The sequence below is a fragment of the Siniperca chuatsi genome, linkage group LG16, assembly GCF_020085105.1.
Source record: "Siniperca chuatsi isolate FFG_IHB_CAS linkage group LG16, ASM2008510v1, whole genome shotgun sequence".
Taxonomy (NCBI): Eukaryota; Metazoa; Chordata; class Actinopteri; order Centrarchiformes; family Sinipercidae; genus Siniperca; species Siniperca chuatsi.
Window position 1 is genome coordinate 13,376,032 of NC_058057.1, and position 71,692 is coordinate 13,447,723.

General features: G+C 40.5%; 4 protein-coding genes across 6 annotated transcripts; 1 reads left to right on the top strand and 3 right to left on the bottom strand.

The window, feature by feature from the left end:
* Positions 1-200: 200 nt before the first annotated feature.
* scml4 (Scm polycomb group protein like 4) lies at positions 201-19,304 on the bottom strand. Of its 3 annotated transcripts, none has more exons than XM_044169857.1 (7): positions 18,806-19,304; positions 12,253-12,505; positions 8,227-8,429; positions 6,257-6,386; positions 4,174-4,383; positions 2,540-2,685; positions 201-2,205 (listed from the first exon to the last, which is right to left on the bottom strand). In XM_044169857.1, the coding sequence occupies exons 2-7, from the start codon at positions 12,464-12,466 to the stop codon at positions 2,080-2,082; spliced, it is 1,029 nt and encodes a 342-aa protein (XP_044025792.1). In that variant the 5' UTR covers positions 12,467-12,505; positions 18,806-19,304; the 3' UTR covers positions 201-2,079. The 3 variants fall into 3 exon arrangements, with proteins under 3 accessions (XP_044025792.1, XP_044025791.1, XP_044025793.1); XM_044169856.1 differs by having other exon boundaries at positions 4,174-4,386; positions 18,806-19,277; XM_044169858.1 differs by lacking the exons at positions 12,253-12,505; positions 18,806-19,304 and adding an exon at positions 8,938-9,091 and having other exon boundaries at positions 4,174-4,386.
* Positions 19,305-20,165: 861 nt separating this feature from the next.
* sec63 (SEC63 homolog, protein translocation regulator) lies at positions 20,166-36,991 on the bottom strand. The gene is made up of 20 exons (XM_044169853.1): positions 36,728-36,991; positions 35,671-35,770; positions 33,991-34,105; positions 33,641-33,753; positions 33,452-33,513; positions 32,875-32,933; positions 32,597-32,647; positions 32,370-32,478; positions 32,038-32,132; positions 31,740-31,872; positions 30,710-30,802; positions 30,346-30,491; positions 30,087-30,234; positions 29,477-29,559; positions 27,742-27,810; positions 27,441-27,596; positions 27,157-27,330; positions 26,707-26,907; positions 25,435-25,539; positions 20,166-22,658 (listed from the first exon to the last, which is right to left on the bottom strand). Exons 1-20 carry the CDS (start codon positions 36,849-36,851, stop codon positions 22,521-22,523), a joined length of 2,274 nt encoding a protein of 757 aa, XP_044025788.1. The 5' UTR covers positions 36,852-36,991; the 3' UTR covers positions 20,166-22,520.
* Positions 36,992-37,819: 828 nt separating this feature from the next.
* Positions 37,820-40,477, bottom strand: iyd (iodotyrosine deiodinase). Its single transcript, XM_044169859.1, has 5 exons — positions 40,219-40,477; positions 38,882-39,079; positions 38,596-38,755; positions 38,341-38,497; positions 37,820-38,197 (listed from the first exon to the last, which is right to left on the bottom strand). The coding sequence occupies exons 1-5, from the start codon at positions 40,418-40,420 to the stop codon at positions 38,015-38,017; spliced, it is 900 nt and encodes a 299-aa protein (XP_044025794.1). The 5' UTR covers positions 40,421-40,477; the 3' UTR covers positions 37,820-38,014.
* Positions 40,478-41,969: 1,492 nt separating this feature from the next.
* ppp1r14c (protein phosphatase 1, regulatory (inhibitor) subunit 14C) lies at positions 41,970-68,201 on the top strand. Its single transcript, XM_044169861.1, has 4 exons — positions 41,970-42,286; positions 61,599-61,682; positions 62,707-62,739; positions 65,635-68,201. The coding sequence occupies exons 1-4, from the start codon at positions 42,053-42,055 to the stop codon at positions 65,707-65,709; spliced, it is 426 nt and encodes a 141-aa protein (XP_044025796.1). The 5' UTR covers positions 41,970-42,052; the 3' UTR covers positions 65,710-68,201.
* The last annotated feature ends 3,491 nt before the right edge of the window (positions 68,202-71,692 follow it).

Here is a 71,692-nt window from a genome sequence, read left to right on the forward strand (position 1 = left end):
GCATTTTCAACCCATGAAATGCAGATTTTCATAAATTTGGTAAGAATGTCAATATTAACACCAGCATTGATGTGTTTCATCACAGTACAGTCATATAATTAAGTATGCAGTACCTCTTTAAATATTTTAACACTGAATAAATAAATAAATACGTCTTATAATGTACTACTACTACTACTACTAATAATAATAAATCAGACTTCATTGAACAAGAAGGTTTATTTTGTCTGGAAAAAGTATGCTTTAAAAAACATTAAAAAGAAAAGGAAGGTCATTTGAGAGTCAAAATTGATTAAATATGGCTCACACGTGTGATAAAAAATTGTGGAAAACATTTGGAAATTTATAGTTTAGGGAAACTGCTCCTGTGCAACAAGATTACCTCATTTCTTGCAAATCACTGAAATCAAATTATCAGATTGAAAAACATCAACTGGAAAATAAAATGTGAAATCAGCCCATAGCTCACTAGGGCTCAAGACAGTCATGAAATACAGAATTCATACACAGATATACATGCTGTACTCACAAGTCTGTGGCACACACAAATTTAAGCAAAACACATAGAACACAAAAGATTAAGTAATGAGTACTGCACAGTAAGTTAAAAAACATTGTTTAACCACAAGTTGTACAGGTTTGTCATATACTGCATGTGACTGATCATTAATGTTGTTTGTACAATTCTATATGACAAAATTGTATTTGGTGGCTGCAAAAAAATGTTATTATTAATGCTCAATACATTTTACTTAATAGTTTGTCACTTTTTACAGTTTGGAGATGAAATATTGTTTTATTATTAGGCAGAACAAAACATGACTCAGAATGACTGAAGAGGTATTGTATGAGAAGAATGTAAACTGTAGCTTTATCTGGAAGTCACACAGAGATAGCGATGAAGTGTATGAGGAGAGTGATTAAATTGTTAAGTGTTGTTGTTGTAGTGGCAGTAACAGTTTCACTGAGCACCGAGTTGTATGAGTTTGCTACAAGTTGCTGTCTCTCACACCACTTTGCAACCCCAAATGAAACAAAAGCCTCACTAGGTAGGTTGCAAAGTGGCCTGCTATTCAGTATTGTGTAACATGATATACAATTCATGAGAACATGGTGAAAACCCCCAGTCGTTGTCTCCTTTCCTTCCTGTCATTATAAGCGTCATGTGATTATAACGCACCTCTGACTGGTGTAATGCCTAAGTGCTTCACTGTTGTGCTGTGGTTTGTGGTTAAAAAAATGTTCATGTTAGCAAATCATTTTGTTTCACTTTTCTTGAGTGTGAGATACATCACTTGTTTGCACTGCAATTTTTCGTGTTTTAATATTAGAGATAAAGCCTTGATACAAACTAAAATGGATTAGAGAAAGTGAAAGTCTCACTTATATTAAGAAAAATTCATCTTAATTTGGATTTACTCAAGAGTGGCTCACACTAGCTAAAGGTCAAAGTTAAAAGATTTCCAAAAAATTCAAAAGATTTCAATACTTGCAGAAGAGAGAGATTGGTTATTAGTTACAGTTTGTGTCTAGGAGTGATTCCTGCCTCAACATTATCATCAGTTTACAACAAAACTATGATTTATAAACTGCAGCAGCTTTGTGCCTTAATCCAAAGACTTCTTTAAGTTTAAATATGATAGAGGTAAAGCACCATACAAGTTTGTTAAGCTCCCTGTCTCTGTGGGTCTTCAGAGGTGTTGATACGGTGTCCATGATTAACATCTGCACAAATTAATGCTGTTGAGCGTCAGATGCAGTAAGCTGCGTGCAGACTGCAGTGTGGACATTTTGATATACAGCAGCTGCCATCTGCATGGAGCCAAACTATTTACAATCTAAAGCCATTCAGATACCCAGTAAACATGATGGAGATGAAATAATTGCTTCAGCTGCAAATAGTCTTAATATGTACAGTCAACATGTTAAATTTGTCAACAAAATCGGGTGCAGACGAAGTAAAAGCCTGGATCCAAAGGCGTTCATGATGTATTGCTGTTGGTTGAGAAAGTTTGAGAGAATCCGCACTGGTACAGTTTTAGTGAAAGACAATCAGGGGTTTGGCTCCTCTGCAGCAAATCACAAGCGATTCTGTTTAAGCCTGTCGATGTGGTAACAGAGTTTAAGCGCAGGTCCCAGCTTCAGTCCCAGATACTTCATCATCATCTCACTTTTAAGCAAGAGCAGAGCGTCTCCGTCTATCTCCTGAAACACATCACAGAACTATGTGACTAACACATAACACTAAAATATAACACATTTTTCACCTGTTTGCGCGGTTAACTTTATGTATACAATCTTAAGCTAATATAGAGATATTAAAAGCAACATGTTTTATATGTAAAAAAAATTTAAAAAGCTGATGTCTAGGTTGTTTTAGCCTTGTAGCTATGTTAAGAAAAGCCTGGTCACAAGATAAAAACGTACCCTACCTCTTGCAAGGGGTTTCCCTGCCTAACACCCCAATGCATGCTGGGATATAAAGCTCTGTTCTAAAACATTTGGCCATAGGCTACAGTATGAAGTAGTCTGGACTCACGTGCTTCCTGAATGCCTCAGCGTGGGGTCCTAGGGCTTGGGGGTCAGCATCTTTGATGAACCAAACGACCTCCTCAACACCCCAGCTGGACGGGTCCTTACCAGCAGGACGCTTGCACTCCCCAGCGTCTGGCATCGGACTGTAAGCTAGATAGCACAGGGGAACAGGTACAAATAAACAAAACACTGACAGTCTTATAATGTCACTTGACAAGACCTTTTGGGAGACCAACATTTTGGGAAATATGATTATTTGCTTTCTCGCTGAGAGTTAGATGAGAAGATCAATACTCTCAGATCTGTCCGTTAATTATGAGGCTACAGCCAGGAGATAGCTTAGCATAAAGACTAGAAACAGCTAGCTGGGCTCTGTCTGAAGGTAACAAAACAACACTTCTAAAACTCACACACACATTAGCACGTTGTATCTTGTTTGTTAAATAAGTACAAAAACCACTGTGTAAAAGTGACGTTTTTGCTTTTACAGGGTGTTAATTGCAGGACTTCTCCTTGATTGAGCGCAGTGACTTTCTGGAGCCTTCTTGTTACCATGACGTTGCCAGGCAACCAGCAGAGACTCCAGTCACACTCAGTTTGGGTAGCATTAGCATGGCTGTATGCTACTCATGCAAACAAAGGGAACCAGCAAAGTCACAGCTTTATCTAATTTCACAACTGTTAAAGTCCATTTTTGTTGAAGCAGTAATATACAATATATGTTTAGATTATCAAATGTATTTATATCAGGGACCATGTACAAAATACATTAATCTCAAAAAAGATAAGATGCTTTGTACCAGATTTAGCTACTAGCTAATATCCATCTGGAGTCCCTGGGCAGTATAAAGGAAACAATAAAACACAGAGCAAAATCTCATCATCTCCACTACCGATGGACCAACAACCTATTGATAATCACGCAGGCATATGCGCGCACACACACACACACACACAGACATGCACACACACACACACACACACACACATAGACACACATAGACACACACACACACACACACACACACATAGGAATAAACACATTCTGCTTTGTGTTTATTCCTATGTGTGTGTGTGTGTGTGTGTGTCTATATCAAAATATATAATATATGATGGTATTCTAGGAAGAGTTCAAATTTTGTATAATTTGGTCAATGAAGAAGCCAAAAGTACAGACTTTTTTGGGGGGGTTCCAGATGAAATGCTCTGCACACCCACACAGGTGTTTCTAATTAACCTGACAGATTTGCTCCAGTTTAATGGAAATTACATAAACCAGACCAATAAGAATAAGTAAGTGTAAGTTATCGCGCCTTAATAGGTGCAACTAGAGTGAGAGAGAGAGAGAGATGTCAATCAAGCACATTTGGTACACAACTCCATTGTACTAAAAGGAGATCTAATCGTGCAAATAAGTGAAAACGCATGTGCCATGGGTGTACAGGTACAAAGCTCTTTAGCCTTTGAAAAAATGTAAATGAAAGCAAAATATAGGTATAAAGCAAAATTGCACAGATGTAGGAAATAAATTTATACTTGTAATGTGTTGGTTTACTGTGACAGCACGTGTGGTCTGCGTTGTATAACACCACTTGTGTTCTTGGTGAATGTACATCGGACTTTAAAACACAGCCTTACCATTCCTGTTTCCTTCCTGGAAGCTTCCTGGGTTTGATGCTTGTCTGCACAAGCCCATTGGAGTAGAGCAACTGCTGCCACGGTAGCCATAGGAGTGCTTTGGTGGGTACTGTGATGTCATGACATTGAAGGCAGAGTCGCTGGGATCTAGAGCATAGCGCTTGGAGTCCACTGGTGGGTCACATAGGAAGTCATCAGGCATTGGTGTCTCTGCTGGAGGAGGAACAACAGGAAGGGGAATCATTAAAGGCAAGCCTATCTGGAGCCTAACATCTATTTAAATATTTTACTTTGCTTTCAGACCAATATAACGTCTGCAGACTTATGTACCATATTAGACAGCTGTTAGATTTTTCATACCCTTTAAATAGTGCGTTAAATAAATACACAGGTAAGCTGTGTTAAAGCCTCTTCAGCCTGTAACTGTTTGGATGTGTAACGGCTGAAAGGTAGTCAGTAATTCCTCTGAATCTGCTCCCTTTGTGCCAACCATTTTTCAGCTTGTCAATAATATAGATGCCTGCTGGTTATGCCAGAGCTGGGCAGTTATGGATTTACCTGATGACAGATTTATAAGAGTGAAATACTCCACTGAGATGATTCTGAAGTACCCCTACTTTGTGCTCACACAAAGGTCAAACGTATTATTGTATTGTATTTTGAAAAATCAATGTGATAAGATCTGTGAATGTGAGTTTGGGGGCTTATATATTGACACACATACAGTACACAACTGCCTTCATATCCTACAGTACATGCGTATGCTTTATTGTCAATTTATAATGAAGCACTATCTCTGTCCTTGTATATCTACAGTAAGTAACACTTGCAACAGCTTAACAGTTTTCTTACATCTTTACATCCTAAAATCTCAAATATTCTTAAATAAACCATGTAAATACTAGAAATGGTGACAAAATAATACATTTTTAATATATTTATGTTAAAAAAATGATTTAACAAAATTATCAGTATTTGAAAGGGAATGTACACTGCTTAGACAGTATCCCAAAAAATATCCCTAAAATACAGGGACTATTTTTGAAATGCTTCTCCATTTCACCAGAGAAATGATTTACATATGTGGCACCGCAGGGAGCACACTGATTTGTAGTGTGTGTATATATGTGTGTGTGTGTGTGTGTGTGTGTGCGCGCTCCGCTTCTGTATGTCTACAGTCTGACATCAAACACTTTTCGTGATTTGCAAGAACAAAGAGCAAACCGCTGGTCCTTGACACATGAGATTCCCATTCCCACCTCAAATACACTAAAGCCTAAAATATTTTCTTATTCAGAGCAGGTCAGACCGTGAGGGGGAAAATGGAGAGAGAAAAAAAGCGAGACAGAAAGGATCGCTGTATGAGATGTATTTAATTTTGTGAAAGAATTAAAAATTTCCTCCAGAGCCTAAGTGGGAAAAAAATGCTAGACGAGAAGAATGAAAGGGAATAAGAAATAAAATATGTCTGGGTTATGTTTGAAGGTGTATTTTTCTCATTTTAAAGTATGTAAACATACACTGTAAACACATAGACACTAGTGCTGTTTTTGATTCAACATGCGGACATGCACACGAGTGTAATGTTTTCCATCTAAACGCATATCTCATCACAGAGAACAAGTCATCTTTGTATTTAGAGAACAAAGAAGAGAGACACCACACTGATGTTTGTAGATACAGAAGAGTGTATTTTAGCACTGAATTAAAGTCACAGTGAGAACAGTGTAGCAGAGGGATGAAAAAGATCAGATACAAAAACAAAAGCGAGGAAGGGTGAGCACATTTCATACCACAAAAATCACACCACCAAGTCAAGCTGTGAGTGTATAATAAGTGTAAAAATATTAGGACCACCTTCCTCATACTGAATGGATCCAGGTCTCAAGGCTTAAATTAAATCATTAGACCTTGTAACTTGAATCAACCCCTTGCTTCTCTAACATCATATCCCTCCTGTTTTCTTACCGTTACATTTCCTGATTAGGATTTCACTCTGTACAGACCTATTAGCATTTATATTACTAGATAGAAAAGCTTATAAAGGTGAAGATGCCTATGTGTGTAGCATGTGTGGTGTTACCTGTTAGGACTTGTGGTGTGACAGAGTGGGGGACAAGAGCAGCATCCTGTGGGAGGGAGCCCATCTCAGGTTCTGGTGTGCTGCTGGGAGGAGAGTTAGCTAGTGGGGACATCACCATCCTGGGCTTCAACTGCACACATACAAAGGTACACACATACATACACACATATACACAAATCAATGGGGTGTCTGTACTTAAAAAGAAAGAAACAAACAAACAAATATAAGGATGCAAGGGGCTCCATAAAACTGTGATTCTCATTGCACATCAGAAAACAAAATTATTGACCTTACCACTAGTGGGGCAAAAAAAATAATATTTGGCCAATGGGTGGCACCACAGTGTGCTGTGGTAGCAAATATAGCTGAGGCTAATGGGAATTTGGTCATTCGTTTTAGAAATATTCCTTCAGCCACTTAAGTATTAAAAAGGTGGAAATTTTGACCTAGCCCTAGTGGCTAGTACTATAGGCTGCTCAATAAAGGCAAAGTACCAAAAAATAATCTCAAGAAATACCACTAATACCAATAACAATACCATTACTAATGACCAGTGTGGTGGGTAACGTGTTACAAAAGTTACAGTAATATATTACTTTTAGTAGTAATGAAGTAATATAATACGTTACTAATAGGATGTGGGTAATACTATGACATTTACTATGTCAAGTAACACGTTACCACCCAAAATTAAGTGTTTATTGTTTTTAAAGAATTCATTCACAGAAAAAACATCCCCCTGAAGAATCACATTGGCTGAGATGGCTGCGGAGTCAGACTCTACGTTTTTGAGATGGGTATACTCTCATTACTTTTAGTTTATCAAAGAAAAGGACAAGAACATAATAGTCACGTGCAATCTATGTCTAGGGAAGCCGAGGGAACTCTCTACAGAGAGAAACAGCACAAGTAACCTGAAAAACATTCATCTCTATCTCATAATTTATCAGACTTTGATCCTTTATCTGCCTGCCCGTCCCTGTGTCCAAGGTTATTTATTTATTTAAAAAGGTCTAGGCTATTTAATTATTCTATATCATCACACTATTGTTAATATAAGCGGGCGATTTTAATACAAAGTAGTAACCACTGCATGTGCATGCATGAAGGAGCCAGATCCGTGCGCTCCGGAGGAGAGCATTCATTAGGCTATACAATATTGCCCACCACTGGATTTGCAATGAACTGCGATAAACTTGAACTGCTTTCCTTTGATTGCCCACGATGAAACAACACTTATATAATGCCTAGTCGTACTTCTGCAGTTATTTTGGTGAAAGTAACGCAAAAGTAGTGTAATCAGTAACACATTACTCGACACAGACAGTAATATTGTAAAGTAACTTATTATTTTCAAATGAAAGCAACTAGTAATATGTAATATATTACATTTTGAAAGTAACTTGCCCAACACTACTAATGACAAAAGTAATACCAATACTTACATTTTTCCAGGTAGCAGTGTCAATACCAGTGATAATTAAAGGTACCTAGTTGAGTTTTTGACCACTAGTGGCACTATGGAGCAATGTTGTGATGAGTGGGTCCCTGTTTTGTTTGGAACTCGTGCTCTACTAGCACACACATGAGGATGCGCACTGTATGTGACGTTCACATTCCTCTTGACAGTTTTCACTGTCCTGTAAATAAACCTAACAATGCACCAGCAAAAGGCACAGAAGAAGAGAACAGCTAGCCATGTAACTGTGGATGTAAACAATGCAAGTTTTAATATATTAATAAACTGTGTTTGCAGTTTATGAGGAAGGAAATGCTTTAACACATTTGTTCAGCCAGAAGAAAGCACACAATACCATTTAGTGAGAAATCTGAATGTAAATATTTACAAGAAAACATAACAGGGTAGCTTTAAAATATAGCACTGTGTCACGCACAGTTAACAAAATGTGCTGGTTAACTCTCACACAGAAACAAAGCATGATACATAAATAAAATTATGATTGGCTGACCTTAAAGCCAGGTTTCCTGCCTCTCTTCTTTGGGACCTTGAGAGGCGACAGAGGCTCAACGTAGTGACTCTGGAACTCTAGCTTACGGATTGGAGGCCGTCCTCTCTTCCTGCCAGGTACCTTACTCTGGGGCCCCGCTATGAACTGGGGGCCAAGAGCGGGAGTCTGCATCTCTGAGCCGGCAGACAAGGTACTCATCAGACCTGAGAGAGACAGAGAGATTATAAAATGTAATTTCTAAGTAACAGGAAATGGCAGCTTTAAACTGCACGCACCACTGCCTCAGCTTCAAACTGGAACGGAAACTTAGATGTACATGTGAGACTACACACACACACGCACACACAGAAACTATAGGAAATAGTAGAAACAAAGCCACATAAAGCTTCGTACTCCACCACACCCCTCCCCCTCTCCAACTGCAAAGATTGCAATAAATATCATTACTGCACAGACAGAGACAAAGCCCCCCACATACACACACAGGAAGTGAAAGCAAAGCACATATACCCACAACACCCACATAATCAAACAATGAATTAAGTGCGCATTCACACACACACACACACACACACATACACAGACATACACACAGCAGTGGTTTCAAGTATTTGTCATGGTACCATATATCCACATGGCCAAGACTTTCACAATACATCTCTTTCTCAATCGATCACTTCATCATTAAATTCATGCAACACGAGCGCTTACCTGACATGGCCTTTCAATCTGAAGCTAAGTCGCTCTGTGCTGATTGACTGCGCTTTTACAGAGACTGATGTTCTACCAATTAGCTGTCATATACCTATAATTCTTTTATTTCAGAACTGGCCTGACTTCAGTACAGTGAGACAGACAACTGTTACAGAATAAAATCCTCTTCCTGTGATGACAAAGTATTTGTCTTTGCAGAAAGGGGAAAAACAGGAACAGAGACAGACAAGAGCACGTGAATATGCATGATGCCATCCATCCTCTTCCTCTCAGACCTAATCACATTTTTAAAAAAAGCTTCAAAATTTGCGCAAAATTATCATTCTGAGCGTTGCCTACCATGCACACGGCCGTCTGGTAATCTCTGTATGTGTGATGCTTCGCTCCAGCAGCAGGTTTCTGAATATTCCCCTGATGGATCTCCAACAGTCTGCCTCTACTGTTCTCTGCTGCTACGCACTGTCAAGACACCGGCAACTCTGCGTGCATCGCTCTCTCTTCCTCAATCTCCAACCACCTTTCTCCGAAACAACCCCCTCCTCCCCTTCTCTTCTACCCTAACCCCCTTCCTCTGTGTCCCCTTTCAGTCGTCATAGCAACACGCCTCTAACATCCCGCGGCAGCCAGCAGACCTGCTGAGCTCAAAACGATGTCTGTCTGTGTGTGTGTATGTGTGTGTGGTTGTGTGGGACTGTAATGTAATTACAGTTGCCGCAGCTCAGGGTTTTTCTTTTCTGTCTTCAAAAAAGGCTTAGAGCTGGTGACAAGGGATTCAAGCTGTGCAGTGTTTTGTGCTACAAGCGCTCGGGTTGCAAACTGTAATCTGTCCTCAAATTATTTCTGAGGAAATTCAAATGCAAATTTCTGCACAGGAAGCATAAAGAGTCTAGTCCAAAAATTTTACCAAAATCATCTTTTAATCACTTAAATTCTTGAACTTTTCTTACACAGACTGGCTTTCAGGTAAAGAGATCTATTTTTCTGTAAACATCAAAAGGTTCTAGCAGAAGCCCTTCAGGATTACTCTGCTGCTTTTGTTTGTGATGAAAGATCATATTGCTGTCAAAGCTCACTGCCTTCCTTTTATTTATAGACTCTCTCTGCCTTCGTGTCAGCTCATGTATGCTGCTTTTGTTTTATCTATAATAAAAAATCTACACGTGGAAAGAAAAAAGACCAGCCAAAGGCAAGGTTGTGTGTGTTTTACCCGCTGAGGTGCAGGTATTAAAAGAAAAAGCAGGCTCCAGAGTGCTTATTTGTTGTTATTGGCTGCAAGTGTAGAGTACAACTCAGGTTTTTCCCCCTCAATACCACATTATCGATTAGTTGCACTCAGGTTGCTAAGCCGATTCCCGTTCGTAGTCAAAGAAGCCACATCCGTGGGTTTTAACACTCAATCAAACTCAGGTTAACCTTTCACAGGGAGGATCAAACGCCAACGTGCCCTCGCTCGTATGCGCTGCCGCTGCAAGGGTGTAAAGAGATTTGTCAGGAGTCTGCTGTAAAGCGGTCGCTCACGGGCTGCTCTAACACTGAATGTGACAGGCCAGACAAATTGCAGTATTTCATTACTTGAAGCCCATACATGATAATAAAAAAGAGACAATAAACAGCAAGGTCAGGACAATAAGGCTATGATACTAAGTGCTGGCACACGTTCACACACTTCATCTGCACTGACTGTGATGATGGGAGGCCCGTGTGTGTGTGTGTGGAGGAAGAGAACCATAAATCATAAAAGTAATTACACAGCGAGATTAATACTGATGTCCCTCCTCAATCAGTCCTGTCCCTTTACCGCGCATCACATTGCATATAGAGACAGACTGAGAGAGAACAGATAATCATCTTTTACTTTAAAAAATTGGATATGAGGGGAGGAAGCCCATTAAAACTGGTTGACAATATGAGAGAACACCATTTTTTGCAGGCGAGGGGAAAGATTTGCACCGCTGCACTGCACCCTAACACAATACATTTGGGACCGCAGCCTAATTTGTTTATGGCTAATTAAGCAATTTAAGTGATCAGTGAATCCCTATGCCCAATTTTATTCTCCGACTAAGGGATATCCTTTTGGAAGCTGAATGTTAGAGGGAGGCATATGAAAGCTGTTGGAGCCTACTGTTATGGCCACAGTAATGCAGCAATGATCAGCAATGATTAGCATAACTTAATCACCAGCTTCAGGGGATGGAGATTTGTATCTGTTTTCACTTATGCCGAGGGGAAACTGCAATGAAGTGAGTTATGCTAATGCCTCACTACACACCTACACACATATAAACATACAGTCTAAACACTGTCAAAAACACAACACCAAAATGCATGCATAAAATATTGTGCATTTTAACTAGAAATTATATACCCTTGCCTGGTTGTAGAATAGATTAGTGTGTGTGTGTGTGTGTGTGTGTGTGTTCTCTAATCAATGTAACAATGTAACAAACCCCCTGAATTTATTTACAGCTCAGGCAGGGCGTCGCCATGGTAACAGACAGTGAAATCGGATACTGCGCCAGAGTCATGTGATAAGGTGGGAATAAATAAACGCATAAACAACAATGTGTGTATTAAATAGGAATAGTCACACACACACACACACACACACACACACACACACACGCTGCCCCTCCTTATCTCCACTGAGCCCCTTCATAACACAACACACTCCAGAAGACAGGGACAGTGAAGTGTATTGCTCTTTTCATCAGTTATGGGTCGGAGAGGGGAATGGACTGGGAAATGGGACATTTTGATAAATCACATCCAGGAATACTTAAATGCCCTCTTCTCACACTCACACACAAACACACATGCACACACATACAAGTCTAAATATACTGCACACGTTTGAATTTGACTTCTGGAGTTGCTCTATTTCCCCCTGATGATGTTACAGTCGTGGAAAGCAACTAACTACATTTACTCAAGTACTGTATTTAGGTTTGATTAGGCATTTGTATTTTACCTATTTCCATTTCTACAACTTTATATTTCAACTCTATTGCGTTTGCATTTCTGTACTTATAAATATGATGTATTGTTTTACATAAAACTCCCCTTCAATTTAATGCACTTTAATGCATAAGTAATAATGACCCTATATTATAGGCGCATTTATACACAGTGTACAATGTACAGTGACAATACGTTGTGGTATTGCTACTTTTACTTAAGTAAAAGATCTGACTACTTCTTCCATCACTGATGGAAGACGTAGTCCATTACATTCCAGCACATACTTGCAGTCTGGCCAAATCACCTTCAAAATAAAATGCTGAGAATCACTTTTTAGGAATTATCTCTTACTTTGCGCGCGACTCCTCAGTCTCCGCCCAACTGGCTCTGACTCTGTCTCCAGGTCCACCAGCTGCCAGCAGCCCCGCCCCCGGTCGTCACGGCGATCCAAACGCAGACGAAGCCGTATTCCCTTGCTGAGGACGCCAGGTAACCAGGCAACAAGAGGAGGGGCCAGTTTCAGGTGGGAGTCAGGACTGAAAACCCGCCCTCCTCGCAGTCTCATGCCCTCGCAGTCCGCCAGGGGAAGGCGAGATACATCACACTGGAGAAACAGGAAGCAAACACTCCAAAACAACAATATACATCAAATTATCTCATCTGTGAGATAAAGACCATGTTGGACAGGTCCAGAAGCCTGCTGTCAAATGAGAATGTATTAACAGTTCATTTTTTTACTCAATCTGAATTCTACTAATCACCCTTTGCTCATGATAAACTGCTCCAATATTTAATTTCCCAACATCAATCGTGTTCTCTGCAAATTAATTTCAGCGCTTTCAATCTTCAGACTCAAAATTGAGTGAATGAATGAGTGGCAAGAAGGCAAGCAGACTGAAGGAACGATGGAGATGGAAAGGGGGAGGGGGAAGTGGAAGGAGTATTAAAAGACAAAAAAGAAATTGGGGGGAGGCGATTGTGTAATTACCAGAGTGTATTCAGAAGTCAAAGAAATAAACTGATGGCTAATGGGAGAATATGGCTTTGCTAGTGATAAAAGTATTGGGGACAATGTGTCTATTGTGCTGTAAAGTGAATGCAATTTGGCCTCCAGGGTGCTGGATTTACTGATTAACTTTAACTAACTAAGCTTTCAGTCTCCTCTATATTGGATGGAACAAAGCCGGGTGAAGAGGGGAAAGAGGGAAGCTGTGAAACTTGTTAGAGCTGATGGAAATGTTCACATTATCAACCTATTACCCTATTCTGCAAGGAGATCTTATTTTCTGTTTGGTGATCGTTAGTCCTACAGTAATTACTGTTGAGAGTTTACCCAGGGCTTTATTTACCACTATCAGGCTTAGGGTGAATAATGTCTATAATTTTATAGCTTATTTTGCCTGGTTGGAGGTTAGATTTAGACAACATGAGTTCTAAACCATTCTGTCTCATCACAAAAACTTTTAAGTATATACAGCCTGTGGTTTAAACAAATACTTCTTCATTCCAAAGCTTTATGGTTGATCAGAAAATACAATTCGACTGGGATGGAAGGAGTGCCATAGTATCATAAAACATCAATAATTGTTTGACAAAATGTATTTATTCAAATTTATTTACAATATCTGTAATCAGATATTATGAAGTGACTGTGTTACCAAAATAAACACACTGTAGGAGAGGATAGAGAGTAGGGTAGACTCCTTTAATTACAATAAAGTAACTTGAGTATCAACAAAAAGAATCAAGTTTAGGGGCATGTTTTACTATAGTATAGTTTTTGTAGAAATCTATCTTGTCTTCACATGTGCATTCAAGCAATGTTTTACCGACATCATATGTACTGTATCTTTATGTCTTGAAACGTGTTTTACAGTATACTAATGTCAATGTAAATGAATGAATGATTAAAAAACAAGACTAAGAGTCTATAGCCACGCTAGTGGCTCTGTGAGGCTGTACTAAATAAATGAACATAAGCAGTTTAACAGGTATAATGTTTAACATGTTAACCATCATAGTTTAGCGTGCCAACATTTGCTAATAAGCTGTAAAAAAAAAGTACATCAGAGGCTGATGGGAGTGTCATTAGTTTTGCATTTGGTCATAAACCAAAGTCTTGGACAAATTAAATTACCTGATGATGGTGCTAGAGGAAAAGTTAAGCGATCACCAAAGTCAGTAGGATTCATCTTCTGCGAACTATCAAGGTCTGTACAAAATTTTGTAGCAATCCATCCACCAATCCACATGTTGACATATTTTAGTGGATGAGTAAAAACTTTCACCTGCTAATGGCGCTAGAAGACAAATTAATGGATTAGTCTTTAGGATTCATCCTCTGGGGACCATGAATGTCTGTACCAAATTTCATGGCAATCCATCTAACAGTTGTTGAGACATTTCACTAAAGCCTCATGGTGGCGCTAGAGGAAACGTTAGGGGATCTCCAAAGTTAGTAGGATTGTGATTCATCTTCTGGGGACCATGAATGTTTTTACAAAATATCATGGAAATCCATCCATTGTTGAGATATTTCAGTCTGGAACAAAGTGGTGGACCAACCTACCGACCAACCGTCAGACAGACAAAGGATAGAAGATAACGCATTACAGACAGCGTCTATGGTATGAAATGGTATACACTTCCTGTCGCCTACATTTCTATTTCCATTTCTACAGTTAAATAATAATCACAATAATAGTATTATTAAGTAAAGAAACACAAGTTTTATTAAGTTTTAACTTTTAATTCATGGTTTCACGTATTAGTCCCTTTTAAATTTCTGTATATCCGGTTGGAAAGCAACGTCGGCAGCACTGCAGTGAAACCAAACCGACGGTTAGAGAAGAGATGAGGCCAGATCTCGCAGTTTGTTTCAGACAGAGACAGAGACGGGTCTCGATCAAAGTTACTTTTCTCCTGATTTGTCTGTCTGAAAAATGCCATTATAGTGTCAGAATGTTCGGAAGATATGTGGCTTGTGAAAAATGGGTCCGATATTTACTTTGGTGACTATGAGGCAAAAGAATCGGTCATAATCTATGCTCACTTCTCCCATCGGAGTGAATAGACTCAGGACATGCCGCTAGTCTCCTAAAGGGGCAGGGCAGTGGCGAAAACCACGCTACACAGATACAGGAAATGGCTCTCAAGTGAGTGAAAACTGTTGGGAGGGCAAAATTAGAGAAATTAAAGAGAAGTGGAGAGATGGCAACTGAGAGATGAATAGAAAAAATGGACAAAGAAATGGTGAGAGAGGATGAAAAATGACAAGGGAGGGATATTCAAATTATTCACTGTTTGAATAATATGCAGATTTAATACATTTGAATGTTTCAGCAATACCTTTAACAAAATGAACAAAACACAATCACTCCATTTCAGTGCTTTTTGTTTGTTTGCAAAAAGTGCAAATGAATACAAATATGAAATATGAATAGAAATATGAAACAGGGACAATAATAGAGCAGATAAAACATTTTTCATGGCTGAACTGACAGCTTCGATCAGGCAGTAGATGAAAAAATCTGCCCTCAACCCCAATATTTCAAATTTACCAAAAAAACTCAGAAACATCAAACAAAGATCCTAAAAAACATGAAAGAGGATGGTTCTTCACACACACACACACACACACAGCCGCTATCTGTAGCACCATGAAACAACCAGAAAGAAACAGAGTGCAACCCAGCCAGCACACACACACACACACACACACACACACACACATACACAGGGGGAATGCTTCTGTTTCTATCTAAAGGCTCAGCGTCCCATGAGAGCAGAAAACTACTTTATCTCGCCACTCTACCAAAACACTTGTGGCTTGGAGCCCCGCCAGGAGTGTAGCTGTTGGAGAGACAAAATCAACCACGAGCAGACACACACACACACACAGCTGCTGTTCATTCCCATAAGCTGTAGAAGACACAAGTAGTGATAGAGAAAGTGCCCGAGTGGATTGATTGAGAGAAACTTATGAAAGTAAAGAGTCTTATGGCTTCTGTTTCTGTGATCATCATCACCTTCTTCACAGGTTCAAGCTGTTGTAAGGGTTAAACATCTCTGAGTACTAGAACGACCGACATAAGAAAACCTACGTAAATATTTCTGAGGTAGAAGTGAACTATCTTTTGTTGAGAAATACCAAAGTAGTTCTTCTTTAGACTTAACGTCTTTCACACAGACGACTATTTTGTGCAAAGTAAAGTAAAAGCCAATGACCATTATATCAGAGAGTAAATAATAGATTTAATTGATTGATAGATTTACTGGCGACATGAATTATGTACTAAATTTACGCTTACAGGTCTACATTTTCATTTGTCTACAAGCTGATATGAGCCTCATTTGAATCACACATATATATCACAAATATATGGAATATATAAGTTAACAGCGCTCAAATTTGGCATCCGCAATCTATTTGAATGTGACTCTTTTGCCAGTTAAGTCCTGGTATGATCAGTGCACAGCTATATAATAAATTATTATTTTATAATCATTTTTGTTATCGATTACAGTGCCGATTATTTCTTGATTAATCAATTTGATCTTTAAAATATCTAAAAATAGTAAAAAAAGGTCCAATGCAATTTCCCAGAGCTTAAAGGAGCAGTGTGTAACATTTAGGAGGAGCTATTGGAAGAAATGGAATATAATCTTTATAAGTATGTTTTCATTAGTGTATAATCACCTGAAAATAAGAATTGTTATGTTTTCATTGCCTTAGAATGAGCAGTTTTTATCTACAGAGGGAGCGGGTCCCCTTCCACGGAGGTTGCCATGTTGCACCGCCATGTTTCTACAGTAGCTCAGCACGGACAAACCAAACACTGGTTCTAGAGTGTTTATAGTTCACGTTTTTCTCGAGTTTCGCGGTCACCGTAGTTTCTCCTACATGCTTGGAAGGGGAGGGTGAGGCGAGTGGTATTCAAATTGCAAACTGCAATTTTACTGCTAGATGCCACTAAATCCTACAAACTGCTCCTTTAAGTTGACATATTTGTTTCGTAAAGATATTCAATTTATTATCATAGCTGACAGAAAAAAATAATGCAAATGCTCCCATTTGAGAAGCCGCAGGCAGTGAGATTAATGGAATTTTTGTTTAAAAACATGACTTAAATGATTAATTATCAAAATTATTGCACTAATTTTTTGTCAATTGACTTATTGATTGAGTAATAATTTCAGCTCTATCTGAGTTACACAAAATAAAACTGCATTTAAATTTGGCATTCTGTAGACAAAATGTCACCTCCTGTCTGCCAGAATGTAACAATGCCCTGTGCCTTGTACGATTATTTGAGGGTCAAAAGTGGCAGAAAATCATCCATCATTCCTCTTTCAGTCACGCAGCTGTTGTGTAGTTGCTTTCTCATTGTGAACACTGACCGAAAGCCTCTTCACTTTGTTTTATACAGTCACTGTGAAAGGACCAATAATAGTCACCCTGTAACTATTTCCCTTTCCAATCTTTTCTTTATTAAAAAGCTTTCTCAAACATTGCCTTACAAGGAGAAAGAGGCTCAAAACAAACTGTGGAATGTCCTTGTGGTTGTATCATAACAGGCTGCAATTCTTCTCTTTCCAAAAGAGTATGGTACTTCATTAAAAATAAGTAATCAAGTCAGTAGATTTCGTTAAACCCCAAAATGGGGATTGTGGGGTGATCTGAACCATTCTGTGATGCCAGTGACAAAAAAGACAGCTCAGAGTGGACTGGACTTGGTAACTGAAATGATGGATTACAAACTTCGTCCAAGACATAACCTTGATCTCAGGCCTTGGTTTTAGCTCTGCTGCCTTTTGATCCAGGGTCTAATATATTTAATGGAAAAAATGGATAACAAAAAAATCACACTTACACCTACTGTGTTTATTGACGAGTCTGCAGAGTTGTGACGTTGTCTGCATGGACTATTTCTTTATATGGAAATGCAGTCATTCTGCAAAGTACAACCATTTATTCAGCTTTTATTTTAAGTGGGCATATTTTGAATTTAGTGACCTGGCTTCAAACCCCAAAGACCAAGATGGGATAGCGGTTGTAATGTTCTTTACTATTTGCATTCTTTCCCAATTATTCATCAGTTACTCCACTAACACACACATGTGTATGTGTGTGTATGTGTATGTGTATGTGTATGTGTGTGTTAGTGGAGTACCACCACCACCACTGCACATTTGCATTGTGGCCTCAAGCAAATTTTTTTTCTAGTTTGAGGGGGGGTCAACGGTTAACTGTCAGTATATTCAAATTCAACCCATTAAATTAAGACCATTGAAGGGAAGAGTGTTGTGTGTTGTTGCCCATAACACTATAGATAGGCACACAGGGACGTTAAACTTCCTTGGCTCAATGTGAGCTCACTGCTACTGGCCCATCTTAAAAACTTACTTATGTACTTGTGTGCATAAAGTACTTTAGGCGAGGATTATCAATGGCATGCAGCCCACACTGCAGGCAACTTTTTTGGTGCATCATGAGAAAATAATGAATTTGGCCTAAATAATTAATTAATGCTCTACCATGACAATAAAAAAATAATTAACAATATCACATACAGACTTACAGGGTGCATGTGAAATCAAAGATGAGTTTAGTATTTTATGATCTTTATACCAGTAGTCTACATTAAGTCCTCTGATAGGAACATACAAATCTGAAGTAGCATCATGACACTAACAGGCAGCATATGGCATCTCTATAATTAACTCTACAGACTTCTATAGGGGCTGAAATGAGTTTATTGTGACCTTGTTGTAGGTTAGACTATTACAGTATAGTCTGCTATGAAAAATTTTACATTCTATGTACATTAATCTACAAAAATGTTAGGATAAAGAACGCCTTTAAGTTCGTTTTCGTGATAGAGTCTGTTGTTCTTATCTTTACCTATCTCGATGGGGTTGAGTCAACGGCGAGAATCCATTTCTCCACAGCAGGCTGACTGCGTACAGACACTGAGCCGGTGCATGGAGCAGCAGAGGCGGCAGAAACACCAGGGGAGTCTCGGCTTAGGTCAGTCCGGGTTCCACCCCTGCAGTTGCGGCATGGAAGCGAGCGAGTACTGCGGGCTGGTGGTCTGGAGTCCGCGGGCGGGAAGCAAAGTCGCAGTTTGACCTTCCCAACGATGTCCGGAGATTTTCACAGGAGTTGTAACGTCTTCAAGGGCGCAAGTTTGGGGGGAAAACGTGTGACTGGGTCGCTAATGGGTGGCTGCTGGGGAGGATAATTTTCCTATCTGGCTTTAAAGCTGCATCTCATTTACCTGCATTGGTTCAGCAGACAGAGAGGGAGAGGGGGCACGGTCAATAACATAGGAGCACTCAAACTGAAGAGGTTCTGCCCCATTTTGATAACACAAAACACTCCTTGATAGACATGGAATGGGTGTTTGAGTTGAACCCCCCCCCAAAAAAAATTATTGCTATTGCCGTTTATTGTGTGCCTCATAATTCAGATATTTAGTTAGTTACAACAGTATAGCTTTAGATTACACATATGCTAATTTTTTCATGTGTGGTTTCACCCCATTAGCATTACACATGCATTTAGCCTATCTTAGAAATGTATTAAGGTATTCAGGAAGGATATTAGCCTATTCATGATGTTATCTACCCAAATTTGCAAACTTAACTGATTGGGAATTCCTACACCTGTTCCAATGAAGAGGAGACTGGTCTGCATGGCCATTGCTGTTGCCCCTACTTAGCCCCCACAGGAATATGCACCATGTGAGCACAATAAACTAGAATATTTAATATGCTAAGACTGGATTTTAACACAGGGTCCCTCTAAAAGACTGGGGCACAAAACTGGGTAATAATGCAGGGCCCACCTTAGAAATTGTGGTTCCCTAAGTTCCCTAACAGGTTTGAAATTCATTAAATTACTAAAAACAAGTGGCATGCACTGAAGCTGGGGTTTCTGGTGCCCTAGCCTTGCTGGTATGTATGAATGTCTGCACATGAGCTCAGCTGCACAACTGGCCATTCTGAAGTGAACACAAATGAGTTTTAAATTGGCAACATCCAATATATCTCCCTACAAGAGGTCCAACTGATATTAATCACAATGAACTAGTTTCAACTAACTGCTTTTAACCGAGATATAAGTTTGTGATTACAAGAGAATACCATGGCACATGTCCTCTCTGGGATCTAACATGCCTGACATTCATTTCTTTTCCATTTCCAGCTATATTAAAGACCTGTCTGCAATCAGCTACCATGGGGGGAAAAATGACACCATCTCATTTAAAAGTTTTTATTTGAAATGATTTTAAATACAAATAATATATTTTTCCATTTACAATGACAGTTCCTTTGTAAACAAAAGTGGCAGATAGATAGTCACTGGGTAGTTCATCCAAACTGAGGCGGCCTGCCGGCCAGTCGCCTGGACAAGGTCTGTCATGGGAGAGATGGTGTCGTATTTAACCTCACTGCAGTTTTTTTTTTTTCTCCACACAGCGTAAATCACTGATGCTACATTCTATTGCAGAGCGACAAATACTCAGAGTACAATATTACCTGTTAGCATACGCCTGCCTTGAACACAATTACAGGAGGGTAGAGTGCGCGCATGTGAGTGTGTGTGTATGTGGTTGTTGGGAGAGCCTTCCCAAAGATATTCATATCTTTATCTCTCACACACTTACACGACACACTAGTATATACCATAAAAATTAACTGTTGAGTGTGGATATTCACGGTGAAAAGATTAGTCATTTCTTTTAAAAACTGCCAAGTCGTCGACATACAGTAAGAGCCCCCAAAGTTACACAAGGAAGCTCTGATTTTCTTTTTTGTGCACTCATGAGTCTAAAAGATGTAAAAACCAAGGTTAGAAGAAAACAAGACAAAGACATATGTGTTACATTTGTTATAACTACAGCTTAACTGGGACAAAAAAAAACCCCAACAACTAATGAAAGGGGGTTCTCTTGGTTAGTCAGAACTGCTCTGTATTCCTCAGACAGAAAAATTAAAAAACAAAAATCCTCCAGGAGGTTTGGTGGGGAAAACTTTCCATTTGAAATGGCAGTTGTACTTACAAAACTAAGCTTGTTCTGCTTTAATGACTAAAGAGGAAAAAGTGCTGGACAGAATATGCTTAGTCTTACACTAAAAATTACTTTAAACGGGTTTTGTTTGAGACACTTTTCAGATTATGAGTGCTGTGTGAAAGGGACCTCACCCTCCAATCCCAGTCACATGTCGTGTACAACTGCTAATCCTCTTTCAGCAGACAAAATTGTACTTATTATGTCAAGATCAGTGATATGTATTCCAAGACTGAATAGCTAAAGGTTACTATGAAGAGACTAATTCTAAATTGAAACAAAAGAAAAAACACTGTAGAGTTTTACAAACACAAAAGAAAGTGTTTTTTTTCTGCTCTCCCAAGAATAACTGGTGCATGGCACCCAAGGACTTGTATGTTGTGGTATTTCAGTTGTTTTCATAAGGCCTTTTTGGACAATGAGTATACACTGGAATGTGCTATAATTATAAAATAAAAACAAACAAAAGAATGAAGAGAAAGGAAGTCACTTTTCTGAAAAGCCACGAGTATGTATATATCTATATATATATATATATATCAGTATCTGAGCCCCTTAAAAAGACTGAAAACTCACAACTTTTATGTAGTATATGAACAAGAAGAGTACTCATAATTCAAACAAATCTTAACACTGCAAGTTTTGTCATGTTCCCCCCATTATATTTGAGGTCATAAAATGAATTTCAAGATCCACCTGCTTTCATCCAACAGCAGTCTCACTCAGAAAAATACAGTTTGACTTGGATCACAGGGGCAGAACAGGCATCATAAACAGAACTGACTGGAGATCATCTGTAGACATCTCCTTCAACATACAGTGAGTAGAAGTACATACAAGTGACTGGCTGGTGTGACAGTGGGGAAAAACAAAACAAAAAAACTGACAAGATTCCACTGTGCCCCCGTGCACTTAAAGGATCAAACGTCCCATTGGTTGACTTGGATGTGATCCCCAACGAATAGGGCTAAAGCTCACACTTCTGTAGTTTTAAGTGTACAACAGAAAGTATCATTGGTGTGGAAAACATTGGTGCTGAGTGATTTTAAAATTAGGAGCAAGAGCGATGTCATGATTTCCATACGGAGGTTATGTGTTTTTTGTTAATTTTGCAAACTGAATTAGCTGTTATACATTGCCTCTCCCCCTCAAGAAAAGAAGAAAAGAGCCCAGATAATAGGTCCTCCAGTCCACAGTGTGTCAATCTTTCATACCTGTACAAACACATACAAGGTTACAAACACACACACACACACACACACACACCATTTGCTCTCACATGCACATCCACTCACACACAGGCCTGGGTTAGTATTCACAGAATTCTCTTCCGCCAGCAACGGAAAGTGAATGAACAAGTCTCTGTAAAAAAAAAAGAGGAAATGGAGGTGCGGGGTCTCAGTTTTATCATTGTAAAGATAAAATGGAGGAGGAGGGCTCTCTGTATATTAACTGCTTTGCTGCTCCTCATTCGCTGCTCGAGGGGTCAGGAGTGGGTGGGTGGCCGGTCCATGGGTGTAGGGGGGTGGGTTATATCCGCATTCAGTCGTTGTCCTCGTCGTCTTCTTCACTCTCCTCGATGCCGTCGCTGTCCTCCTGCTCCTCGTCCTCCTCCTCCGTGTCGGGGATGTCCCACTGCGGGTGGTTGTCCAGCATGGCCTTGGCCTCGTGGACCTCCAGCTGGGAAAACACAAGATGTATATGTTTTAGCACATAGAATGCCTGCGTTTTGTCATTTTATAGTAATTACTAGGATATTATTATAAAATTATTATTATTATGATAATTACTGTGTGGTCACATCGTTTCACGTACTTTTTCATGAGGAACTGCCAAAATTAACACATTGCATCTACAGTACAACACACCTCTGTTTTAACATTTTCTGATGTATCATCATGTGCGTGTTAGTATTAGGGATGGGGATCGTTAATTTTTTTCAATATTGATACCATTTTCGAGACTGCTTAACGATCCGAGTCATAATCGATACCACTATGGATACTTTTCTATTAATTTGGTGGAAAGACGAGACAACAGTAACTTCTTAACAGAACTGGGTATTGCTTTCATTACTGTGAGTCTGTGTTGTTTGATTTCCGAACACAATAAAATTTGCCATGCCTTTTACTATGAGAATAGTAAAAAATTATTTCGGCAGCAATAAATGTCCAACAAATTTTTTCCAACAATAAAGATGGGGTAAGATTGAGCTGACCACCATCTAAAATGAATGAAGTTGGTGAATGTTAAACATATTTTGGCCTATCATTAAACACAATTCATTACTAGGCCCTCCAAATGTTCTATCAGTCAGAAGGCAAGTGACACATTTTTAATTTCGTCAAATGTGCTAAATATTGAAGAAACAGTTTTGTTTATGTTTCAATAACTAGTTCGCTTTCACACTAAAGTGTTGGTTAATGTCTGTACTGTCACTTTAAGAGATCACATATTTTTGGATTATTATCAATTGGATTATTATTGTCAACGAACGGGACTTGCTAGTTGGGGGAAGTTGGGGTGCGCGCACCACGCATACCTTGGGTGGAGGAGGTTGACTGTCCCACAACGGCAGCTGGAGTTGGTGGTGTTGCCGCCTTGAAGACAGTCGAAGCTACTGCATTTTGGCTTTAACTGATGCACAATGTTGAGGTGCTTTAGCATTGACGTTGTGTTCCCCCCTTACAAGAAATTAAAAAGGGACAGTTCTCCCCAAAATCTAATATACACATTTTTCCTCTTACCTGTAGCGCTATTTATCCATCTAGACTGTTTTGGTGTGAGTTGCCAAGTTTTGGAGATATCGGCGAACTCAAAAGCAATTTCTCAGGGAACTTTTTTTTTTCTACCACCACAAGCTGAGTGCCATATAGTCCCATTATATTAAAAAAAAATGTAGACATCTCTATGGCCGATATCTCCAAAACTCTGTAACTCACACCAAAACAATGCAGATGGAGAAATAACACAATGTATTTTTTGGGGAGGTGAACTGTCCCTTTAACTTAGATGGCATTTTGCTTCCTCCTCATCTTTGGCTTTACTTACATGTAGCCAAGCCTTTGACTGCTTTGCACATTCAGCCATCCTAGCAAGCAACCAATTGACTAATGAGAATGAGAAATGAAGGAACAATTAAGGCTTTCGACTTTCGAGAAATTTTGAACCGGGTCCTTATAGAACCGGGTCTCAATCCCCATCCCTAGTTACCATGGTTACCACATGATTTGCATAAATATATAAGTCGCTTGTACAGATTGCTTATAAGATTGTTTAAAACAGTTCCTGGCCAGAAGTACGATTTAATAATTGTTTAGCTTTTCAAATTTATGCTGAAATCACAAATCTACAAATCATAAAATACTGTTGTTTGTCCATTTTGCTTTTACACCACAAACAAACCACAACCGAGTCCACATGGAAGTGAACTTAGACCCTCCTCTTCATGTGAGCTCAGTCAGGTTGTTCAATCTGCATCAGTTTGATTGACACCTTTCTGACTAGCCTAAACAAAATGAACTACATGGAAAATTCGAGTTCGACTGAACCAAACCAGAGTTAGGTGTGAAAGCATCCTTTTTACCAAGACAAATTTCATATTTTATCATTTTAAAAGTAGTAGCACTGAAATAAAGCACAACATGAAATCACTGTTGCGTGTGATTAGTGTGCCAGACTACGAACCTTACACACAAAACATTAGTTTTCTGCCATTAAAAAAAAAAAAAAAAAAAAAAAAAAAAAAAAAAATCTGGTGTTTTATTGCCAGATAGAATGACTTATTTAAACTGTTTTACAAATAAAGCTGCAATGTTTTAGAAATTTAAATTACACTGAATGAACCATGACCATGTAGAGTCACCTTGTCTAAATTAATTTAATCAATTGATTAAAGTCCTAATTGAAATAAAACCTGGTCAGAAAGGGCACGCCATCACGAGAAAGGTAAATTTAAAAAAATAAAAAAATAAATAAAAAAGCTCTATAGCACTTGTCTGACGTGGCTTTATTGCCACTGCAAACACACCCTAACCCCTTAAGAACTAACAATACCATTCTTTGACAACTAAAACATTCAAACCAAATTTTAAGACTTACATAACTATATGCAGTTATGTGCTTTGTCCAAGACTTGGACAACCTTAAAAATTGTACAGTTCATGCTCAGTTTGGCATGTAACAGATCCTCTTATTTCCAACTCCTTGGCAGTAATTAACACCATTGTTCAGCAAGCTGCTGGTGCATTTTGGCTGTGGTCGGTGGGTGTATTGTCTTAACTGTGCAAACCATTTTGGCCAGTGGCAGGCATCCTCCAATCACACACACACACACACACACACACACACACACACACACACACACACACACAGAGAGACAGACAGAGAGACAGACAGAGAGACAGACAGAGAGACAGACAGAGAGACAGACAGAGAGACAGAGCCTTCTTGTCACCTTGAGTGGTTTGATCTGGTCCAGTCCCAGGTAGGAATCAGAACGGAGGATGACAGAATATTGGTAGTTCCCTGTTTTGGAGGGGGCTGGAAACTTCAGTTCCACCTGGGGAACAACAACACACAAACACAAAAGCATACACACAACTGTTAAATCCAATCACAGGAGCACTCACAGGGCATGACTGCTTGATGTATTAAGTGTAGTGTTACAGTAAATAACAGACAATGCTACATTGTTATTGCTGATGTCAAAATAAAACTGCCACCACATAAAGAAACAAGGTGACGGTCATCTGCAGTTAAGAAGGTTCGCCTTCCACCCCCCCCACCAAAAATTGAAACAGTCAAACCTGTAAAGTGCAAACACTAACACTGCTAAACATTAAAAACTTAAAGAAACTTAAAAAAAATCTTCTAGCTGCAGAGGGACGCAGTGTGGTAGGTAATCACAAATGAACCACCACATGATGATGGGGTCCAACTGTAAATATTATACCAGCATTACCTCAGGCTGTGATTACTATGTCGAGCAATTACATATGGCAAACATCTAATTATCAGCACAATGAGGCTAATTATTATTCAGCGCGTGAGTGGAGAATGAGCCGTGAACACAGGAGCAATTTACTGCCCTGCCTTGTTGATGAAAGCAGCCCCTCTGCCCTCCCCAAAAACACGTCTGTCAAACACGCAGCGTACAAACAGTCACACAACACCATCAGCAGAAGGAACTGTTTAGGTGACAGGCTAATTGATTGCTAGACAGTGACCCGTTATGCATGGGCGGGTCACCTCTTGTCATTATATTCCTTCAGAGCGGAGACAGCTGGTCATGCAGACTTACACAGGCCTCATTAAGCGTATACCTCTTGCTGTCAATCCTTATTGTTGCTGGAGAACACCAGGATCAGAGGTGCAAAAAAATTTGCTAAATAAAAACACACACTATATACTAAAAGATGAATCTAAAAATGTTCACAGAGCCACACTGTACAGGCATACGCTCACCTCTTGTGTGTTATTTAAACCCATTGGTATATTTGTCCATAAGAACACACACACACACACACACACACACGTCTGAGGAAATAATGACACAAGTGCAAAGGGTTGCCTAGCAACAGGATGTGTGAGGCGCTACGGTGCACAGGAAACAAGAAACGTGAAAACACACACTTTAACTTATTAAGACCTTTCTACTCCAGACGGATTATAGCATAAGCTACAATATACCCTCAAAGCATTTTAACACACACACACACACACACACCTCTTCTGTATCTTTTAGTGTGCAGACGTGGTAGGGCATGGAGACGAGGGTCTGGTCTCGGCGGTCAGCGATGTAGAGCCACCACCACTCCTGCTTCTCCTCGGGGAAGTAGAGGCTGTAGACGGGGTGTGTCACCTTTGACTTGGTCTCTAGCAGGGCCCGCTCTCGCCGCTGGATGCTTTGCTGCAACGCCTCCCACTCCTGACAGGCGAAGCGTGTGGAGAGTGGAGGATTAGGTTAGGTAAAGGTACGAGCAGTGTTTCTCAATAATCTGCTTAGTGGGAATGATTATCAGGATCATCTTATGTTCAGGCCAATATGGTACAGAGACTGAGCTTGTGCTTCCAGGTGTGGAATTTATTAGGATGGAAAAACATAATACTGAACGATATTTTCATCATATTATTCAAGCCTGATGCTGACATATGCACCCATTTAAAGTTCTCTGACCTCTTCATCATCGCCAGCTATCTCATCCACCTCTGTGTCACTTTGTTTGTCGCTGTCTTCATCTCTCTCACTGGGAGAGTCCTTGTTGGCTTCGCCCTCATCTGACTCGCTGCCCTTGTCTGAGGCCTCATCCTCTTCCTCCTTCACTGCTGCAGCTGATGCTGCTACGACTTCCTGCGAAATCAACATTGATAACAAGAATTTATGATGCAAGCAGCATTTTTTTTTTTTTTATTATAAGAAATCAACAAGCAGCTTTAATTGAGCTGTGATTGGACACGTACATTTCCTGCCACGTTGCCATTGGCTTGCTTGGTTTTGGCAGGTGCAGGAGTGGCCTTCTTCTTGGTTAATTTTTTCTTCTTGGACTTGGCTGTCTTCTTAGCCGCTTTACTCTTGTTCTGCCACACTTTTGTTTTGGTTTTACTCGAATCTGCTTGCTTTACACACAGATAAAATAAGGTTAGGTAAACAATACAAGATTTCTTGAACCATTAAACTTTTACTTGTGGCAAAATCTGACCCAAAAAATGTGTTGTCTAAGTGAGTCTGGGTTGACTTGTGCTGTGTGTGTGTTATCCTTACTGCTTCCTCTGTAGTGGCAGCCTCCTCTGGTAGACACGGCGTTGACTCCTGCTCCTTTTCAAACACCTCCTACACACACAGTACAGGTATACAGTTAATTCATTCTTTTCAACAATGCACAGTCAACAGCACACTCTAGTGGTCATCCACAGAAGTTAGTCTCCAATGCAGCAACATAAAAAAAATCTATTTAATTCACAAAAGTTGCTTTCTAGTAACTCATGTAGGGTTATGATGAACAATTTAACTATTCCACAGAAAGCTGATGCCCTCTCCTAAACAGCCTGCCTCTGATTCATAAACAAGCTCTGTGAGAATTCAAAGGTAAACTTGCCCCAAACATCCTGTCTTACTCTCCTTTCGGGTCATACAACAACCCCTGCCAGGACTCAGAGAGGACACCAATAAAAGTTACGTGACAGTGAGCCAATTTATGACCCTCACTAATTCCCCTTTCTTCTGCATGCCTCTCAGAGTCAAAGAAAAGACATTACTGTGACGAATATGGACATAACACTAACCTGTACTGATTTTATTTTACTTTCTAATTTGCTAGGAACATATGTATGTGTATTAATAATAACATATGTAACATGGTTGTCATTTATGTTATTTTCCCAGGTTACCAGTATATTACTCATGAGGATGATATCCTGTCATTCATATAATATGTGTTTAGTGCCTTTCAGCAACTAATGAGAGTTTTAACATGGAAGCATTAAATTGGTAACAAACAATTGATTCTTTAGGAAGAAATTAGTACAGGAAAATAATTAAAACAGAACAGATCTGGGGTGGGAGTGAAGTGTTGTGCCAATGACATCACATTGCTGCCCCCTGGACAGAAGACTACTAAAACAGAGAAAGCCCAAAGTATCTAGTCTTGGTCTTCCCTTCTCTTCAATACTTTGCAGTCCACGCTTCTCTTCAGACTCTGGGCGAGTCCAGGAGAATCAACTGAATCCTGAGCTGTACAGAACGTGCTGAAGGCATGACATCCAGCATTCTAACCGAGTCACACGGTGGGACCGACGATGCCCGAAGAAGCCAGAGCTCTTGGGAGCTCCACAAGAGAAATCACTGGTCTAACTTTACATGGGACTCAGCGCATCCAAACCTGCTAAGCTGCCCACACAGGAGAATGGACTGCACCTTTTCCTCTGTTATATTTGAGTTGATGCTAATAGGTTACTAACAAGTAATTTAGTGTGAGGCCAGGAACAGAATCTACCTAATATAATCATGATATGAAATTGTAAAATATTTCACAAGTGCTTCCCAAAACTTCTCTGTTCCTGAACGGTGCACAAAGGATGATTTTCACTGGTCAATGCCAAAATTATCAATTTATCTGGTACACTGTTCATTCATTCATTAATTATTCATTGCTGCAGTTATCCATTCCTTTGTGTGTCTAGTAGTTTAGTTAATTAGTTGTGTGTGTAATAAATGTTTCACGTATAAAGATCGTTGCCTTTGTTTTCTGCAACTTATATTCAGTCACTTTACGTATCTGTTCCTTGTTTACCTCTTGCTACCTGATTTAAGGTTAATTCCTTCACAAATGCAAATTTGTGCATTATCTCTTGACTGATCAAGAGAAACAGCTTAGTGTAAAACTGAGCTAAAGTTCACCACATATCGATACAGAATGTGGGCAGAAACACGTAGACTTCCTACACTCACTATCATGTCAAATTATGTCAGTGTTTGACCAAATGCAATCACTCCTTACCGCCATCCGTTTTCTGGTTAAGGTGACAGTTACTGTGACAATAGAGCCTGCTGTGATGTTATTGCTGTCTTCATCATCAAGGACTGCAAAGACACAGGGAGAGAAAGACAGGAACTTTCAATATGCAAAAGTTTGACAAAAACAAGTACAGAATCTGTACAGTTCTATTTACTATTTTAAATCTAACTGATTAGCAGTTTAGGTAAACTAGACTATGTTTATAGTCATATTTTTTCCAAACTGCATGCAAAGGCATACAAAATGCATCAAAGAGTTTGTCTGACTCTCTAGGTAAATAAACCTACTCCATTTCCAAAGAAACTGTACTCGTACTTATGCATGAAGCCCATAACAATTTCACTACTTTTTTCATGAGTTATTGCTAAAGCATTACTCAATAGACCCTGTACATGTTATGTACCTTTCTCTACACATCAATGCTATTCTTCACTGTACTCCATAGTTAAGTAGCACCAGCCTTTCTATAATGATAAAAATCATACTTAGGTGAAGTATCTTCCACTAGCGTGACAAAGACTAAGATGGAATTAAGATGGAACCATTTTACCAACTGAAAAGTGTATTTGTATGTGTGTATTTTAGGACTGACCCTGCAGTTTGGTATCCATGGTGATGTGAGGGAAGCTGCCCAGCACAGCCATGACCTCATCGTACTTCTCCTCTCCTAAGAAACGCAACATGCTGCGTCGGTCGGAGTCCTTGAGACTCACCAGGTCCTGGAGGCTCCGAACTTTATACTAGAGAGAAGAAGACAAGTGATCCATTAACCCATTGCACGACAAAACCGTTCTTCATCTTTTGTTCTCTAAACTGCAATGTATGTGTGCACGCAGACATTCGGCAGTTACCTTCTTAGAGATGCAGTAGCGGAGATGCTCCTCCTCAAAGTGGGGCAGCTGCAACAGTGGCGACTTTGACTCCTGCAGACCCTGCACTATCATTTGGGTCAGCTTCATGCAATTCTCTATGGTCACCAGTCGAGGAGCATGGAAACCTGGAGGAATGCAAGCCAGGGGGCGCGCACACACACAGAAAAGACTGTCAATTGACTCCCTTGATTCCCATGCTCTTATATAGTCGTACGTTTGTTTACCAGTGGGCAAAATTATCAAAGAAGTTGTTATGTGGGTTGAGGCTTGTGAGAATTTTATTCAAAGTGATAACTCCTGCTCACATTAAATTGGGTGTGTGTGTGTGTGTGTGTGTGTGTACCTCCTCTGCTGTTGGCCATCATGGTAAGCTGACAGCCCACGTTGATCATCTCCTGGAGGAGAGCTGGACTCTTCCTCACCACAAACCTCTGATCTGGAACAGGAACACACACATATACCATGTTCTAAATAACATGTTCCTTACCTTCCTCATAGTTCATATTATTTCATTAGGAATTTTTTTAAAGATAGGACTATTACACAGATAATGGTTGAATACTGTCCTTCACTTCAAAATCTCATTGAAACTCATTAAACCTTTCCACTGTCACGATAACATGCAATAGAATCTGTGCTTAAGTGTAGGATTTGTCATCAGTCCATCTTGCACAACAAAACTGAACAAAGTGTGTTACTTTTTTCCGACTAAGTATAAGGCAGTTTATAATGTTGTCCCAATACAACTGAAGATGGTTTCATAAGCTCAGCGTGAACACACACAGTTCTGTCTCAGTGGCTTTTTGGTGCAGATTCAAATTTAAATGACAAGTTTTCTCATTATTTATTCACACAGTGTATTAACTACTGCAGCTCTAACTTCTCCAAAATAACATAACTCGCCAAGATTGTGTTTTTACAGTTCACAAAGTGATGGAGAAAATAAAGTCACAAAACTACTCTTAACATCTTGTACTAGTTGAGTATGTAACATTACCTCTATGTAGTGTATAAACATACGGAAAGGGTAGGGTTATGTATTCATAATGAAATCTTGTGACTTCACTATTTCACAATTTCACTCCAAACAATGTGTGCAGCTGTTGTATTTCCTATTTACAACTAACTAACATAATACAACTGTGTATTATGTGCACATATGAAATACAACAGTTTTAACTGACATGAGGGCAAGCAGGTAATGACAAAATTTGGATTTTGGGGTAAAATATTTCTTCCGAAAAACTTCATTTATCAGCCCTCTTAGAGTAGCTTATAGAACAGAAATTGTAATACCTCATCAGGTAGGAAAACATAATTTTCATGTCTTTGGAAAAGTGTAATGCCAGTTATTTCAAATTTTAGTGTCCTACCTTCCTCGATCTCCTCTGATACGTCCATGCGTGCCAGGTGAGCAAGCACTAAGACCCTGGCCTTCAAACTGTAAGGATAGCAGAATGGAGGCTCCTTCTTCTTCACATTGATGTTTCCCAACTCACGGATTAACTGCGAGACAGACAGGAGAGGTTGTTTATAACACACTTGAGGTTAATCTGCCCTTCTTAAAATGTTTCCCTTTGAATTCTGCACCCACATTTGCAAGTTTCCCTTCCGATGACGTTGTTCTCACGCATGTATACATAAGCATGTTGTGTTGATGTTTGTTATTACCTGTGGTACTTCAATGTTGTCTGTTGGTCGTATGGTGGCTTCTTTATTGCTGCGAGGGTCAAACTCAAATGCAGCCGTCAACACCATGGCTAACCCTGGAGGGCAGAAATAGTGAAAATCAGGATGACCAATGTAGTCTAAATATATACGAGGAACTGACATATTAATCATTACACAAAAAAATATTAACGCAGCAAGTTAGAATAAGAATTTATGAGGATAATATCATATATTAACCACAGTCACTGTATCCCAGTTTTACTTGGTACAGCTCAAATGTGGTTGTATCTGGTCTTGTACATTATGAGTGACACTGCAGTATGGTAACTCACGCTTCATGTTCATGTTGGGTGTCTTGTACATGAAATGCATGAAGAGCTGGGTAGTGTTGATGAGGATCTGGTCGCCACTGTATCGTATAGAGCGGTACCACCATGTGCCCTATGATATAGAAGGAAAAAACAAAAAGGAAAAGAGAAAAAAACTGAGAAATCCAGGAGGGCAACTGTATACAATCTTCTGCACAGAACCTGGTTTAAAAATCATGGTGTGGACTTACCACAACAACAGGAAGGATGACCATAAAGGCTAGTCCATATACCAACAGCACCTACAGAGGAAAGCAAAAACCAAATTGAAAATAAAACCTACAAAAGTATGCATAGCCTAAAACTGGTCTAATACAGGTCTAGGATATGAATGAGTGATTCAGTATAATATTTGGGTCTTTGAGTTATTTAAGACATTGGCTCATTGCTAGTCAAATACAATACATTTCAAGCAAACCAAGCTAGGTTTATCAATTAAAACTGCATTGACATAACAATTAATATATACCAGCATTGAGTTCTTCTGGTCAACAATCCAGGCAGGCAGGGCAATACCAAAGCTGGTTGCTAGAGAGGGAGACATAAGAGGCAATGGACCAAAATGGCAAAATTCCCCATTTACACATTGCAACCGCACTGGGCTGTGTGGCAACTTTGGCATCATAGCAAAGTTGGAATTGTACGTCATCTGACACCATGAGAGCGAAAAGTAACGTATTTAAAACTATGAACATCTCTTTAAAATGAAAAAGAATTCCTCTTTTAATTACTAAAATTTAAAACCTTATAATCCATTTTTAGAAGCCAGCCAAATCTGTATAAACATGTTATTTTTGGTGCCCAGTGAACATGCATTACGAGCACCCACAGTACAAGTGTGTGTGAAAGTGGGAGACACTTTTTCATCATAGGCTCTGAGTGTCAGCTCTCACTGGAATGAAGGGGCTGCCATGTTTCAATTCATCTTCCATTGTTTAACACATTCATGACTACAAGAGGCTGACTCACCAGCATCAAGCACAGATGGTATGTCAACACATAAAAATGCAAATGAATACTGTAAGATTTAGGGTAGCCTCGCTCACCTCCTGGACCATCTGGATTACCGTATGTTTCCCAGTTCTGTCGTGACTGTTCATTGGTCAGACTGTTGAAAAAGACAAATAAGTAGATGAATTAGTCACACCAGACTGATTAATCTGTTTATTGATTACGCAAATGCAGATGCAGTCTTGCTGTCTGGGTTATCAAGTCAAGAACTGAACGACACTTACGCAGCATAGGCTTTGGCAATTCTCATGAATGTGGCCTCATCACCACCTTTGTCAGGGTGGTACTTGAGTGACAGTACACGGTATTGCTTCTTGATTTCTGACAGCGATGCACCCTGGAGACAGAAATATACTTACAGCAACTCTTTACCACACCACATATAGCATAAGTAACAGATACAATCAAAAATAGAGAATCAAAAGTCCGGAAAGATGATATTTTTTATCTTGTTTTTTTTTTTATCTTACACAAATTTAGGAGTCTCATAGCTTGTGCACACAAGACAAAAACTGTTTTTAGGGACTTCCGAGGCTCTGCAGAGCACAGCAGACTTTGTTTTGAGTGTGTTTACCGGGTCCAAGTTGAGGACTTCGTATGGATTATACTCCTGGTACTCTCTGTCCAGCTTGGACACCTTGTAGGCTAGGAGCAGGAACACAGCCCAGCCAAATAACAAGGCTGCTTTCCTGAAAATGGCAACATACAAACAGGAAAACAATGTTACAAAAACGTCTGTCTTCTCTGGAGACAACATCAGCCTGTCTCATTTTTACACTCTCTCTCTTTGGCTTGTAATTTTATAACTGTTTGGAGTTAAGATATTCTGCAGAACCAATCTGCAATGCAAACCAGCTTTCAGCATTTAAAGCTATAAACATCAGGTTGTAATTTGAAAGACTATAGAAAGTGTATCTTAATCTACTGCATACAAGCAGAAGGGCAGGACAGGTTCTGACATTATTGTTTTTTGGTATTTATGCATGGAAGTTGAACTTGTTTCCATGACAATGGCAAAAGCCTATGGCCTGCTCTGCAGCATCTGTTGCCATGACAACCACTCAGTAGCCCGACTTGTCTGAGAGGCTCCACCAGAAAAACACATGCTGGATTCCCATAATAAACACCATCGTTATGATACAGTTGTGAAGAGGAAACTGATACTGAGATTTTGAGAGCTTGGCTGAGACAACCATTTTGATTCATTCCACTTAATAAATAGGCTGCAAGCTTCCACCAGCTTCATTCACAAATGCAACCATGCAAATAAAGAATTTATGAATTTTAAGAGTAAAAACAGGATGTAGGTCTAGTGACAGAATAGGAGTGGAAAGCGGGAGTATGAAGACACACAGCTGAGAAGGCAGAGACAGAACAAAGAGGAGCTACTCAGACTGAAATACTGGGACAAGGAGACAAATGAGTGAGACAAGATAGGCAGAGTGAGACACTGAACAGCACTTGAACACCCATCTTTCCACTAACCCAAACACGCAGAATGAATAAACAACACTGAGAAAACATGGTCCTGTTAAGAGAAATGCTAAACAGTGCAACACACTGTTTACACCAACAGCACACGCAATTGAGAGGTTTACACAAGACGACAACGTAAGCTGAACTTATGCCAAAAATTACCCAAAAACACGCACTTCCACACATGCATTTAAGCTCGAGTCTGCCTACACTATGGATAGTGTGGCCTTTGCCTCATCTTCACACATCAGTGACAACATCACTGTCCAGCTGGAAACACACACACACACTGAGTGAACAACTCCAGGTGCGGGAGGATGACTGAGCTTTCTCAATGCAAACAGCTCAGGCAAGTCGCACCCACACAACAGAAGTGATCTGACATTTGACAACTTAGGAGAAGGGAGCAAACCTGTAATTATATTGCCAAACAGGTTATGGCCAATCATATGTCAAGATATTTATATTAAAGTAACCAACTGAAGCTGCACTTCGATCAGGTGTAATACATAACATAGGTCCATAAATAACTTCCAACAGTGAATAATTCAGAAAAATAATTAACTCAAGTTGTCTCAGGCCAACTTTAACTAAGACGGGCGTAATCAACTTTCATAGACGTTACCAGGTGCTGTGGAAGAATTTCCTAGAAAGGGAGGCCTGGTAGGACATCCTATCACCTGCAAGCTGCGTAGACAAGCATTTGCCCTCCCTGAATTTGTGTACATCATATTTATTTTCAAAAACTATAAAGCCAAATCGAAATCACTGGACTCACTTTAGTGTTGGGACAATGCTCTGCTGTGACTTCATCAGCCTGAGCCGGTACCACAGACACCTGCCATGTACCCTCCTCAGGCTCTTCAGACGCAGTTGTTCTGGAAAGAGGATGGACAGGGAGAGATTACTGACATTATGTACCATCAAACCAGTAAAAATCAATACTGAAAATGCCACAGTAATTTGGGTAGGATTACCTCTGCTTGAAGTTGTCAATCTAAAATCAGGGAAAAGTGATATTTTCACTGAGAAAATATCATTATTGTGGATATGTTAGCCAAGCAGGGAGAGGCATATGCTTACTTCATTCAGATTGAAATGAGTTTAGAAATTTGTATTACTTTATTGTAATTTTGATTTAGTTGATGCCATGATGTTCACTCGTTTAAACTAACTTCCATACAATATTTTGTCTTAAATCATGACATAAATATAATAACTGTTGGCAACATCTTAAGCTCCAATCTACGATCACCTGTCATTCAGCTGAGTAAAGTTTGCTAGCATGTTACATAACCCATGTTAAATATGCTCTATTGTTGAAAAAAAAACAGACAGCTGTACTAAGATAAGGATATATCGGGATAAAGTCAATAACGGCACAAAGGCAAGCTTGAGAACCTGCGAGAGTGACGCTGGCTTTTGGTGTTGAAGCTTTAGCTTAACTAGCTAGCACTTAGCTTCATGTCTCCCTACTGAAGTAGGCAATGCTGGCTAGATATGTGAAGTTAACACAGATGGCTAGCCAGTGGGATGATAATTGGTAAAGCTGTTGAGGTTAACACTTGTACTACGCTCTGAACAGTAAAAGAGACGTGAACACCCTCTTTGTAACGTTTGCTAGCTTACATTATACAAGTTAATGTAACGTTAGGTTAGGTTGTACAGCCTCTGCATGTAGTAGCAAGCCAGCCAGATTAACAGACTGCCAACTGGTAAGGGTTTACAAGCCAAGATGCTGGCTGAACACTTCACATTACATTAGCTGAGGTTAGTTAGTTAGTTAGTTAGTTCACGTTAGCTAAGTTAGCACTGAGTCAGATATCGGGCCTTACCAGCATTCTGATCCCGGGGCCAGAGGTAATATGTGGCTGGGATCACAATAAGTCCGACGAAGGACGTTAGGAAATAGAAAAACGTATTGCCGCTGTCGTCGTACTGGAACTGTTGCCCGGCCATTTCGTAGCGGCGCTTGGGTCGCCCTTCTTCTCCACCGCTGCGCTTCCCCCTTCTAGCCCAATGTGTGCGACTTGACAGACCGTTAGCTACTAACCAGCTTGTATCCACTCTTGACGGCTCTGATCGTCGGTGTACGTGGTGTACGCCTGCGCAATGTGGCCTTCCTTCTTCTTCTGTGGCTGATCAGCGGTTTTCTTGGGCGCTACTGACGCTCAGAGGTGGCAATGTAGGTACGACAGAAAAGCTGAGCGTGAATAACTTTTTGAACTTGATTGAAGCAATCAAATGAGTACGGTGTTAGACAAAACATGGGTCATGATTTTGCCGAATGATCTATTGTATCTTTGTATGATGAATATATGCTAAAAGAAAAATTATGCCAAACCCCCTCATCGGGTAATCATTGTGAGGTGTTGCCCCCTTTCTGAAACCATGTAGTGGCACACAGCTGCCACATACAATACACATAACCTTGTGCATATCTCTACATCTATAAATTATTTCTTAGTCATAAGAATTGATGTGGCTTCAACAACAAAACATAGAATAGCTATTTAAATGTATTTTCTTAGTATTTCAATTTCTGGGGGGGAAAGTCATTATTATAAGGCAAAAACAAAAATTAAACTCAACCTCTTAATGCCCAAGGACATTACATCTAGTAATGTAACAATCTAGTAAACTATGTTACAGTTACAAAAACAAGTTACATAAGCAATCCCAAAGCAAACAACTGAAAACAGATTGTATTTTATTCTTGGCAGCAGTGCTGGAAACCATCCAGATGTCAGTTTGATTGTTGTAAGAGTTTCTCTGTTTTTGTTGAAGTCTGTGCAGTTGACCTTCAAATGTCTGATTGATTTAGCATTATATGGTCTAGTCTAGTCTTCTAGTCTATGACTAGATTAATGTCATCCATTTTTGGTTGTCTAGCTGATGAGTGAACATGGACACACGAGACACTTTGCTCTCTGTTCCTTCTATACATAGGTTTATTGTTAAACAATAGCTTTATCTTGTTTGCAAGACTCCAAGCGCAATTAAAACATTTCTAAGTCACATTAGATATATGTTTTGTGGATTTTTCCGCTGCGGGCAAAGAAGATGATGAAAAGAAAAGTATATTGCTTTTTGCGTTTTATTTTCTCTGCAAATTAATTCTGTCATATGTGCACCATAATATCATCCAGAGGCTTGCGTTTCAAGTCAGGCACCGTGGCGTCAGTCGCAGGATAACCTACAGGAAGTAACATCAACAGCTTCTCATTGGCTGGCCGTTTGAGGAGGAGCCTGAGCTGGGGGCCGCAGTTTAGGGGCGTCGTTGTGACGGTTACAAGACCCACGTTCTGATTAGTAAACGGACAGAAAGAACAGACATTATATACACTGTATACACTCTTAACTTACATGCTCTTGTTTAAATGGCATTTATGACCAAGAGAACTGGGATTGACTGATCTATATTTCAAGGGATGATGTTATTCTTTACCTGTAATGCAGCCAACAGGATTCCGCAGGATATGGAGACGCTGATTTCATTGTAGTAATGTGTCTTTTTCTTGCCATCTGGTAGAATCCCATAGGTCTGTTTGAAGATGAGCACCAAGTATGGAGCAACATCCAAATACTCCTTAATCCAGTTTGTCCTGCAAGAGGTAGGAAGGGGGAGACGTGTGAAATTACAAAATGTAGTTAGACTTTACATTGGTCCGTAATGACTAACGGAGTAAGTATGGGGGCTTACCTTAGTTTGGCCAAATCATTGACCCACTTGTCGCCCATCCTCTGGCGGTAGTTGACCTCCTCCTCTTCTTCCACTATCTGTCTGATCTGGTGCTTCATCTCTGGGTCTGACACCACGACGAACGTCCAGGGCTCTGTGTGAGCTCCACTAGGGGCCGTACCTATATGTTTTGTAGAGAAAGACAAAAACATTACATAGCTGCATCTAACTCTAGACCAATTTTTAAAAATTTTGGTTTAAAGCAGATTAACAGTGGTGCATTCGTCCTGTTTAAATTTGCACGTGCCTGCAGTGAGGATGACATTATCGATGACTTCTCGCGGGACCGGCTCTGGGCTGATGAATCGGACAGACCTCCGCTGGTTCAACAGAGTGTAGAAATCCTTGGATCTCTCCAGCATCGTCTCCTCAGAGTAACGTAGTGGTGTGTAGGGTACATGTTGAAGGTCTTCCTCCTCATTGCTGTCCACCCAATCACCATCCTCTAAAAAGGATGACAGACAAAAAGCAGAACCAGTGAGCAGCTTCTGATATGAAAATTCAAAATGGTTAGGTGTTAATAAGGACATTTGCAAAGATCAGAACTCTTGGATTGTTAAAGTCATCTTTAATACAGCAAAAATAATTACATTGTGTACATTGTTTAAGTGCACTGTTACCTTTAAGTACCCATCAAATACATGGCAGACTACAACAGTCAGCTTCAGTATATTTAGAAACCATTTTTGATTCATTTGATTAATCACAAACATATTTAGAAATATGTTTCATGTAAGCATATTGTTCAGCTACAGGGCCCCTCTACAATAATTGGCCCCTGAGGGTCTTGGGCTTACAGACAGTTGCCCACTTTGCCCAGTTGGTAGTCCAGGTTCTAGCTTACTCTTTATTTGGTGCAGTCTCATCAAAAGATATGATTATGTCCAGTAGTGGAAGAAGTACTCAGGAAATGTACTTAGCAGAAAATGCAATTACTTAGTGAAGTACAAGTACCTCAAAAACTGTAGTTAGTAGTTCAGTTCCATGTCTCATAATGCAGGAATACTGTCTGTTATAAACCATTTTTTAAAACGTCAACTTTTTGGAAACCAGGTAAAAACGTGTAAATAAATTAGTTTACCATTTAACATTTTCAAAATAGGCCATTTCATTTCACTGTGTGCAGTCTTTCAGAAATTTCATGATTTTGTAATAGAAATGGAGAAAAGAGAAGCAAAAATGAAAACTTCTAGTCACTCTCTTTCTTACGTCCATACAGGCTACTGGCCATTTACTATTATTGATGAACACAGCTGCCAATGATTACGTCCAAAAACAATTCCTAGAAATCAATAAACTGTCTGATGTTCGCTGTGCGCGCTCCCGCATATAATAGGCCAACTTAGTTTAGTCTGGAAAATATTCACACACAAGACACGTGCGGAAGTACTTTTCCTTGATTTTAATCGTGATACTGAACTGAGAGCTAAAACAGAGACAGACACATTTACGTGTTGATAAACGGGCTTGAGTCTACATTTTTCCAAATCCGTTTATTTTGAGTTGGGATGGTGGTTGTGGCCTACATGTAATTTGCCTGTGAAAAAGTTCAGCCAAGTAAATAACAAAAAAAAAAAAGTTTACCGTCTTCTCTTGCTGTGGTTTCTGTACCGTCCTGTAAGTCCTGGTCCACCCACGGTCTAAAGTCCGGCCCTTTTGACGGCCCTTTGGCTTTTCCCGGGGAGGTCGAGGTGGACTCCGTCTCCCGTGATTTCACCAGCATGAAGCCTATCACCAAGCACAGGACCACCGCCAGAGCAGGCGTGAGGACGGACAGGAGAGCCATGACTGCCGGAGTGAAGAGAAGAGGAAACGGGCATGTTGCCCATTGTTGTGAAACACTTGCACTGTTATCTGGGGTGGGGTCTATACACGCTGCGTCAGAGCGATCTTTGTGAGCACTGTCCCATCAGCTTTTGTGTCCGAAACTTGGTGGACACTGTTGTTTTCTGCAGAGCAGGTCTGATGCTGGTGAAGGTGACCAGTCATCAGGAAATCAGACCATGACCAATAATAAGAGAGCTATAAGTCAGTGTTTAAAAGTCTTTCAATGTGGTCTAAAGTGAATTCTTCCTGTGTTGAGCCCTCAATATGATGTTACATTAACTTCACATTCCGTTAGTTCACTAATTTACTGTATATTTCTCTGCAGAGTTTTGTTGCAGTTTTACTTTAACATTTTCCAACAATTTAGCTATTCCCTTTGTAGCTTTCTCAATATGTTATGCAGATAAAGCTCCACTTGGAAGAGCGGAAATATGTGTTATGATTATCTTAATTAATATTTCATATTTTTATTATTTGAACAAGCATTAGTTTACCCTAAAGTGAGAAACTCTGCTGCTGAGTGTGTGACCAGCTGTGCAACGTTGGACTTTTGGACACCCAGCGCAATCATTAAACTTAGACAATTTTACATAATCTAGAGAGAATAGGGGGTTATCAAATACCACAGAGCAACATTTATTGCACAGCATAATGTTTTGCAATATGTAGCATACAGTGAAATAAACAGCATTTGTTCTTTAAATAGCTTACTGTGTCCATATGATCAAGCTTATGCTGATCATTTTCAGACAGTATTTATGTGGTTAAAAAAAACTACATTCTCCATATGACCAGCAGGTGGCGCAAAAAGAAAACTCGGGCTGGAATCTTTGGGTTCCTAATTGTAGTCATTTGAAAACATGCTGGTGATCCAGTATCAGGTGTGCATACCCGCCTGTGTATCACACAAATAGACATTACTACTCAATAGATATAGTTCAATAAATAAATAATAACACAAGGTGGCAGAAGAGCATGGGAACTGGGAAAGACCCTCTGCTGAAGCTTTCAAGCACCTGCTTGCTCTCCAGTGCGCGCGGGTGCACAGACAAGCACCATTGAGGGAATTTGGCTGGCGCACTGCAAAAAATACCCACCGTAAGAAATAATTTCATCCCATAGGCTATCACTCGTTAAAAACCCCTTTGACTTTCTAAAACAAGCTTTAGAACCTGCTGATGGCATCTCTCGGAATCATTTCACGTGTTTTCTAAATTAAATTTAAAATCGTTGCAGAACTTCCCTCAATAGCCTACTCTGCCATTTTTTTTTAGCAGTAGTGGAATGGCCATTTATAGCAATCAATTATTACTTGAAACACTGTGATTAAAACCATGCCACTTCAGAAAAAGGTTTTCCTTTTCTTAACATAATTTCATTTTAAAGACGAGACAAGCGCCCAAGATGCTCATTTCTTGCAGTGTACGCTCCGCCTTCTCCTGTCTCCGGCGCTGCGCTTTAAATAGCAGCTGTTTAAAAGCTCCTCACCATACTCCTGTCTGCTGTGCAGCACTCAGTCCCTCTCAGCACCGCAGCCCCCCCTCCCCCCTCATTCACACATTTGTTAAATTCTAAGCCCTCGCATCCCGCAATGTCGGCCGCCAGCACCGAGACTAGTGCCCCGCTGCCCACCGCCGGCAGCCGCGTCTTCTTCCAACCTGCGACCGCGGTGGGCTGCGTGGGGTCCGGCCCCATCACCGGGGACGACCCGGTCCAGAAGAAACAGGGCAAAGTGACGGTCAAGTACGACAGGAAAGAGCTGCGGAAAAGACTCGTCCTGGAGGAGTGGATCATTGAGCAGCTCAGCGAGTTGTACGACTGTGAGGTGAGTGGAGCACAAATCGCAAATCACATAGGGTTCGTGCGCTCACCTGTCACCTGACACCTTCAAAACCATATGGGCATTTAGGGAGACAGGTGGACAATGCCAAGTGTAGCCTACAGAATGGCACGCAGGGAAACTGGTCCTGATGAATACCTGCTTTATCAATGAGATGGGTTTATGGCTTAAACCCAACCTTCCATCAAATTTAGACTCACTTAATGTAATTCATTAGTGAATCCCCGAGTTGCTGTATGCTTTGAGTTGCATTATCTCGATCAGCTAGAACTGCAGCTCATCTCATCTGCAGATGCTCCAATCCTCTGTCTTTGCAAAGGCGTCAGAAAAATGCACCCGGATTCACAGCGAACCCTGACATCCTCCACTAAACAGTCTGTGTCTTTAGGTTTATGGGAGTCTCTTTGTCCTCTGCAACACTGATACCTGCTGGCTTGTGACTGATGCGAGAGGAGCAGGGGTGTCAGAGCGACACAAAAGCTGTCTGGTTTAATTATGTGGCTCTGTGCTGAACTGCTGGACACTCTTGACTTTGACACGATGTATTGTCTCCTCTGTCGTCCCCTCTGTCGCTGAGGGAGAGAGAGAGAGAGAGATGGCATGGTTCAGCGAAGTCGAGAATGAGAAGGGGAGAGCGAGAGAAACCGCACGGTTGCGCCTTTTGCACACCAGTCGCCTCGGACTTTTTGGATTGCGTCCATTTTCCGTTTACTTCTAAACTGTATATTGAGAAACTGCATTCTGCAGTGGGTTTATCTTTTTATTCCCTGTAACTGGTGTTCATTTCTAAACCGGGTAGTCCTCGAGAGCAAAAGGCATGTTAAAGAGGCCATAATAGTGTTTCAGTGTCTCTGGTTGTGTGAAGCGACGCTCTATGTGTCGGAATTAATTCCTCTGGCGTTTCCTTTCTGACCTTTTAAACCCTTTTCACATTTCGAGAGAGGATCTGTCGCCAGACGATATTGACAGCCCAATTATTTTGCGGTCTCACGTTAACAAATCGCCTTCTTTAACATTTAAAGAGAGAGGGGAGGTGGTGCAGCCATGGGGGCTTGTGTGCCTGTCTGAGTGTGTGCGGAGAGAGAGATGAGATTCTATAGGTGATGTGTAAGTGTGTGTGTAAGTGTATGTGTGTGTGTGTGTGTGCCACACACAGTATGCTGCCAGAGCCATAGTGGGGGGGAGGGGATGGAGAAGAGGAAAGAAGGGCAGTGGGTTAAGGATGTGCTGATGCTGTGACTCTCCTCACCAGCCAATCACCTCCCCTCTGGCTCTGACCCCCTTCCTTGCAACAGAGGGTCTGCACAAACATACACATATGCCCACATACACACACAGTGTGTCTGTCACCTCAGACTCAGCCAATCAGAGATGAAACAGGCGGTGTGAGTGTGCATCCACACGTGCCTGCACACACAAACCTGTCAGACCACACTGTGGGGGATGCGTTTTATTTAAATATGAAGCAGAAGATGTGTGTGTGTGAATGTTGGCGCACGCGCATGTGCGAGCCTGTGGGCGCACATCATTGGTGTTCATGTGGTTATTCATTTATGCGATATGCTGCATCTCTGACTATTATTAAGATTGATTGCAGTGTGTGCGCATGTGCAGAAGGGAGACACCTGCACAAATCACAGCAGGACACTGAATGTCAACATCAAAGCATTATTGTCTGTCTCAGTAGCTGACAGAGCATTGCAATACAAATATTTCTTCCCTATACCGAAGGCAAATAGACTGTCTGCATGTGTGCAAAGCCATTACGATTTTCTGTGGCTCCAAACTGCTTCTATCTACTAAAACATTACCGAAAGTGAATCTTTCTGGAGCCATCTAACCCTAAGCTGCTGTTTTTACGGCTGTCATCTTGTTTGCAAGCTTCCTCCTCTCTTTACAGTCCTGCTGTGGTTCTCACTCAAGTTGAAAAGAGCTGCATAGCCTGTCTGAGAGTGGACTGGTGGTTTACATTTCAAAGCCGGCTGAGCTCTTAACTGCATGTCAGTCTGCCATCAGCAGGTGCGTATGATGCTTCCCCCACACGGATCGACTTATCTCTTTGATGTTTCGATGAGGGCTGGAGTGCACCTGCCCAACGTTGATCTCAGAGAGTCACATCTCGGTCATGCAGCATTTGCCTTTCTCTTCCAACGGATGTCGTCCTGTGTTTTGTTTAATGTAAATGCATGTTTAGCTCAATAGTCAAAAACACTCAAATTGCAGGATGCTCTCAGTCTCTGTTCAGTCCCCCCCAACTATTGTAGCATTACTGTTGAAAAAAGACTCCACTCTCTTGCTTGCAGACGTCCCTTTTTTCCTTGACGTCAATTTAATAATGGCGACTCTGCATTCCAAATTTCAGTGCAGATATTCCCAGCAGCATGACACCTCCTCATATTAAGTCTTCCACACAGCAAATGGAATAATATCGCATGATAGTCCCCTGGTTCTCTGGCGCTCTCTGCCGGTCTGATATCACATTGGCTGCTGGAATAAGCACAGTGTTGACTGGTGGTAGAAAGACATAGAAGCTGGCAGGATTTCAGAGGACAGAAGGTAATGAAACCAGTGTCATTATTTTGACACATTGTCACATTGATGCATTGTTAAGGCTTTCTTTCATCTGTGCATCTGCCTGTTCATCCATAAATAGATAGATGATGGCAGTGTTTGAGCAGGTGGACGTAACTGCTTTACTGATGATGTCTGGTCACATGACTGTAAACAGGAAGTTACACTCCCGTCATGGCTGTTAACACCTCCATGTTCAGACCTAAGATAGACACAGGTGTGTATTTTTTGTGTGTGTGTTGACTGTATGTCTGTGTGTGTGTGTGTGTGTGTGTGTGTGTGAGAGAGAGAGAGAGAGAGAGAGAGAGAGAGAGAGAGAGAGAGACTGCTGATTTGGCTGTGCTGGTCTGGCTTAAAGGTCAGCCTCTGTATCAGTTTCATAAGTAAACACGATACTAAAGAACATCACAGAGTGTGTTTGTGTGGGGGTGGTGGTTGTGTGCTGATGCTGAACGTAATGGAGGGCAGAAAGGGTTAACTTTTCAATAACAGGTAGGTGAGAATTTCTGTTTCCAGTTTCTACTATCCAAAATATGTCTCAGGTCCCAGGACAAACAAAGACCTAAAGTTTTCTCACACAATAGCGGCAAGTCCAAAAAAGGCCAACTGATACAAAAACTGCTTTATTTCCTATACATTTTGAAAGTGGAAAAATGTGCGAAAATGAAAACCTTGCTGTCAAGCGATCATTATCAGTTTTCAACAGAAATGCTGTGTGCGCACATAACCACACATACACACACACACACCATATAGACCTACTGAACTATTACCATAGTAATCCTGTATCTGATAGGCCTACGTTACTGTTTTAATTTAAGTCATCACCATAAGTAACTCAAAATCTTATTCCCTACACAGAAATCCTCTTAAAAGGTAATAGTTTCACATTTACTAAGCTTATTTCTTGCAGAGAGATGAGAAGATTAATACCACTCTTATGTCTGTGCGGTGAATATGAAGCTACAGCTAGCAGCCAGTTAGCTAAATTTAGCATAAAGACTGGAAAAATAGGGAAACAGGTAGCCTGGCTCTGGCTGAAGGTAATAAAATCCCCCTACATTCACCTCTAAAGCTCACTAATTAACATGTTATATCTTGTTTGTTTAAGTCGCAAAAAAACCAAAGTTTAAAAACAACCATTTGTGGTTTTACAAAAGATGACAGGCCAGCTGTTTCCCCCTGTTTCCAGTCTCGATGCTAAGCTAACCATCACCTAGATGAAGCTTCATATTTAGCGTACAGATATGAGAGTGGTATCAATCTTCTCATCTAACTCTCTGCAAGAAAGCAAAGAAGCGTATTTGCCAAAATGTCAAACTCTTTCTTTAACCTTGAAACAGACAAGAAATTTACTTATAAACAAAACACCAATTTTTATTACAATGGTATTTTTTCCTCTTCCTGGGTCTTATTGTCTTTCATTATGTTGTTTATGCCCAACATTGGGTTTAATTTGTCTTGAGCCTCTGTCTCTCTCCTCCTCTCTCGTTCTCTCTCTCTCTGGGCGATAGCATAACAGAAGGTGAGTTCTGTCAGAGATGGATTCCTCTCTGCTCTCCTGGGATACGTTGCCTCTGTTCATAGGACAGAGAGGAGATAGGAGAAAGAGGAGAGAACAGAGAGGAGGGGTGACTTAAAGAGAGAGAGAGAGAGAGAGAGAAGGAGAGAGAACAGCCGAGGACCCAAGTGCTCCAAGTACAGCTGTTAATATAGTGGAGGCCTGGACCACAGCATCTTATTCTCTCCTTGTCATTTTCTGCTATGTTGCTCACAATTGCATTACTCTATAAATAAGGTGTTGCAGTGTTTTCTCCCTCGAACTTCTTTACAGTCATTACTTCTCCTTACTGGCTATTATTTTGGTCCACCAATTGATAATTAGCAACACTTTTATATAAATAAATAACAGTTTTGCTACTATCCATTACTGATGTAAAATAACAGTTAATAAACCTATATCTTGATTAGGGCAGCTTATTTTTATTATTCATTAATCTGGCGATTATTTTCTCGATTAATTAATTATTCGTTTGGTCTACAAAATGTAAACTGCCTATATAAATTTCCTAATGCCTAAGGGGATGTCATCACATTGCCCATATTGTCCAACCAACAGTCCAAAATCCAAAGATATTTGGTTTATTATCACACAGACAAAGAAAAGGAGCAAATCCTCACATTTGAGAAGATGGAGCCAAAAAATTTATTTTAAACTTGTTGTTTCAGCTCTAATCTTGATTTCGCCTTAAAATCTATTAAAATCTACATAAATCCTTTATGCTTCTAGTCCTCATCCTTTGAAGAATGTGTTGAGAAAAAGCTAGTAAATATGTTACATGTTATGTCACATAAATATGTAACTTTTCTTCTTTGTATTTACATAGATTATAAACTCATCTGAAGCATAATCCACATTTCTCCATCCTTTGCACACCTTCTTCACAACCACTGGAAATAAAATAAAAAAACTAACCCACCCACTCATTCAGTAATCTCTATAAACAGATATTTGCATATGAATACAGAATCTGTAGGCAAGGGACAAGATTTTGGTATTGGAAGCGTTCAGGTTTCCGTTTGTAGTCTGTTTGTAGTCAGAGTAGTATTGACCAATCACGTTTGAGTGGGCTTTGGTTGCATGCAGGTAAACAGTCTCCGTGGAGAGCAAGAGAGTAGGAACGCATTGGCCGAAATGCGATCTCGGAACCCATCAGCTATCGTCTGACATCGATTTAGCTTTTTATCAATCTCATCTGTCTGAGAGCATCTCAACACTATCAATGGAGGCTGTTGAGAAAAAGGCCTTTACTTGGTGTGTGTGAGAGAGAATAACAGATCGACAGAGAGTGACAGTGGTATATCTGTTGCAGGCTTGCAGACTCTGCAGTTCTGTGTGTGTGTTGTTAGGGTGCATGGTGCAGAATAAGGGGAGAGAGACACGGTAATGTCCTACTTTTTCATGGCTCAGTGTCAATAGAGCCCCACTCAATGAAGCTTATTCATGTGTACAAGCACAGACACTGCCGACATACAGCTCTCTCTGCCCTCGGGCCTTGTGTGTGTGTGTGTGTGTGTGTGTGTGTGTTTATGTCTTTGTCTATGGGGTTTGTATGGATGTGTGTAATAGGCCATACATGCTTTTTTGGGCTGATGATATTCCGCTGCTCTTTGGCAGATTTGGGGTGGCGCGCGGTCATGGGTACTTTTCCATGAATGGATGAGCATGAGACCATGTACTCAATTGTAAAACACACACACACACACACACACACACATACACACACACACACACACACACACAGGTCAGTGTACATATTTGGACCAAATGGAGCAAAGGGAACTAGGAGATGAAGCATCTTCTAGTGGATAATATGTGGATAATATTAACTCTTCTGTCTGCTGCGCTCTTTCTCTTTCTCTCTTTCTCTCTTTGTGGATAATCACCACCACAAAAGTTGTGTAGGAGGGCTGTCTCAAGGCGGTGTGTGTGTGTGTGTGTGTGCTGTGGACAAAGGAATCCGGGTTCTGTTGCTGACCTCTCTTTCCCCTGGCACCAACACTGACTTCTAGGTGGAGAAAAAAATGAACATCTTCATCTCTTTCTGTCTATATCATTATCCCCTCCTCCCCGCTGCTTTTCCTGTTACCTTGTCAATAACATTTCCCTTTGCTCGCCTTTCATGGTTTTCTTGCTGGGAAGGAGAACGACCACGTATCATGTGAATGTGCAATTCAAGCCAAGTCATTAGCGACACTCAATATCTTTAGGAATAGCATGCCAGTGATAAACACACACATACTGACACACAAAGACAGAAGCATTGTGTTACCATTAAAGTTACTGGATAAACTGTCTGTACACATACTGTAGACATACAGGTGTGAGCAGACAATATTTTATGATCTAGGTTACTGTTATTCTGCAGGTATATAAGGTGTTTCTTCATTGTTTCCCCCCTTTATTGGCCCATTAAAATGTGCATCCATCATTGGCAATTGGTATCCATTGGCAATATTGTCTTTGTTACACTCATGCCAGTAAAGCATGTTTAATTGAATTGAAAAGTACATGCATGCATTATAAACTTGGATCCACAAGGGCCACCATTAATTCACTTATTATAGCCAGACTGACAGATCCACCCATTGGGAGATTTATCCAGTCAATGCGATGGTTTGTTTTAATGAGTGACCCTGATGTGTTTATGGATCTGGCGGGGAAGATCATTGTTGCGTCTGTTATCTGTGCTTGGGAAGCCAGACATTTATCTCTATCTGCCATTTACATTGCACAGACACAAATAGATACTTGCTTAGTGTCCGAGCACGTGTTGACACATTTCATGTAGCACCTGCAGACACATGCATCTGCTGCTCAACAAATCACAGGTGTTGACAAGAAGGCCTTTTAGCGGACAGATAGCCACCAGCTGTTGAAACAGTTATAAACACACACACGCAGCAAAAAGGTGTCAAATGTCTATCTCAAAAGCAAAACCGAGTGCAAAGGTCACAATGTGTTTGTTCCCCTTTTTGTCGTCTCTCTACATGCTTCATCCTGCCGTCATTCTCTACACTTTTCCTCTCTCTTATCTTAACTTCTGACCCACCGGGACACCCACCTACCTTTTTATCCTCCCCCTCCTCTCTGTGATTTTCCCTTGAGCATTCTGTTCCACTGTCATCCCTGTGTCTTTCACATACATGCAGATTAGCCATTTTATGTCTGCAGTTGAGACTGTTAATCACACATACGCCTTCCAAGTGTACAAAAACGTGTAATGGCTACATCGATAATACAGTGTTGAAATACACCATTACCCCAAAATGTAATAAAATCCAATCAAGGTGTGAGTGACAAGTAATCAACTAGAAACAAGGAAAGAAAGCAATCCTCAGAAAACAAAAACAATGATAATAAAATGTTGAAATGAAATGATCTAAGCAAGTTTTCGTCTTGTTTTTTTGTTCTTGCTGTTGGCCTTCATCTTTCACTGCTTTTCCTGTTCCCTTCCTTCCCTGTCCTTAATGGTTTCCCACTCTATTAACCTTGTATGTTATGTTTATGGGCTTAACTGTGATACTCTAACGCTGTCGTGGGGGTTTTAGATGTTCCTACCAACCCTGGGGAGGCATATCTGTCTGTCTGCTGCACAGAAGAGAAAATGTGAAAAGATGGATATGGTGAAAAATAAAATAAGATCTGGAAAGAACAAAATGTCTGCAGGTTATTAACTTGAATTATAGGTCTTGCAAATATAGCTCCCCAAGTCCCAAGACACAGTGGTACAAGTAAAAAGATCATAAAATGGCAAGGGCAATTGGCAATCATAGTGTAGAGTAATTTTAGTTTTTTTTCAACCTGGACCAAGTTTGAATGTATGTTTGTTCAGTGAATCACTCTTCAGGCTTGTTTTAAATGGGATATCAACTGCAAAGTGATTAAAGATTGATAGACTATTGGGAGAACCAGATGCAAATTGTGCAACCAGAGAAAAATGGAAAGCCGCTGAGGGCGTGGAAGGAAGAGATGTTGACTTTTCACACTCACACACTGACTTTCTTGTCTTCCTATGACATCTCCTCCCATCCCAAGATGATCCAGTTCATCACTGGTTTCATTGTCAACAGGCCGACACAATTTATAAACTGGCTGTGTACTAACACTGACTCACTCTCTATAGCTGGCACTGTGAAAAAGATGCAAAACACTGTCATCGTTCACACGTTTCTGTGAGGGTAGACTGAGAGAGGAGATGAGGGTAAAGACGGAAAGTAGGAAGATTATTGTTTTGACTTTCAAAGTCAGTTGTGTGTGTTCATGTGGGTGTGTAGTTTACTTGTATGTCTACTTTTGCATGTGCTGCTACATCACTGCTTATACTCTATGTCTTCACAACAAAGGGTTTTCTAATTGCCTCTGAATTTGAATAAATCCACTGGCTGACTGCTTATGACCCTGGTCAGAATCAGAATCAGAAGTACTTTATTGATCCCCGAGGGGAAACTCTTGTTACAGCAGCTCACTATCACGTCAGTGCACACAGGAATAGAAGTACTAAGCAAAAAATATAATACACTATAATACAGGTAAGATAAATTAAGTACCAAGTGGGTATAAGTATAAAATTAAAATAAGTGTAAAGTACAAAGTGGATTTACCGGTTGATGATAAGTATTTATGGTATAATAATACAATGTAATAATATAAGTAATAAGTAGTAGTGCATGTACTGTCAAGTTAAGTGTAGCTTATTGAGATTATTATGAGACGGTGGATATTGCACAGCAGTAATAGAAGTATGAATAGATATCAATAAATTAAACTGCAACAGAGTATATTGCACCAAGGTATTAAACAGAGAATATTGCACAATTATTTCAAGTATTACAGTGATGTTAATGATCCAATGTCCAGTTTATCGACTTAAGGTCATATAGACTGACACTTAGAGGGAGGAGTTAAAGAGTTTGATGGCCACAGGCAGGAATGACTTCCTGTGGCGCTCTGTGGTGCATTTTGGGGGGATGAGTCTTTCGCTGAAGGTACTCCTTTGTTTGACCAGCACGTCATGGAGTGGGTGGGAGACACTGTCCAAGATGGCATGTAGTTTAGCCAGCATCCTTCTCTCTGACACCACCACCAGAGAGTCTAGCTCCACCCCCACAATGTCACTGGCCTTACGGATCAGTTTGTTGAGTCTGTTAGCGTCCGCTACCCTCAACCTGCTGCCCCAGCATGCAACAGCATACAGGATAGCACTGGCCACCACAGACTCATAAAACATTCTCAGTATTGTCCGGCAGATGTTGAAGGACCTCAGCCTCCTCAGAAAACAGAGGCAGCTCTGGCCCTTCCTGTAAAGAGCTTGAGTGTTCTTAGCCCAGTCCAGTTTATTGTCCATGTGTACTCCCAGGTACTTGTAATCCTCTACAATATCCACACTGACCCCCTGGATGGAGACCGGGGTCACTGGTGCCTTGGCCCTTTGTAGGTCTACAACCAGCTCCTTAGACTTTGTCGCATTGAGCTGCAGATGGTTCTGCTCACACCATGTGACAAAGTTACCCACTGCAGCCCTGTACTCATCACCACCGCTGATACATCCCACCACAGCAAAGTCACCAGAAAACTTCTGAAGGTGGCAGGATTCTGTGTGGTAGCTGAAGTCTGTGGTGTAGATGGTGAAGAGGAAGGGAGAGAGGACAGTCCCCTGAGGGGCCCCAGTGTTGCTGACCACGCTGTCCGACACAAAGTACTGCAGACGCATGTGCTGTGGTCTGCCAGTCAGATAGTCAACAATCCAGGACACGAGGGGAGCATCCACCTGCATCACTGCCAGCTTCTCACCCAGCAGGGCTGGCCGGATGGTGTTGAAAGCACTGGAGAAGTCAAAAAACATGATCCTCACCGTGCTTGCCGGCTTGTCCAGGTGGGTGTAGATGCGGTTCAGCAGGAAGATGATGGCGTCCTCAACTTCCAGCCAGGGCTGGCAGGTGAACTGAAAGGGGTCCAGGAGGGGTCTGACCATGGGCCGCAGCTGTACCAGCACCAGTCGCTCCACGGTCTTCATTATGTGGGAGGTCAGTGCCACTGGTTTGTAGTCCTTGGAGCCAACGGGACGCGTCGTCTTCGGCACAGAAATGAGGCAAGATTTCTTCCACAGAATAGGGATCCTTTGAAGACTCAGGCTCAGGTTGAAGACATGTTGAAGGACTCCACATAGCTGGGGGGCACAGGCTTTTAGAACCCCGGGGCAAACACCATCGGGGCCTGCAGCCTTGTAACGACGAGACGGAGCTACGGCAACAGGCAGCATGCACGTTGGCGCATGCACACAATCAATCAGCAACGTGCTATTGACGTTTTAAGTCCAGTTGGCTGGGGGTTTTGATTTGCACTGAGAGCAGAGGTCCAAATGGACTCCAGTTGTCAATACATTAGCCTCAGGGAGGAACTGTGTGCCTGGTAAATACAGTAAAATTAATCGTGCGCCCCCAAATCACAAAACTGTGAAATAGAGTCACAAGTGAGGTGCTGGCATTTTCATGGTTGAATCCACAACAATACTTTGTCTGGGCTTTAAATCAGGATTTTAACCAAAAGGAGGATGAGGTGATTTCAAGCATTTTGACCTTGCATAGCGATAGCATAACGCAGCATGTGTACGTCAGCAGCTGCTATAGGAGTGTGAGCTGTTGGGGGCTGCTGCTGCAATCCATTTTACCCTATACACAGAACGTTAAGAAACAATTGTTCAAGGTGGCAGGTGAGATGCCAGTTAGGAATACTCTTGTCAAATCTATTGTTTATGTATATCAAGCTGCTGGGAGAGTCCTCTGTTTAGTGTTGCAGCATCTCTGCTGTTTGCAGATGATGTTGTCTTTCTAGCTATAATGTAAATGATATTCACTGTGTTCTTGAGTAGTTACCAAGTGTGCTGTGATCAGTATGCATTCTGGGAGCCCAGTGTTCTAATGGGGTAATAAGGTATTATGAGCTCTTTAAGATATGATGGTGCCGGACCATTAAGAGCTTTGTAGGTGAGTAGAAGGATTTTAAATTCTATTCTGGATTTTACAGGGAGAGGCTAATATTGGCTAATATCTCTTTTCCTAGTTCTTGTCAGTACACATGCTGCAGCATTCTGGATCAACTGGAGAGTCTTAAGGGACTTATTTGGGCACCCTGATAATAAGGAATTGTAATAATCCAGCCTATAAGTAACAAATGCATGGACTAGTTTTTCTGCATCATTTTGAGACAGGATGTGCCTGATTTTTGCAATGTTACGTAAGTGAAAAAAGGCAGTCCTTGAAGTTTGTTTCATGTGGGAGTTAAAGGACAAATCCTGAGTTTGTGGCTTTCTCCCCAGAAAAGCTGATATTTCTTATCCAGATAAGTAACTGCCTCAAGAATAGGAGCTATTTTCTTATACAAGACTGTGACAATATCATCCAGGTGCAGTGACAGTGCTGTGTGCATTATATCAAACTGTGGTGGGCTGAGCCACAAAGCAATGCTTTTGATGTCTTAGTCCAAGTTTACTCTCACAGACGTGGAAGCATTACTGCACTTAGCATAAAAATAGGAAACCTGGAGCAAGACAAGAACGTGGTTGGATACCAACATCTAGCTGACCTGTGAGCTTGATCGAAGTTGTGAAGGACAAAAGACATCAGGGCTACTACAATCCTATTGTGGAGAAGCTACTACCGCAGTGAGGGGTGAATGGAAAATTAAGACATTTACATCATAATTAGCTTCCAAAATTCAGCATGCAGAATCATTGTTATTTTTGACTGAAATTCTCCTTGAGGATTCATTCCTCCTCCCAACCCTCTTTTTCTAGCAGTTCCCCTCTCTGATATACAATGTCCTCTAGAGTACAGCTGAATCAGCGTGGGAAAGAGCTTTTGCTGCTGCAGCTAACTTTATCCAGTGAAGTCACGAAATACGTGCTTTATGGTTTCAGCAAATTGCATCGCTGGAGGGGGAAGAGGGAGGTGTTCGAGGCAGAGGAGGGAGGAAGGGAGGGAGGGATGGATGGAGGGGAAAGAGCTGTGGAAACACTTCTTTCTACCACTGCACCTTCTGTCGTTACTGTTCCAAGTATTTTTTTGTTTTTCTATTCTTTGTGAAACATGGAAACCTTCATGGGAAGCCTTGCAACTCTCTGCCTCCATTTTTACATTTCTCTTTTTTCTCTCGTGCACTGTCTTCTGCCTTTGTCCTCTTGTTCACCTTGATCCTCAGAGCTTCTCAGCTGTTTTCCTCACCATCCTCACCCTCCATTTTTTGGTGTGCAGTAGTTTCTCTCTCCCTCATTTCACACGGTCTCACAAGATGAATTCATCCCACCTTGAGCTCCTCCTCGCTTTGATGTGACACAGCATGCCAGTGTAGAGAGGAAGAAAGCTGAGCTGTGTGGTTTTACTGTGTTGCACAATCCTCCTCTTCCTTCCCCTCTGCCTCATCATCACAGTGACCCACTTATCTGTGTGCTCCCTGTCTCCCTGTATCTAATTTTCTCCTCTTATGTATTCTAATTACTGCTCTCATACATACCTCTCTTCATTTAGTTTCACTTCCCTTTTGCAGTCTTTTTTCACCTCTCTGTTACTCTCATCTCTGCACAGTCCCTAAGCATCCTTTGTTATTTCATTGTTTGACTTAATATTTAAGTGATATTTTCTTTTTCTCTTTTGTGCCCATACTCTTTAATGACTTTTCCTTGTTTACAATATCATCTGAACATTTTAGCAACTCCTTACTATTAAAATTCACCCTTCTTTCTTCCTTTCTCTGTCTGTCTCTCTGTTATTTATTTTCTCTCTAATCTTTATCACTTGCACACAGAGCTGTGATTAAAGAAGCGTTGGGTGTTATTATCTTATTTACCGAATAACTTCTTAACGTCTCTTGAAACCAGATCAGACTGTGTGTGTGTGCTCAATATTTTCTAAGTTATGTGGGGGATTTGTCAATGTCAGCCACATTCTGTGTGTATTACCGAGGCACTCAGTTTCAATATACCATTACAGGCAGAGACTGGATGTTCCTGTGCTCTTTGCACCATTGGACCATAACCACACTGTCTCTGTCTATCTCTGTCTTACATACTCGCACATAACACACACACACACACTCTGAAAATGACGCGTCCATTTTCAGCATCTGTATCTGACAGCTGCCATGATTGTCCAGACAAAATGTTTTACCTACAGTTGGACCACAGTGATGCTATAGTACTAAAATAATCAAAGATATCATTTATCACTTCATAATACAGTCTTCAAACCTCACACTTTCAACCAAGCCAGATCAACTAATAGCCACAAAGAGCAAAAAGTTTTATTCCTGCAAGGTGAGGTTTCATGTGACCGAAGGGGATAGCGGCCCTAGCGCTACCACTAGTGAGCTAATCTACTAGCATGTTTACTGCCAGCTGTGCAAGCTATTATTACAATGTTATCTTATATAGACCATACTGGCTGTGGGTTTGAGTATGTTGTTTTATGTGTTTTTATATTACAATATATTTAATTAGAAATTGATACTTGAAAATTACTTTACTACTATTAATTATTACTACTTTCTGCTACCACAGCAGTAAGGTCTTTTTAGACGGTAGGCGACACTCTGCCTGCGTACCTGCTTGGATCTCACTGCACTGCCCTCTTGTCGCACTTTCTGTCAGATTGTCCGCACCTCCCTGCCTGCTCATTTGCCTCTCATTAAAAATGATTTACTAGGCACTAAAGACCTTTAAGCTGTTTTCTCTTCATTATGAGGTACTTCACCAGCCAGACATTCTGAACGGAGTCGGTGGAAGTCTTTTGCTGGGTGTAAGAACCGCATTTTGAGGGAAAATTCTGTGATAATAGGACTGTAATAAAGAAAAGGCTTGCTACAAGTCTTTCTCAATCGTTTTTACATTTTACATTTTTGCATTGATTACATTTGAATCACAGCTCTTATCAAAACTAAACAGGTGAAAGAATAAAGAAACATGGCAGGCTAGTTAACTTTGCTGGTACCTTTGCTGTAGTGCTGTGCTATTTTTTCAGGGACAGTTGTGTTGTGTGCTATTTCTTTGATGCAGTACAACTAGGCTAACAAGGCTACGGAAAACCAGCCTTGTTGGAGAACGTTTGAATAGAGTCTGAATAGAGTTTGCGTTGAGTCACAGGGTCGGGCCGCTTACATTAGCTTTGATACACCTCATCACATACGAACCAGACTGAAAACGCTGCCGGCTGCTTAGCTATTGGTGAAAACAAGTCTGACACACCTGCACACACGTTCTCTGTACACAACAAACACACTGGCTGTGCTGTCTCGCTCTCTGTTTCTCTCTCAAACTCTCTTTTGCTTGCTGGCTCTCACACATAGTCGACTCAAAGTTGCCTTCATTACAACAAACACTTCGCTCCTTGTTATCTCTCTTGCACACACCATCCTCTAAGATACATACTAACACTCTTTTCCTGTTTCCATCACTATGTATTTCTTCTGCATTATGCAAACACACAAATGTGCTCTCATCTGCAACAAATGCTTCTTCTATTCTCTAATACATACAGGCACGCACAAATTCTTATTCCTGCCCAATTTCACACTATATACACATTGTAAAAAATACACTAATGCTGCCAATGCACGCTTTTTCACGAACGTAATGCAAATAATATGCACAGAGAGATGACAATTAAAAATTTTATAGCTTGACAACAAAAATTATTTTTCATGCATTTGTTTCTTAATTTTTTTGTGTTTTCTCATTTCCGTCATGTGTTACACTGTGGTTGCTCAACACCACAATTAAAAAAGTAATTTTTCATCTGCATTCTAGCATTTTTAAGTATATTTAATTTGTTGTTTAATGTCCTACATACTCAAAACACAGGAAGAATTTGTATGTAGTTTGCAAATGACAGCCTCTGCCTCTTGTTCTCTTGCACTCTTTGTGTCTAGTTTATGTTTGTGTTGTTTCTGCTGCTTGGGATCATATTAAAGAAATGACACAAACATCTCCCGTTGTTACACATGGCGTAGGAATACCTAGCTATATCTCCCATAAAATATATATTTTTAGGATGAGGTTCTGTATGAGTTGTATGATTGCCTTTTCAACCTGTGCCTCTATCCACTGTCTTACAAAATCAGCACAAAAGTAGATCTTGTTTTGGCATTATTTTGAATGTATTCCTGTGAGTGTGTGTGTCTTGCCTGTCCCTTTCTGTCTCCTGGCATTGTGCGCTGTAATTTTGTCACCATTCCACTGCTGGCAAGATGGAAAGTAATTTTCCCCGGGGGTAGTGGGTGTGACCTAAACTATTTTAGGCTCAATTAGCGGCAGGACAACAACAAGTTCCGTAACTATCTGCATGTGCAAGAGCGTTTCTATTCTTGCCGTTGCATGCAGTGCATTTAACACACTAAGGTACTTTCTCACAAGCTCCACAGAGAGACAAAGCCCTGTGGTGAGCGTTTCTCTTGGATTGATGATGGCAAAGATTTGCGTGTGTGTGTGTTAAGATTTGCACGTCGTTGGCGATGGCCTGCAGTCATGCTTCACACACAGGCCATCCTTGCCCTAGTCATCACCAATCACAGTGACAGAGGGCGATGGACTACCAGCCGACAAGTGAAAGAGTCAGACACACACACACACACACACACCAGTCAGACTGAGTGATAACCACCTTACAATAAGATAGATAGATAGATAGATAGATAGATAGATAGATAGATAGATAGATAGATAGATAGATAGATAGATAGATAGATAGATAGATAGATAGATAGATAGATAGATAGATAGATAGATAGATAGATAGATAGATAGATATTCACTTCACTGTGACTAATTGTAATTCACGACCGAGGTCATGCTGTCTGTTCTCTGTTCACATTTCAGAACTTGTAGGTAGCTGCTGTCAGGTGTAAAAAAGTTGACCTTTCAAGAAGGAGCAGCTGTCTGCTACCATTCGTTTTTGAAATTCTAGTTTGGATCCTTAATGGGTTTCATCTGTCCTAAGGGTATTAAACTTGCTGAACCTCTTCTGTCAACCTTTCAGGACCTAATTTAAGAATAGTGTTGCTTGACCATTTTGAGTTTTTCTAATAAGCCAACCAAATGGCTGGGGATTTTCTCAACCTATACTGCCTTACAAGAGAGCAGCAACTACAGAAACAGTGAAGTTGATCATAAAGGGTTTGAAGGCTCTGATAGATACACTGTAAAACCTTAATTTTATGCCTTTTGAATTTGAACATGAATTTCATCAGAAGCTGCAGAGACAGCAGTTACTGCTACTCGGGTAAGCTAGGCTAGTTACATTTTAGCAGGGCTAGTTTAGCTGGTGTTACTTTTTTTCACCATAATGATTAGATTTTGCTACTTCCTTATTTATGTGGTACAACAAACTCAATTACTAAGATGTTGGAGTATCAAAATTGATTCTTCAAACACAGAAAACAGGTTATATGATGAGCTAGCCTAGCCTTAGTGCAGTCACTGCAGCTAGGTTTTTTTAAACCTCTGTTTTGTTGTTCTTGCAAATTGTACATGTTTTTTCCCTTCCAAAATTGTACATTTCTGTTGCATAATCATTTTATATGGTATAACAGATGTCAAAAAGTCAAGATTCTGGTACTGACTCAGTTTTGATCAACTACGTAGTTACTGTCACAAAAACAAATAATATGAGATATTTTTAATGGCAACAGCATTATGTTCAGAATTTCTTCCCCTTTTTTAAACACAACTGTCTCCCTTTCGCTCTCCATCTCTGTCTATCCATCCATTCATCTCTCTTCTCCTCAGTTTGAAATAACTCGTCTCTGATGTTTGCATTTGCATATAACCTCAGTCCTTTGGTTTCACTGCATACACACTTCTATACTAATAGATGACAGGCTTTGATATGTTCTGCCACATTTCCTCGTTTCTCCGCCTTTCTTTTCTGTTTCCTTAACGAGGGGGGATTTCAGAGTGAGATCCTCTCACTAAGACATGGAGAGAGATTTCAGCGCAAGAGGTCGCAGGGGACGCTTGTCTGTAGAAAGACTGAGATGCATAAAGCGCTGGTTGTGTAAATGCCTCTTAACGGCTCAGGAATAAGGATGAAGGTGGGGTGGCCTTGTGTGCAAGTGTGTGTATGAGTGTCAAGTGTGTGTGAACAAATGCAAATGAGATATGTGCATGCCAGGTATGAGTGTCGCTGATGTCAAGTGGAATTTTTGACTGTGTAAACTACAGACATGAGGTTAGGTATCTGTGTTTATTGCTTACCTGAAACATGTACCTACATTTCTGTTGTTTTATAGTCATCCTCACAGTTAAACATAGAGCACATAATGTACCACACTTGCCACTTGTCTAACATTTGGTATTGTAATTTCAAAGGTATAATTTGAGCTAATTCTATTCTGTGCACATCAACCCACCCACGCAAAAGTGAAATCACAGTGACTTAGCTTTAATGCTGAGAGCTAAAATCAAATCATCCTTCTACCCTCCATGTTCCTGTGTCTGAATACCAGTGCATGCTCTAGGCAAAAGCATACAGGAGTCCTCTGAGAGGCTTAAACACACACATCAACACACACACACGCACACAAATACATACAAGGCATGATTTAAAACTGGAAACAGTTTTAGTATTGTAGCATTCTGGGTAAAGGGAACCAGGGATCATCCTCCTATGTTACTGTCATGTTACGCAGTAGTTATTGTCATTTAGGAAAGTTAGTTACAACCGGCTTATCATCAGCCAGTTATTTACTTTGGCTCTTTGGTCTTGGCAGTTAGCGTACAGTCAGCTTGTGTGAATGTATTTGCTGGAAACAGCTGACCATGGTTTTATATGGGGTCAAGAATTGGTGAGAGCCATTATGATTCAACCAAATGAGCTGAAAGAGACTGAATGCCACAAAAAGCTGAAGAGTTGGGTGTTGATTTTCAGTGGGACTATCAAAACAGAAAAAACTATACTAATTGGAGCTTGTACATGGCACTTTATTGGACCCTGACTGCACAGGTAGAAGATGAGCGAAGTTAGTCTAGAGAATATTGCACTGAGATGCAGTAGAATGAGATGTTGAATAGCAAGACGTTGATATTAGACAATTATGCAAAACCCCAGAATACATTCAGTATCAATGTTTTTAAAAAAATCCAATCCCAACATTTTTTTAAATCTTGCTTGCTCTTGCTCGTGAAAGATATTATGGCAAATAAACTATGGTTTAGGCCAGGCAGCTAAAACACGTGGTTACGGTTAGGGAAAGAACCTGGTTACAGTTAATAAAAAGGCAAACATAATTGCAGGTTTGCAATGGGATGCAAACTGTGGTCTTCTGCATGAAAGTTCCATTTGCAACAAGCCCATTCACCGCCCTGACCTCCACACCCTCACTTTCCAAACTACTTCCTGCATTGACAAAGAACGTTGACATTGGACATGAATCGTGAGGTGCAGAATCATTCAATATGGACACATTCCCTAACAATAGCAGCAGAGACCATTTTGCTGCAATCATGCAGTATGTTGTTAGTGAGCAGTTCAGCTGTTGGTAAAGGACGAATAAACTGCACTTGTACATGGTTTCTTTGGCTTTAATTCCCAGAAGGGAGAGTTTGGAAGATATATCATGTGGTAGCTGGGAGGAAAAGGTTGATCCTCCCTGCATGCCTCTTTTGCACAAGCCCTGTGGTGAAATAAAATGAACCAGAGGAACCATGACCTTTTGAAGTGGTGTTACAGCAGAATACAGCCTCTTACTAAACGGCCCAGCCCTGGCAGCGCATAGCACAATGACATTTCCATATGATGTCTGCTCTTAATAGGCAAATATATGTTCAGGCTGTTGCTTGGAGTGCAGAGATGTGGAAGCCATGTATTGAATACAGACTTAGATTTTAGAGGTGAAACAAAGGAACTGAAAGTGAGAGAAAGTGTGTAATCGGGGTTGGTTTTAATGAGGGGTTAGTGTCTACAAAAAGAAAAAGAATGTAACAGCATGACAATATATGTATCAGTGTTTTGTGAACATCATTCCAACACAAAGATTCTTGAGTTTTCCATTTTAATTTCCTGTTTACCTCCTTTCCTTTTCCTGGTTTGCATTGCCATTGTTTTCTTGCATTGCCATTGTTTTCTTGACATGCCTCTGTTTCACAGCTCACTAACCAAGAGTGTTTTTGTGTTTCAGGAGGAAGAGATGCCAGAGGTAGAGATAGACATAGATGACCTGTTGGAGGTCAACAGTGATGACGAGAGAGCCAGCAAACTGCAGGTATAACCCTGTGACTGTATGTGTGTCTATCTTTGTACTTACACTACACTATTTTTAGCAAACCCTATTGTAATATACTGTACATGGATCAATGTATAGGGAACCTCAGTGTACATACTTCAGTCAGTGATTTCCATCATTTCCAGAATGACTTTTGACAACCTCCAGACAACATGCCTTTATCGTGTTGTTCCCTTCAGCTGTGGGTTATACCCATAGGTAGAGAAAGCAATAATAATAGACTAAAAGTGTGTTTTGAACACGAAGCAAGTTATCACGTTGTGTTATTCACAAGTTTTACTGCTGGACCTATGTTTAAGTCTGTGTTTAATCACCTCAAACAGCCAATGTACCATCTGTACAGACGTTAGCTGTAGCTAGCTAGCAACACACGCACTGACTGTGTGTGTGTGTGTGTGTGTGTGTCTGTGTGTGGAGAGTGCTTGTGCGCCAACTTAGCCTCTGACTGATCTCAGAACTCACCAGGAACTACAGTTCTTTCTGTTACTATGTGTATGTTTACAGCATGTTTTCTGGATGAGATAGCAAATTCCTTGCTTTGTAGTCAAACTTGTCACGTGACTTCTTTGCAGACTGGTCTGTTGAGTCTTCTGTCAGTGGAGAAATTGGCATCGCAGCCTTTTCTGCTGTATGTTGGATTTCTCCCTGTATGATTCTTAATGACGGTGCATTCAAAGACACTCTTGTTGTTTGATTCCTGCAGACTGATACCAAAGTCTGATTTACACAACCAACATTTTCAACCATTCAGTTTGACCCTAGCGGTACTGAAAATATCTTGAAGTGACATCATGTTGTTGTCTATATTTGTTATTCACACAATCAAAAGCTATATACCAACCACTGACAAAACAGACCCAAGGATGTCGAAATGTACATTAATTTTACATTTTATTATAGTGAATAAAAAATTCCAAGAGTCCAAGAGCTGCAGTGATTCAAAGATGATGTCTAAAAACATCTAATGCCTCAACAACTCAATCTTTTTCTCCTTTTTACACAGGAATCATTAACAGACTGCTACAAACCAACAGAGGTGAGTATGTTAAGTGTGTCTCACATCTATCCATACAATAAAATGCTCAATATCAGTGACCTAGCAGCTTGTGTGTAGACGGACATTGTTGATGCTCACATGCACTGTTCGATTTGCAGCATATAGAGCACTATATGTTGAAGCATCATGTCCCAGATGTGTATACTCACACACATTGATTTTCTCTTTCCACTGTCCTTTCCACCTCCTGACCTAAATACAACGAAGGGTTAAAAGGACCAGAAGCTACACACACACACACAGACACAAAAGACGCTGTTTGACACTGTTAGCAAAATAACAATGTCTACGCACATGCAAAATTTGTTTACTAGTTAAAGGTGGGGTATCTTGGCAAACTAGAAAGTAAGCTGAATGTCCGCGGGCAAGTCATTTAACGTAACCTGACACACAAATCACGGCTGGAATGGCTGGAATAGTGTTGTGTGGCCCGGTCCGAGCCACTTTGTTTATTTCCCATTTACAGAGCCATGGCTGTGTACAAACACTGATGTTTTTTTTTCAGCGCACACACTTAACGGACAGCTAGCGTACCGTGAGGAGATATTTGCTAAATTTGACAAAAAGATGTGTATTGGATTAGAATCGCACACCTCGTCTTCACATATTTTTCCTCTTAACTGTAGTGCTATTTATCCATCTAGATTGTTTTGGTATTGAGTTGCCGAGTTTTGGAAATATCGGCTGTAGAGATGTTTGCATTTTATTAATATAATGGGATTTTCTTTCTACCAATAGTTCCTACATTAAACTGCTGACAACAACGTCTGTGGATTATCTTGAGTAACCGGGTCATGATTTATGGAAAGAGACATTGCTGTTGAGTTTTTCAAATGTATTTTTTTTTTGGTGCTTTGAGCACAACAAGCCAAGCGCCATATAGTCCCATAATATTCAAAAAATGCAAACATCGCTACGGCTAACATCTCCAAAACTCGGCAACTCACACCAAAACAATCTAGATGGATAAATAGCACTACAAGTAAGAGGAAAAATATGTATTTTTTATTTTGGGGTGAACTGTCCCTTTAAAGGATTTGATTATGGTTGGTATGTGTTTGTGAGTGTGTGAAGAGGTGTGTGTGTGTGTGTGTGTGTGTGTGTGTGTGTGTGTGTGTGTGTGTTGAGGTGTTTGGGTTCGGGTGAGGTAGGGTTAGGCTATTTTGGTCATTAAAAGTAGTACAGACCAATCACATTACCTCTGCATACGGTCTAGACTCCCCATCTGTCATCTGTGAGTATGTGTGTGTGTGTGTGTGTGTGTGTGTGTGTGTGTGTGTGTGTGTGTGTGTGTGTGTGTGTGTGTGTGTGTGTGTGGCATTAGGTCAGCCTGTGACAACTACTACAAGGTCACTGGTGTTGAAAGCTACAGAAGTGTCCAACCAGGTTGACAGCCGCTGATACGCGTCACACCTACACACCCACACTCACACATATACACACAAACACACTGTAATCCCTTGAGAATGGAGTAGCACAGATGCCATTTTGAACACAAGGAAGGCATCAACTGGGGATAAACAGTAAAAGACAGAAGCAATGGAGAGAAAAGTGAATGTGACAAAGGTAGGGAGTGAACGGAGGTAGGATGAAAGAAAGAATGAGAGCATTGTTAGAAAAAGGTACACTGGGAAAATATCAGGAGATGAAGGGAAGGAAGTAAGGGATAGAAGCTATTACAAGAGGGATGCAGAGGAAAAGACAGCTACAGGGAGAAAGACAGGCAAGTATAGGGGAGACAGAGGAGGGGGAGGCATCAGTAATTAGGTCAAGAGCAGTGTCACCCCTGGTATAACGAGAGGGATTATATTCCAGCATATTCTCTACTGCAGTCACACTATCATGGACCTCTATACCTCTTGCTTAAACCCAAGATGTGGGTTCTCTTTGTCCTCTTTCCTTACTGACTGACAGTTTTTCATCATTGTCATTTAAAGGGCAATACCACCATAATTGGAATTTGTTCCACTGTGTTTGTTTTCCATCCCTTTAGTATTACTTCATGCTTTTTTCTTCATGCATTCAGCACAAATCAGTATATTTTTCAGTCTGCTTTGCTCAATATCCTGGGCTCCTTCTCTTCTTCCATACAATTACCCATGGCACAAGAAGAATTAGAGAATTAGATGGGAAGATTGATACCATTCTCATTTCTGTCCTCTACATTTGAAGCTAAAACCAGAAGTCGGTTAGTTTAGCTTAGCATAACGACTGGAAACACTAGGAAAAAGCTAGTCTGATTTTGTCTGAAGATAACAAAATCCACCTACCAGAACCTCTAAATCTAATTATATTTTGTTTGTTTAATCCGTACAAAAACCGAAGTGTAACAAAAACAAGCTGTATTTTTTTACGAGGGCTATTTTCTGACTGTTCATATAACATGTTAGGAGAGAGCCAGGCAAGTGGTTTCCCCGTGTTTCCAGTCTTTATGCTAAGCTAAGCTAACCAGCTGCTAGTTGTGGCATCATATTTAGCGCAGAGACATGAGAGTGTTATCTTCTCATCAGCAAGAAAGCTGTTAAGTGTATTTCCCAAACGGTCAAACTATTTATACTATAAAAAAGTATACTTTAAAAATGTATCTTCTGCCAATTACTTATGTTCTTTGCACGTTTTGCATTGCTACGTTTGCATTTGACCCATCTACTGTCAATCCCATACCACAAACAATAGCAGGACACCTTTGCCTGCTTTAGTTTGCAAAATCAAACAGAAATGTCAAATCATCAAAGAAAAGACATTTTATACCTTTATGTGTTCTTGTCTGTGTTCTTGTCTCTGTGTGTGTGTGTGTGTGTGTGTGTGTGTGTGTGTGTGTGTGTGTGCGCGCATCTGTCTGTCTAACTCTCTCTCTTCTCTCGTCTCCTACAGGTCTTTGTCCGTGAGTTGCTGGGCAGGATAAGGGGAATGAGAAAACTCAGTGCGCCAACTAAGAAGGGCCTATAATGGCTGTAATGTCAACCATCAACCACTACGTCATCTCAGCTCCACCTACTTAACCCACTCAACATGGACCGTCATCACAAAGAATAACTTATCTAAACATAACAGCATTAGCAACTATTCTGCAACCTGCAAACATGCACCACGATCTCCATGCATATAGCACTAGTCATTCATTTCACAATCACATAGAATAATAAGTGTATTATAATATTTGACTGTTGAAAGGTACTTAAGCAAAATAGAGCCAACATGGTTCAATAGCATACAGCCACAATAAAATGTCAAGCCCTGGAACGTGCCAGAACTGCAACTGTGCTTTAACATGAATACCATCTAATTCCACATTTCAGAGCCATGTTAGAAGCCAATGCTGTAATCCCAACAGCCATACTGTCTAAAACACCAACAAATCTCAAACAGGGAGGTGGTAAAAAATGTTTGTACTGAAGTAGGTGTGAAATTAGCTGTAGCACTATGTAAACAGAGTGCTTCATGATTTGGTCATTTGTTTACTGAGGTGTTTTGCTGTTACTTCTTTTTTTAAAAAAAAAGTACTGTATGTTGCCATTTATTGTTCATGTGATTGAAATGTGGTCTTCAAAAGTTTTCGTTTTTGTCCTACTTTAAAGTCGACGTCCTTATCCTTACTCCGTCAGTGCTTGCAAATATAAGGGATTTCTGTAGTTTTATTTTAAGCACAAGGCTTTAATACGTCAATTCTGTCCTTTTGTGATATGTAAACTCTGGGAAGAGTGGGGAGATTTTTGCAAACAAGGCTAAAATAGTGTGAAGATTTTTGCTTTTTACCCACTGTTCTAGTATACTTTTCACCACAGTAAGGCATGATGGGTGTTGCAGTTCTCCATATGAGACTACAAAACCTGTATGATTGGCATTCTTTCACTTATCATGTTATGCTGTGTTGTTCATTGCTCTCCCTCTTCAGAATACATATCAGTTGGTCATTTAGGTTTAAGCACAAAGCCCAAACATTGTAGTTGTTTCTCACACTCTGCTTCACTTAACTCTGCTAACTTGCCTCTCTAATAGTGGTTGATGTTGCCTTTAAGGATATTCAGGATCAGTTCACCTTTTTCTCAGCACTGAACCTTAACTACTGACAACCTAAAGGCAAAAACGGTCAAGTCAGAACCTGAGGACAACTTGAAACTTTGACACTTAAACTTGTCAGGTCCTGTAAGGGAAGGTGTGCCAAAACTGGGAGTATAACATCCTAAATGTCATACGTCATGGAGGCATTAGTGCGACACAGCATTTCCACAGAGATTGTTTGTTAAGTTTGTGAAACATCTTCAGGTGGATGCAGAATTTTAAGATGTTTAAAACTTTTCCAGGTTGCAGAAAATATGTTGTAATTGCATAATCCCAGGTTTAAGAGGTGGATTTAGTTATTTATTGTTGTTAATGACCTTCTGTGCACCAACACACTCAAAAACATGTAAGCTCTGGTACAATCATAACTCTTGTTATGGGGTTGGGCCTAGTTTCACTTTTGAGCAGGCAATCGCGAACCAACTGGAATGGAGCAGACTTAAACCTGCCATGTGAAATATACCCTCAGCTGCCAAAGACAAAAGCAGGGCAATGTTTGATTTTAACATAACATTTGCAAAGCACCCGTCTTGCATGCTAACAGCAGAGAAAAAAACACTGATAAAGAGTATAGATATTATGAACTTATAATCAAGCAAAAAATACTTTTTTGACTTAGCTGCCATGTCTGACTTTGTAGAACATTTTGTGTTGAAACAACGTAACTCACGTTGGAGAGAATCCAGGAAAATTTTAAAAATGGTGCTGTTTTTGATGTTCTTCCCAGGTTTTGGTTGTATAAGACACATTTTCACTGTCAATTGATGCCAGAGAAATGTGTCTGCAAGAAATGTATGTCGTTATTGGTGGGTTGCATACAGTCTAAAGTGGCGTCCTCTTTGCATTTCCTTTCCTCAGCCTTAACTGGGCTGATGAGTGTCACCACACTTAGCTAGCAACGGTTGATTTGTTTGAAAAAGATCATGTGTTTTTCGGATCAGTGAATTGGAAGGAAAAGTTGAAGAGGAAGCCATTATAGGCAACTGAGATGCATCCAAGATTCATGTCGAGGTACTCCATAGGATTTTCTCTGTCAAGAAACAGTTCAGGGGCAATAGGCTGATATTTTATAATTTATGGGATTTCATGTGGAAAGTATTTTGAAAGTGTCCATACTAGAAAGCTTTACGTTTGCATGTATTTTTAAAGTCGCATGTTGAGGGGAACATTTTGTTGGCCCAAAGGTTTTTATTTCACAAAGTAAAACACTTTCCTTTTTATACCTTTATTATTAAGACTAAAATATTCGGTTTTTCAGCTGCAGTTTTGTTTTTCTGTACATCCACAATAAGCGTTCTTGTTTTTAAAATGTAATGTGGTGTGTAGTTTGTTTTTGCTGATAATAAAAATGCAGAAGGACTCTGTACTGTTTAAACAGATGTCTTCCCTGTGTATTGTTTATTTTTTTATGGATAAAGAATGTGTGTCTATGTGCCTTATTTAAAGCAATAGTTTGACATTTTGTATATAATATGCTTATTTGCTTTCTTGCCGAGAGTTAGATGAGAAGAGTGTCTGTCAGGTAAATATACAGCCAAGTTACAGCCAGCAGCCGGTTAGCTTAGCCTAGCATAAAGACTGGAAACAGGGGGAAACAGCTAGCCTGGCTCTATCCAAAGGTAACAACAACTACTAGCAACTCTAAAGCTCACTAATTAACACGTTATATCTTGTTTGTTTACAAAAACCTACGTGTAAAAAAGACAAGTTTCTGTTTCCCTTTGTTTCCAGTCTTTATGCTAAGCTAGACTAACCAGCTGCTGGCTGTAGACATATTTACAGGACAGATATGAAAGTGATATCAATCCTCCTATCTAATTCTCGACAGGAAAGCGAATACGCGTGTTTCCCAACATGTCAAATTAAGCCTGATGAGTGTTTATGTCTTTATAGGTGCATTTGTGTGCTTGAGTATATGCCATTATTCAGATTTGTGTGTGGTCCCTGGTATGTGCATATGTATGTTTATGCACAAGGGGCATATTAGAGCTTTGTGGTTGCCAATGTGTTCCTTCTCGGTGCCACACAACTTGGCAGTAGTTTAGTAGGACAGTCCTGTGTACTGTCTGATTCAGTAAAGAGCTCATCAGGGTATGACATTATTGCTCAATGTGCACATGAGTAACCTTTCTCTGCAGCATGTCTAGCCACATATGGACTAGCCTACTGGCCTACTGTACGTTGTTGCTAGGTAGAAAGTGTTCTCTGAGACAGATTTAAGTGTGTGAGGGTGCTAAGAAAGAATTACCACAATGAAACTTAAAGTAGCATGATCATTGCAAATCAAAGCTCATATACTTGTATTTTTAAAGGGAAGTCATGAGTAAGAATATAGGCCGGTTTACAGAGGAGACAGACAGAGAGAGACGCACTTGGTGAAAGTGCCACAGCTTTTATTCCTGCAGAGAACGTGATAATGAATGTCTACTAATTCACTGACACACATTCCCAAACAGCTTTGTGGATTTCACTGCAGGAAACAGAATTGCACACACACTGCTGCTGCTTCTGCGCGTTGGTAGGAAGAGAAAGCCAAAGCGGTGCCAGCGCAGCGATTGTGCAGCGCAAGAAGGCTGTGTGTGCCTTTAAATTCCATGACCCACTTTTCACAGCTGGGCCTGGCTGGCAGGGAGCGCTCGTGCACGCTGCCTTGAATAATTGGGACTGCAAGGTGAATGTGAGGAGAATAGTTAAGGATGGGAGCTTCCCCCCGCCAGCCAGTGTTGCCTGGTTCAGTCAGCTGGCTGTACACCAGTGAATCTCACACCAGCACTGTCCTCGAGTCGCTCTTGGTCATGACGTTTCAGAATATTAAAGCTGATGTGAATGGAGACAATTGTTTGACAGAAGAACGGAAATTGTATGGATGTATGAAATGAAATGAGATTGGCCAGAGTGAGGACGTGCCATTTTTATGAGCTGTTATCAGTTTATACTGTTGAAGCCACTGTAAATGTTGAAGCAACACAATAAGCAATACATCCTATCTCCTAATGTGAAATAGCCCAGCAGACCCTACTGTAAATTTTATGTTTTCCCATCCCCCTCTTCTTTTTTCCATTCTCTCTCTTGATCCTATATGCCCCCTACTCTCCTTCTACTTGACTATGTTTTCCCCCTCTCCTTTGTGGATACAGTGATCCATCATGCCAATACTTCAGAGACACAGAAAGAGAGAGAAGGGGGACAGATTGAGAATGGAAAAAAGACAGAGAGATACTGTATATGACTGAAGAGCGAGATTTGCCCCCCCCCACACACACACACACGCACTGCTGTGGAACCCAACTGCAGCATCAGATAAATGCTGGGGTGATGTGTCAAGCTGCTGTAGCCTGCTCATTCATTCACATGACAGGCAATTCAGCCATACAGCATCACTTATTACCCAGACAGAGAGAAAGAGAAAGGGGGGGGGGGGTTTCTTCTGTCACCTCCATGACACAGAGCTGTATTTACCCACTACCCACCACCCACACTAGACCTGCTGCATTGTGGGTAAGGAGGACTCTCTCCCTACCATCCCCTTCATAACCTGCAATTGATCTAGTATGACAAGAACATGACTGGAAACAAATAAAGTGCATTGTAAAGAGGGCCAGAGAAAAGTTACGCCAAACTGAGTAATTTCCAACACATTTACTGAATATTTTATTCTACTTCAACCTTAAGTACAACCAAATCCCTGGGAACAACTTCCTTTCTTGACTCTATAAATACTATATAACACACATGCACATGTTCCACTTACGCAGCATATATGTGTGTGTGTGTGTGTGTGTGTGTGTGTGTGTGTGTGTGTGTGTGTGTGTGTGTGTGCAGAACCTGTAGTGTATCTCGTGGGAAATATATTTAATTTCACTACACTGAGCCCATTAAATTTTCCAGCACTCCAGACATAAATGTTACAACTCTTGCTCTTCAAGCGTAAAAAGATGTAGGCGTGTACAACATCACACAGACTTTGTTGCCAACATTGACCATTTCTACTATTACTACTACTACTACAGCTGGAGGCAAACACACAGCAGATTTGACTGAATAAATGGGAATTGCTTTAGTGCAGCAGTCTGCAGCAGTCTGCAGCAGTTCAACAGCATGATCAAGTTTAAAAGCGTTTATACTAATATTCACTTTAGTAACTACTGTCGTCACTAGTAGTAGATGGTGTGTACAATGGCAGAAGCCTAACTTAGATCCTGTACCAGTACAACAATGTAAAAATACTCAATTTGCTGCTCTATGTCAGTCAAAAGAGATTTAAATGTATTAAAAGGGATTAGCTTGTCTAATTTTACAAGCTTCTGCAGATTGTTCCGCTTGTGTGGAGCATCGTATTTAAGAGCCAGTTTCCCAATCTCAGTACTAACATGATGATGATAAGTGTTAATGAAACATTATGATCCATAATCAAGTACACATTTTCAGGAAAGAACAAACAACCCACGCTCCTTTGTGGGGTTATACACTATAGTTGTACATTAATAATAACATTATTATAGATAAATTCTTAAGAAGCCAAACATTGTTATAGACACCATTAGTGCTCATTGGTGAATGTTCTGTCATCCCAGATCATTAGAATAGACAAGTAGTAGACAATATGGCGGATGCATACAGATCCTAGATGTGTATATAATGCTCTATAGATACGCAGCCCCCTATGCCTGCCCAACGCAATAAATGCCTGGTTGTCAGACAGTAAACATTGCTGTTATAAACACAGTGTAGACAATACCAATGCGACCACCGGAGGGATTATAGAATTAATAGCACTATTTACTTGGGTCACATAGCCATATGTCTACTGGCCTGTTTGTGTATGAACTGCTTGTTTTTGAGGTTTGTTTTCTTTGTTGCGATTGGCCCT

What these genes read in the sequence shown, in the direction of transcription:
- scml4 (XM_044169856.1), bottom strand. Translation starts at nt 12,466, where the DNA reads ATGAGACTGCGAGGAGGGCGGGTTTTCAGTCCTGACTCCCACCTGAAA. An exon ending in ACTGAGGAGTCGCGCGCAAA is followed by an intron (nt 8,430 to 12,252) that starts GTAAGAGATAAT and finishes TGTCTCTCTCAG; the next exon opens with GTCTGATGAGTACCTTGTCT. An exon ending in GCAGGAAACCTGGCTTTAAG is followed by an intron (nt 6,387 to 8,226) that starts GTCAGCCAATCA and finishes GTATGTGTGCAG; the next exon opens with TTGAAGCCCAGGATGGTGAT.
- sec63 (XM_044169853.1), bottom strand. Translation starts at nt 36,851, where the DNA reads ATGGCCGGGCAACAGTTCCAGTACGACGACAGCGGCAATACGTTTTTC. An exon ending in AAGTCCTCAACTTGGACCCG is followed by an intron (nt 33,754 to 33,990) that starts GTAAACACACTC and finishes TTCTGTCTCCAG; the next exon opens with GGTGCATCGCTGTCAGAAAT. An exon ending in GCTACTGCATCTCTAAGAAG is followed by an intron (nt 30,235 to 30,345) that starts GTAACTGCCGAA and finishes TCTTCTCTCTAG; the next exon opens with TATAAAGTTCGGAGCCTCCA.
- iyd (XM_044169859.1), bottom strand. Translation starts at nt 40,420, where the DNA reads ATGGCTCTCCTGTCCGTCCTCACGCCTGCTCTGGCGGTGGTCCTGTGC. An exon ending in TAATGTCATCCTCACTGCAG is followed by an intron (nt 38,756 to 38,881) that starts GCACGTGCAAAT and finishes CAAAACATATAG; the next exon opens with GTACGGCCCCTAGTGGAGCT. An exon ending in AATGATTTGGCCAAACTAAG is followed by an intron (nt 38,498 to 38,595) that starts GTAAGCCCCCAT and finishes TACCTCTTGCAG; the next exon opens with GACAAACTGGATTAAGGAGT.
- ppp1r14c (XM_044169861.1), top strand. Translation starts at nt 42,053, where the DNA reads ATGTCGGCCGCCAGCACCGAGACTAGTGCCCCGCTGCCCACCGCCGGC. An exon ending in GCGAGTTGTACGACTGTGAG is followed by an intron (nt 42,287 to 61,598) that starts GTGAGTGGAGCA and finishes TTTGTGTTTCAG; the next exon opens with GAGGAAGAGATGCCAGAGGT. An exon ending in AGAGAGCCAGCAAACTGCAG is followed by an intron (nt 61,683 to 62,706) that starts GTATAACCCTGT and finishes CTTTTTACACAG; the next exon opens with GAATCATTAACAGACTGCTA.